A 60,948-nucleotide genomic window follows, 5' to 3' on the forward strand; every position below is an offset into this window, starting at 1 on the left:
ATTTAACATTCATTTTTATTTTTCGCTGCTACAGGATAACAAAACCCAAAGAGAACACGATTTACCTTCAGGTCCAAACAGCAGAACGTGCCGGCACCTAAGAGAGAGACTGAGACCAAGGAACAGAGGCGAAGATGAGCTTTCATCTGAAGAAACACTTTGAAACCCTTGTTTCTCTGGGCTCTCCCTCACCTGCCCCTAAACCAATATCCCGAGAACACCAAATGTGCTTCATTTCACTTTACTTTCTTTCTTTTAAATCTCCCAAGGCCCTGGCTCTCTTTTACCTACTTACCTTTCCTAGCGGGAGCTGCTGGTGGTTACCAGTTACTTAAGTATCAAAAGTATGTTGAAGATCCAGTAGAATTTAAATATTCCTATAAAAGGCGCTTCTGTAACTGGTTTCCTAGAATCTGTGTTGTTTCATTCACTCGGAAAGCAAACGCCTTTGTATTTGTAGTATCTATTTTGTCAAAAATATTTCAAGGTGTAGCTTTCTTGAAGGGCACTTGGGTTTCAAAGATGGCGACCCCCTCAGCAGACCATCCCTGAATCACGTTCACAATACGACTCACAGAATAAAGCGAGATCCGCAACTGAAGGCCAGAAGTACTGTAACCTTTTTAGGAAGCAGTTCCTGCCCCCTTTGTTCCAGGAACGTTGTATTCCATTTCACTCTTGGTTTTCATTCTTGTTGGTGATTCTAGAAGGTCAACTCCTATGCCAACTATAAAATACTGTAGTAAATATATCAAAGAGTTCAGTTTATTCTCAGTTATGTAGTAACTGGTTTAAGTTCTGGTGAAAGAAGTGATTTGCTTCTGGAAAACATAAAAACTTTTATTTTGGAATTTCTTTACCTGTGAAATAAGCCAAAGACAACATAATAGCCAGCCTTCAGAGCACACCGGGGAGAAAAATGTTTCTTTCTTTCTTTTTTTCTTTTATAGTTTATTGTCCAGTTGGTTTTCATATAACACCCAGTGCTCTTCCCCACAAGTGCCCTCCTCCATGCCCATCCCCCCCTTTCCCTCCCCCCTCCCCCTTCAGCCCTCAGTTTGTTCTCAAAGATTCAGGAGTCTCTCATGGTTTGCCTCCCTCCCTCTTCCTAAGTATCTTCCCCCCCTCCCCTCCCCCATGGTCCTCTGCTAAGTTTCTCCTGTTAGACCTATGGGTGCAAACATATGGTATCTGTCCTTCTCCGCCTGACTTATTTCATTCAGCATGACACCCTTGAGGTCCATCCACTTTCCTACAAATCACCAGATTTCATTCTTTCTCATTGCCATGTAGTACTCCATTGTATAGATAAACCACATCTTCTTGATCCATTTGTCAGTTGATGGACATTTCGGCTCTTTCCATGACTTGGCTATTGTTGAAAGTGCCGCTGTGAACATTGGGGTGCATGTGCCCCTGGGCATCAGCACTTCTGTCTCCCTTCGGTAGATCTGAGAAAGAAGTTTCTAATGTGAATCGGAGGCATGAGGAATGGCCTGGGTTGTGTTATCAGCACTTCTGGCCTGATTGGCTGCGCTAAGTGGCCTCAGGGACATGAAGGCCTGAGCAGCCTTTGATCTTCCTTTGAGAATAGACTTTGGCGACTGGGGGAAAAATGTTCTTGTCTTCCAAATTCTATTTTAAAAACACATCTGGGGGCGGCACCTGGGTGGCTCAGTCAGTCGAGCATTCAACTTTAGCTTGAGTCATGATCTCACGGTTTGTGGGTTCCAGCCCCACATCAGGCTCTCTGCTGACAGTGCAGAGCCTGGAGCCCACCCATCTTGGGAGTGACAGCAGGCCAGGAAGCACCCCCTTTCAACCTTGTGCCTGGGACACGTGTGGCCTTAGAGAGGCAGCTTGAAGTCATGGAAGAGCCCAGACTCTGCTCTGACCCGGAAGTAGTTCCCACATCTCCTTCACCATTATTGATTTTATGGCTCCCTAACTCTCTGAGCATCCGTGACCTACTGGCACCCACCGCTAGGTGGGTTCTGAGGATGCTGTGAGAAGGACCCAAAAAGCTGCAGAGTGTCACCCAGAGATGTCACACGCCCCTCCGTACCACGGAGTCCCTGCGCCTGTCGCGCACATGGGAGTCAGCCATCTCCGCCCACCCAGCTTACTCCCTGCTCCTGCTTGTGAAGGGCAAAGTGTTCTATTGTCTGTCCCACTTCTGCCTCCTCTGTGCAGGTGAAGTTGAATGTCTGATGTTTCCAGGAGTTACTGGAGCAAATCGGAGACATATTAGGCTTTACTAAACAAAGACACTTTTCAAGAGGCCTTTTCTGAGACACATGCATAGATAGAAACTGCTTCAGTCACGGCAACCACGTTTTAAAGCTGATATGATCTCCATTTCAAACCTGCGAAAGCTAAATTTGGGGACGGTAAGAGCTTGTGCTGATAGAACAAAGAAGTGGGCCTTGTATTTGGATCTTCTGGACCAGATCACAGGAGAGGTTATGGGCTTGAACTCTAAACATAAGAAATGAAGAAGAGAGGGAGCTATTCCAGGAGGCGTGGCCTCATGTGACTGAGTTTCTTGGCCTTAGAGACTTCCCTTCCTGGCTTCTCTGATTATCCGGTTGTCCCCTGGCACAGACCTGCGGGTTGAATGGAAGGACAGAGGGAAACCCTGACTGTGCTCAGGGCAGTGGTCTTACGGTCCCGTTCCCAGGGCCGTGGCACAGGTTGGCAGCCCCTGCGTGCTCACTCACTTCTCCAGCCTCATGGGCGGCATTGACCTTGTTCTGGGTTCCTGTCTGAGTGAAGTGTGTTATCCTTTTCTCCCACATGTGAGAAAGATGTGTACACTAAAACTGCATGCACGTCACGGTTGGTTTATGGAGGTGTTGGGTTAACCCCAAATCTCTCCCTGCAGCACCTGCTGCTTTCTTGGACAAGTCTAACATGGGGGTGAAAGAACTATGAAAATCTTGTTGCTTGGGCGTTTGGAGAAATGACGTGACTATTAAAAACTATAGTTTTGCATCATTCAAAACTTGCTGTGTACCAGGTACCATCCCAAGCATTTAAAAAATTTTTGTTTATTTATTTTGAGAGAGAGAGAGGGCAAGCCTGAGCAGTGGAGGGGCAGAGAGATAGAGAGAGGGGGAGAGAGAATCCCAAGCAGGCAAGCAGCCTACTGCAGCCTAGTGCAGGGCTTGAACCCACAAACCATGAGATGATGAGCTGAGCCAAGATCCAGAGTCAGCTGCTTAGACAACTGAGCCACCCAGGTGCCTTCCATCTCAAGCATTTTATATTATCTCATGAAATCCTCACAGCACCTCCAGGAGACTGGGTAATAATGTTCACTAACTGCAGAGAAAGGGAAATGGAGGCCAAGGGGTTACACAGCATGTCCAAGGTCAGCAGGGAGTAAGTGGAGGAGGACCTGGGCTCTCTCCCCGAAATCCACATTAAAACAATGTTTTTAATGTTTATTCATTTGAGAGAGAGAGAGAGCTGGGGAGGGGCAGAGAGAGAGGGAGACAGAATCGGAAGCAGGCTCCAGGCTCTGAGCTGTCAGCCCAGAGCCCGACGTGGGGCTCGAACTCATAGACTGCCAGATCATGACCTGAGCCGCTCAGGCGCCCCTCCCAAACCCACGTTTTTAACCAGATGCTCTACTTCCTCCTGAGGTCCAGGCAATAGTAGCCTTCTTCGTTATGAATGGGAATCCCAGAAACAGTAAAGCCATTCTTCTGTGGGGAAGACTGAGGCCTCTCCTGGTTGGTCCGAGCTGGAAGTTCTCAGGCCCTGCCCTTGGGCTTGTTCTGAAGCAGCCACATTTGGGGAGCTCCCTGCAGCGGGAGAGGGGTTCTCCGCAGCGCTCAGGCAGCTCCTCCCGGCCTCCTCCCTCGTGATGTCTTAAATTTAAAACCACCCGGAAGCGCACACACACAAAATGAAAATCACGCCGAAAGCCACCAGGGGACGGAATCCCCTAGAGGGAGCATCAGCTGTCCACTCCCACCCGGTCTGGCCCCGGGGGAGCGGCTGACAGTCTCCATCCTGCCTCGGACCCCAGGTGCCGCGGTGAATACGGGGCAAGCTGAGTTCTGGAGCCCTAAGAACATGCATGTCCCCCCACTCTCCTGAACCCCAATGCTGGCCGCCACACGGACATGCCGGGCTCAGCTGTCACAGTACAGAAAGGGAAGGATGCAGGTCTTGGCACCAGCTGTTCCATGAGGGAGGGCGGAGATTCAGGACAGGAGAAAGGGCCTCTTTCGCCCACCAGCAGAAGAGACAAAGGGGCCCTGGGCTGAGAAGACGAGGGAGAGAAAAGCTGAAAGTTAGGTGCTGGTCGTTGAGAACACGCCCCGGACCCTGACCTCCCGCTCTGCACAGGCTCCCAAGGGGGTGAAGTCTGGGCGAAGTTTGCCTGTGAGTTCCCAGAGTCTCCCAAATATCAGGGGCTCAGGTAAGAGAGACTTTTCCTTTTTTCTCGTATTCAAGAATTTCAAGGATGCCCCACCCCAGGGCCGGTGGGGCGGCACAAGGCGGGGCCCAGGGGCCAGCTCAAGGCTGTGCCGGGCAGGATCCCTCCCCAGGGGGCTGCTGGGACTCCCTGGTCACATTCACCCCCCGTGCACACGCCTACATCATGGGAGCCAGGGCACAGATGAGAAGGACAGTCTCCCTTTAGGGGCACTTTCTGGAAGTCGCACGCGGCTCTGTGTCCCACTGGCCAGCACATCTAGAGAGAACAGAAAATGGGGGGCAATGGCCTTTACATAACACTGGGGTCCCATTACTGAGGAAGGGGTGAGAATTGGTATTGGAAGCCAAGGAGCTGTCCATGCCCTAGCTGGCAGGCTGCCTGACCCTTCAAAACAGATCTGAGGGTCTGGGAGTGGAAGGGACCTGCCCCTTGTCCCAGTGGCCATGACATGCACAGAGCACTGTCCACACCCCCGCGGCGTGGAGGGCTGAGTGTCAGTGACTGATGGGGAGGCAGCCACAGAGACTCCTCGTGCCGCCGGTGTGCGGAGCAGCGAGCAGTTTCCCAAGTGGTGGAAGGAGCGTGACGTGACATCTAGCCCTCACGTCACGGGGTGGGTGTGCACCGTCAGCTGGGACCACAATGGGAGAGGGACATTGGGAACGCCAGCAGGGACACAGGCCGGCCAGTGGCCAGCGCCCTCAGCACCCTGGCACGAGGGAGGCCTCCAGAGCCCGACATGCTGCCCGCTGGGGAGGCCGGTCAAGGGGAAAACGTAAATCCCCTGAGTCACCTGAATTCTCTGAGAGAAACCCAAGTCTCCCTTGACTTGGCAAGATGGAGTTTTCCATTCCTGCCAGAACGGGGACTGGACGTGAAGACTCAGCCACAGAAAAACGAGGCCCCACGTCCTGCACATCTACATTTTGTGGCCCGAGAACTCGTGGAGACATGCCATCCCCCTTGGTTGGCAACTTGCTTTTTCGAGTTAACAGTTTTTTCATTCCTGAGCACACAGAACCTTGTGTTTAATGACTTCCTGGTGATGAGCTGGGCCATGCACGTGATTCAAGGATCAGAGACCATCTTGGCACGTTCTTTCTCGTGTTTGTCAGAATGTCGAGATTATGCAGGACCTACGCTGCGCCTCCAAGCATTTTGTGCAAAGACATATTCTACTGGCTGAACCAAATCTTATTTGTCTTATCTTATGAATCCACATCATTCTCTTTATGCGTGCGCTCACACACACACTACACATATATTACATTTCACGTTGCGTGCTACATTACATACAAAATCATCCCAAACAAGCATGACTGCATCTGAAGTCTCAGTAGGTACATTTCCCACACAGAGCAGTTAAAAATTGTGTTCTGGGGGCGCCTGGGTGGCTCAGTCGGTTAAGCCTCCAGCTTCGGCTCAGGTCATGATCTCACAGTTCATGGGTTCGAGCCCCACGTTGGGCTCTGTGCTGACAGCTCAGAGCCTGGAGCCTGTCTTCAGATTCTGTGTCTCCCTCTCTCTCTGACCCTCCCCTGCTCATGCTGGCTCTCTCTCTAAAATAAATAAAAACAGTAAAAAAAAAATTGTGCTCTGTTTTAAATTAGTAACCCCCCCCTCCACTAGGTACTGTACTTAACCCTCAAATGCAAGAGAAAGTGTTCTTACCTTCTGCCCCTTCGGAAGCTCGAGTGGAGGGGAACGGTCTGTGTCTGCAGGGCTGCTGTCACCTTGGGGAGTGACATACTTGATGCCAGGGACCAAGTGGCCTTTTGTTTGGTGAATATGTCCCACTAGGAATTGTGGGGATGAAGGCAGAGGTGGGAAGGGGGCAGGGAAACAAAGAGATGGCCAGTTGGCTACCCAGATTTAGGTAAAGCTCGAAGCTTCTTTCTAGGTTAAAATGGGGGGATAATGGAAGCTAGAAGGAGGATGTGGGAATAAGGCGCCCGTCTGGCCAGGTGAGCCCTCACGGGTCAGGCTCCCGTGCCTGAGCCGCCGTGTCCTTCACTCACCAAGGAAGAAGCCAGGATGTGGAGGAAGGACAGGTGTCCTGCAGCTGGCGAGGCTCACCTGCGGCAGTGGTGGGCGAGGTCAGGTGGGGTCTAGAACATTCTCTCAATGCACTGACGAAGCCCTTCACCGTGTGTCCTCCCCACACCTGCAAACAAAAGGGGTCACAATAGCCATGGGGCCCCAAAGAAATTTACTGCGTGTGTTGGTGGCTCTCCCTCACACAGACCCTGGTTGGTGACACCGGAGGATGTCTTTGCTGGTCCTGGGAAGGTCATGATGGGGTCTTTGAAGAGCCAGAGAGCAGCTGGGAAGAGAAGTTGGTAAGGCATGGTCCTGTTCTGCCACCTTTCATGTCAGACTCCAGTTGTGTTTCCGACGAGGCCTGGAGGGGGGACTATTTAGAGGACATGCTTGGTCACCCCATTACCCTAATTTTGAGAAGGCCTTTCAGCTGGCATCGATGCCTTGGGCACCCACTAGTCATGATGAAAATGTTACCCTCTGCCTGGCTCGGATATCAGTCCACACACTCGGTCTCCCAGCTCTCTGACTTCTTCCACCAGCACCGATGTCACTTCCTTCTGACCCCAAACACCGAGGCTCACAGACACCCTCTCCCGCTTACCGTCCAGCCCAAAGCTCCAGCATCTTAGGTTTGAATCTGCTCTGGCGCCCCAGTCACTAATATCATTAATACAACATGGAATCGCTCCTTTTGTGGTCTGATTCTTGTGTCACTTCTAATTCATACTTTAAGTCAAGTGGCTTGAACCTACTTGTAATTTGACTCCGTGGCTGAGGCCCCCTCGGGTCCCGCTCTGCCCGCTGCCAGAGCCCGTGGAGCCATGTCGCTGCACTCCAGAGGTCCAGATTTTGGTCCTTCACATGTAATTTGCTTAAGTAAACTAATTAAATTTAGCTTTAAAAACCAGGATTTTGCGAAGAGTTGCTATGCAGGCTTAGGAACAAGAAAAATTCAAAATTCAAGAAAAAAAGGAAATGTTTTTGCCAGAGACTCTCAAAATGGGCTCAATGTTAAAAAGACAGATGACTAAGGGCACCTGGGTAGCTCAGTCAGTTTAAGCAGCTGATTCTTGATTTTGGCTCAGGTCACAATCTCACAGTTTTTGGGTTTGAGCTTCGTGTCAGGCTGAGCTGACAGGGCAGGGCCTGCATGGGATTCTCATTCTCTCTCTCTCTCAAAATAAATAAATCTACTTAAAAAAAGATGACTAAATACAGAGGATTCACAGGGATGATTTTAACATTATAAAAAAGAGTAATTATGGTCAAATGGAACAATTTGAACCTACAAAGAGTCAGAAGTCCATAATAATAATCAGATGGAACAAATAAAGGGAACTGAGCCAAGGAGAAAGCACATGTGAGTTTCTAATAGAGTTTACAAGACGCTCTGTTAATTGTTGGAAACCACTAATGTGAGTTCTCTACTTGAGGTTAGATGATCTCCAAGGTTAACAGTCATAGGTAAGAGGCAGGTGGAGAGAAGAGATAAGCACGCTTCAAGTATATAGTGTCTCTGGTTTGATCGTTTTATGTTAGCTGTGTCGGCCATGCAGAATTACGGGGCCTGGAAACAAGATCAGATCTTTCAGGAGCTCGACCCAAGCTGCAGACTGGGAGGGTAGGGAGAGGGAACTTGACTTGCTTGGTGCACACGGGAGAGGATGACTTGGGCAGCACGGAGAGCTGGCAGGGGGGCCGTGGAGCCCGTGGGGGTGCTGCCCTCACTGTGACTCAGGACAGCGAGGAGCTGCGGCTCTGGGTCCGGCTGCCGAACACGCCACCAAGTTGTGCCCTGGGCAGGAATAATCACAGAATTGTTTATCTCCTTGAAAGATTTTTCAAGATGATATTTCAAAATGATACACCTTCTTAATTCAAACTGAAAAATTGGAAATTATGAGAGTTCCTTCTTACCTTATCTAGTCCATGCTCCACAGTAATTATAGGCAACCCTTCAAATGGCACATATCCAGGCCAGAACCATCAAAAACGGAGGGATTTTTGCAGATGTCGGTGCTTCCTACCTCCCCCTGCTATTTCGGACAGGCTCTGGGAGGTGAGTTCAGACAGCGAAGGGGTCAAGGCCCAGAGAGACCTGGGAAAGCCCTCCATGAAGGGACCACGCAGCACTCCACTGAGGAAGAAGTCAAAACACTTGCCTTGATTACTGAATTGGAAGATCACCATCAGATCTATGCACTTAAAACTATATGAATTCCTTTTTTCTAATTTGAGGGAACCATGTGATGATCATCTATTGATTACAGTTAGCCCAAAGACTAGTGAAAAGATAAAAACCCTCTAATCATTGGTGTCTGGTGGGGGAAAGAGCAAAATAAGGTGAAATACCCGCGAATCAAACTAAGGACACAGAGAAATATTGTCTGGGATTTGGGAGATAACATTTATGATCCACCATTATTTGCAATTGGAAAGTTCCAGAATATTTTTCCATTTTCATTGTGGTTCTTTGGATCTGCTGCTCCTAACATAATTGTTGCTCAAAGTTGTAGACGTGGCCCACAGCGTCTAGTCGCTGGTGTTCCAGGGCCAGCACCAAAGGCTGCTTACTCTCTTGAGACAAGAAAGAAAGATTTCCAGGATAAATGAGACTAATCCACCCCGAAGACTCATACAAAACATACGAGCAGTCCTTGAAATCTTGCTCTATGCTGGCTTTGTTCTAAAAAGCAGTTGTGCAATATTGGACCACTCCTATTCATGGGAAAAGGGTGGGTATTTCGAATGTTTGATGCAAGAATCCTGCTTAATTTAGTTAAAGTAGCATATTTTCTACCAGTATCTCTGTGGGAGCCATTGGGTAGAAAGATGCAGAGACACTAACTAATGGCAAGTTAAAGGAAAATACTGTACTTAAAAAAATTTTTTAATGTTATTTATTTATTTTTGAGAGACAGAGAGAGACAGTGTGAACAGGGGAGGGTCAGAGAGAGAGGAAGACCCAGAATGTGAAGCAGGCTCCAGGCTCTGAGCTAGCTGTCAGCACAGAACCTGACGTGGGATTCGAACCCATGAACCGTGAGATCATGACCTGAGCCTAAGCCAGATGCTTAACTGACTGAGCCACCCAATACTATACTTGATAATGACCAAAAAAAAAAAATCAACGCCAAGGCAATATAGTGAATGAATTGATGACTAAGGGATAGTAGTGTCCTGATGGAGACAGTAAAAAATACTCTTGTCTGGATATTATTGTTGAATTAGTGTAGGATTAATTGTCATTGTTGGGCTACACAACCAGATCCTTCTCCCTCCCACCTCCAATAGTTTTATTTTATCCTTGGGTAGAAGCCCAAGATCAAGGGGAACTATGCCTCCATGCACCAATAGATCCATTAACCCAGCTACCCACCATTAACTCATTTAGCAGGCATTAATTGACCATCTGTTACATGCTGGTACAAGCCTAGGCACTGGAGATTCAGTCAGAGAGGAAGAGAGGCAAGATCTCTTGCTCTTACAGAGCTTACATTCTAGTTGGAAGAGACGGATGAAAACCAAACAGACCATTGACGTAATGTCAGTAGGAAATACAGTCACAAAGGATGATGGGATACAAAAAGACTTGAATGGACTCTATCGTTAGGGCTAATTTAGTTTAAGTAATTGTGTACTCATAGTTCCATTCTTCTCAAACAGAGAATATAAATACATTTATACCATGGCTCCTGAACGAGTGTATAATCCCCTTTTCCTACTGAGAATTAGTAACATATGGAAATTCTTTTATTTGATGCTCTTTTCTTAGAGGTCTTCCTGGCTTTTGTTTACAATTTAAGGAGAGGAGTGTGTCTTACTTTCAGTCTGTGTTCTTGATCAGTTAGATTTATTGACATTAAACCCCGGGGATGCTATGAGTGAATTTCTTTATCAAACTTCAATTTCTACCTTCTTAGCTTTCAATTGCTGGAGGAGAATGGCCCTTGATGTCCCAAATTTCAACCCATTGGCACATTTTCCCATTTGTCTACCTCTGATGACAACCACAACTCAGACTCCATACCTCCTCAGAGTCTTGTGGTTTTCCAATGTGTTTCCACACACGGAAGACTGCAGGCAGTGCAAGTAGTACTGAGAGATGGTTTGGGAATTGCATTTAATCAGGAAGAGTGAGTGGGTGGAATCCTCTATCCAAGCTCCGACTCTCAATGCCAGGACATCGTCATCCCATTAGGAGCAAGAGAATCAAAGAGAAATCTGGCCAGAGGTGGAGGTGCAAATCTAGTCTTCAGTAAGTCTCAAAGTACATGGAAAAGAAAAACTACAGCAAATCTGAACTGTGCTAACATCCACTTGTCCGTATCCAAAAGCTTTGAAGAGTGACTCACACATTCTGTGTGTGTGTGTGTGCGTGTTCATGGGTGATTCTGATGATGACCCTGCCATGTAATAGCCCACGGGCCTCGTACAGAATCCTCATGATGCATCAAGAAACACATTCCAGGAAACTATCTCATCTACTAATTCCGGGGTGGGGGGATAGTGAATGTAGATTTCACCTGTGAACCCACGAGCCATGAGATTATGACCAGAGCCAAAATCAGACACTTAACTGACTGAGCCCCCGAGACATCCCACACCTAGGATTACTGTAAGATCTAGCAATTGCACTTCTGGGTATATACCCCAAAGAACTGAAAGCAGTGTCTTGAAGAGATACTGGCACCCTCGTGTCCTGAGCAGCATTATTTACACTAGTGCAAAGTGGGGACAACTCAAGTGTCCATTGATGGATGAATGGATAGACAAAAATGTGGTATAGGCAAAACATCGAATATTATTCAGCCTTAAAAAGGAAAGAAATTCTGACACCTGCTACAATGTGGATGGATGAAGCTGAGGACATTATGCCAACTAAGTAAAATAAGCCAGTCACAAAAAGACAAATACTCTTTGATTCCACTTACACGAGGTACTAGGGTGGTCAACTTTGCAGAGACAGAAAATAGAAGCGTGGGAGAGGGGGGTTGGGGGAAGGAAAATGGAGAGTTAGTGTTCCGTGGGTATGGAGTTTGAGTTTGGGAAGACGTAAAGCGTTCTGGATACGGATGGCGGTGGTGGTGACACATAGTGGGAACGTACTCGATGACTCTGAACTTGCCAACAGTGAAGACAGCAGCATTTTTGTGTATCTTACCACAATTTAAATACGTGTGTCCAGTAAATACACCATGCTTGGCGACTTTTCCACACACTTGGCAAAATAGCCCCTAGTGAGGGATGGAGTTAGGTTGTCTCTCGCACGTTTGACTCCGATGGTCTGAGTAATTCCCGTTCACTCGCAGATCGCTGTGGAATCCCCCTTGGCTCCCAGACTAGATGGGGCCTCCCTGGGCTGCCGTTGGTCAAACACATTCTCTGTTCAAGTCACTAAGCTGGATGAGTGTGTTCAGTCACCATCTCAACCCAGAACCACAACGCCCTGTTTAATGTGGTCTCTTCTGCTACTAGAATCCCACGACCTGAGAATAAGATCTGTTCCACGTGGACTCTCCATGCCCAGTGTAGAGCATGCACACAGTAGACACTTAATAAGTGCAGGTCAAATAAACACTACTGCAAAGTCAATATAATGTCCATTATTGCTTTTAGCCTACAGATTTTAATACTTTTTTTTCTCACGCATTGGCAGATGCTTTTCAAAAATTCCCACAGACAACATTGAAAGTAGCAGCCCCCGCCCTAGAAGCTCCTGTTATTCACAGCAAGTCCCATTTAGCCACTCTTGGTACTACCAGAATCCCCAACATGCATGCCTAGTTGCAGTGGCCCTGCTGTGTTTCTTCTAGGCTTCCTAGGATCTAAATAAATAGCAAACGACCATTGACATCCCTCCAGATGTTTTGTTACCATATCCTTCTTCGAGGAGAGGAAAGGCTCAGACCTTGGATTGCATGGTAGTCAAGGGCAGGCTGTGTTAATTTAGATTGAGTTCTAGAGGGGGCCTTAAGTCTGGCGTTCCCTAACGGTCTGTAAATCAGGCATTTCTTTTACTTCCCTCTTTTAGCTGCCACCCCCGCTCACATTCGGATGACATCTGGCTCCCCACCCACAGGGAACCCAGCAATACATCAAATAGTTAAGGGATGTTTATCTTAGTGTGACTTTCCCCCCACAGTCAGCTGTCACAATATTTATTAGTTTAGTTCATCAAAGCTGGCCATTTAAAACTTTGTTGGCAAATGCTTGCTTTTTTTAATGGGTTCTGGGGTTAGGGAGACACATTCTTTTTTTTTTTTTTAATTTTGTTAATGTTTATTTATTCTTGAAAGAGAGAGAGACACACACACAGCACAAGCAGGGGAGGGGCAGAGAGAGAAGGAGACACAAAATCCAAAACAGACCCCAGGCTCCGAGCTATGGCACAGAGCCCGATGCGGGGCCTGAACCCACAAACTGTGAGATGGTAACCTGAGCCGAATCAGACACTGAACCGACTGAGCCACCCACGCGCCCCTGGAAGATGCATTCTTACCATCTTGTCTAACCTCACTGGCTGGTGAGATCGTAGCCTACCCCCTGATACTTCCTTTCCATTCCAAGTATTAGAACTTGTGGTTTTTCAAAGTATGTCGGAGAAATAACATATGATTCTAAGTCACATCTTCAAGCATTTTTTACCAGATTTTTATTGTCATCATCTGGTGTGAATGAATAAAAACAAATAGTCCATTTAATCTGATTGCTTTTGAATTTTTAAAGCCTAGTGGGTCAAATGGTTTAACATTGTTTCCTAGCACAGCAAAAGAACTCGAATCTTCAGTAACCACAGAAACCTCAAATAGAGCCATGTGTTTCTTTTTCCAGATAAACTCTAAGTGACTACTATTTATTTGTTTTCTAGAACAGGAATTTGTAAGATCTTTCCTTGGCTACTACCTGGCTGGGTTGGTAATTAAATAATATTTTATCCTGGTTAGAAAAGTCTATTTTCCCTTAACAACATGGAATGGTAACTAACTGCCACACTTACTGGGTCAAACATGGTCAAGAAAGACTAAGAATTATGTATAAACACAATTATATATATGCTACAAAGTGTATAACCTGAGAAATAGTGCTTCAGGGGTTTAAAATTCTAAGTGACGGACTATGATAGAAAGATAGTTTGTAAATGATGGAGACATTGAATTAAAAATGGAATTGTTTTCTTTTGTATGTGTTTTATTTTTCTGAGCATAAATAAGTGATACACAGGAAGACTTCTGCTTTGGGCTATTTGGAATAGAGAATTAGAAAAGGAACCACAGAATAAACCCAAGTAAGAAACATGGAGATAAACATAAGAACAGAAAACAATCAAATAGAAAACAGAAATGAAAACAAGGTAGAGGTGTGCACAGACATATGTGACTCTGTGTGTGTGTGTGTGTGTGTGTGTGTGTGTGTGTTTGTGTTAAACATAAAAGCCAGGAAATGAGACCAAATCCAGAATAGTTGTGGACAAAAGGGAAACTTCATGCACTGTTGATGGGAGTGTAAACTGGTGCAACCACTATGCAAAATGATGTGGAGGTTTCCTTTAACAATTAAAACTAGGCCTACCATACGATCCGGTAATTTCACTTCTGGATATTTATCTGAAGAAAATGAGAACCCTGACTCGAAGAGATACGTGCACCACTGTGTTCTCTGTATCTGCTGCTGGATGAGTGGACATAGAAGCTGTTGTGCACACACACGTGCACGTATGCATGGGCACACATGTGCACACACACACACACACACACACACACAGGAATATTGCTCAGCCACAAAAAAGAACGAAACCCTGGCAGAGAGGGCATGATCCTAAGTGAAATCAACCAGGCAGAGAATGACAAATACTAGATGACTACATTTCAATGTGGAATCTGAAAAACAAAACAAAGAAACAAACAAAACAAAATTGAAACAGACTCACAGATACAGAAAACAAAATGTTGGTTACTGGAGTGGGAAGGGGTTGGAGAACAGCGAAATTGGTGAAGGGGAGAACCCGGTACAAACGTCAATAGTAATAAATAAATAAGTCATGAGGCTGTAATGTACAGCATAGGAAAACATAGTCAATGATATTGAAATGACTTTCTGTAGTACACAAACTTATTCGTGGGGACCATTTCATAATGTAGGAAAATATTGAAACATTGTGATGTACACCTGAAGTGAGTTGGGTATTGTGTGTCACTTATACTTCAATTTAAAAACAAGAAGTCATCTCACACACGAAAGAAACTTGGAACAGGTGTTATTTTTGGTAGGATGGAGGTGAACCAGGGAAGGAAGACTTTACAGATAATCACATACCACATCTGTGCTCTTGTAGGCATCAAATATTGCCTAACAAATATATTTCATAAAATACATGCATTACAGGGGTGCCTGGGTGGCACAGTCAATTACCAGCTCTTGATTTCAGCTCCTGTCATGATCTCGTGGTTTGTGAGTTCAAGCCCTGTTTTGGGCTCGCTGCTGTCAGCACAGAGCCTGCTTCAGATCCTCAGTCCCTCTCTTTCTGCACCTCCCCCACTCACATACACACATGCTCTCAGAAATAAATCAAAAAAATTTTTAATGTTTATTTTTGAGAGACAGAGACAGAGAATGAGCAGGGGAGGGACAGAGACCAAGGGAGACACAGAATTCGAAGCAGGTTCCAGGCTCTGAGCTGTCAGCACAGAGCCCAACTGTGAGATCACGACCTGAGCCGAAGTCAGTCACTTAAACTACTGAGCCACCCAGGTGTCCCTCAAAAATAAACATTAAAAAAATAATAAATACATGCATTACAGAAAATTGGGGAAACACCAAAATTATGAAGAAGAAAAGTAAGTGACTCCTGCTCCCCATCTTCACTCTATTTCTCTTAACCATGTGGGGTGAAACCATTTCTGAAATGTCTTTTTTTCCTTTTCTTTCTGAAAGTACTTCTAATGTACTGAAAGTTGTTTGTATGAATGCGGGTTATTTTGTGTACAAAACTTACTGTATCGTGTTCTGAGACACTGATGTTCTCAGGACCAATAGAGCTGCCCCTGGATATTTGCATGTTTGACATGTCTTTGCTGAGGATTTATGGAGCTTCTAGTTTGCTTCTTTTCTGTTCGATTATTACAAGACCACTCGCCTCGCTAGATTCACCTTAGGTTCCTCGCTTACCCTCTGGCTCCACACCGAATCAATCTCTTTGTTGTTGTTGTTTTTAATTTTTTAAAATGTTTCTTATTCATTTTTGAGAGACAGAGAGAGACAGCGCGAACAGGGGAGGGGCAGAGAGAGAGGGAGACAGAATCCGAAGCAGCTCCAGGCTCTGAGCTGTCAGCACAGAGCCCGACAGGGGGCCCGAACCCACGAACCATGAGATCATGACCTGAGCGGAAGTCCAGCACTTAACCGACTGAGTCACCCAGGCGCCCCTGAATCAGTCTCTTTGTTGATTCGCTTCCTGAACCCCCCCGTCAGCCACTCCCTTCTCATGCCCATTGAAGCTTGGCCCTGGGCTGCCCCTGACCTCCCACTGCCTGTTCCTCCCTTCCCAGCCCTCCTCCTATAATGTCAAGGGTCCATACATCCTCCTGCTCTTCTGGACTCTGCCCTCCTGCATGTGCAGTACCTCAACCACACAGTATCTCCCCATCCTGCCGCAGAGAACACCCTCCCTCCTCCGTCTGGCAAATCCTGTGAGCCAGGCCATTAATTAATTACACCCAATTCTTTAATTAGCTAGAATTGTAGCTAAGTGCTGGGAAACTTGGCCCCAACCCGCAAGCAGGAACCAGTGACTGTGAGGCCAACTGCTTCCTTCCTCTTTGTTCCCAGGCTCACTTTCCACACTGGGCTGTCCTTACTTCCTCCATCACCCGTGACAACCACCACCACATCCATCTTGTTTACCTTGTCCCAGTGCCTAGCCAGGTACTGGCATTAATACTCCAGGGCGGCACTTACTGCTGGATCAGGTCCCACCTGCTTGGCTCTGTGGTTAGCAGTCTGGGAATCTTTGCACACACAGCCCAGGTCTAGTGACAGCACCTCATGGTGGCTGGTTGGCACTGGACAATGGCTCCCATTAAGTCATGAGCTCCAGGGGCTCAGGGACTGGGCTTTACTATTCCTGGTGCTTGACCTTAGTAGTTCTGCCTGACATGGAAATAGTCATTAAACATTTGCTTTTTGGGTAGGTATGTGGTGACATTCCCCAACTAGTCCTGGGGATGAGAGATGGCTTAGGAAATGTACACACAAGATGTGAACACAGGCTTTTCCAGAATTCTTCTTTTCAACTTCTAAAGATCTTTCAGCACTAGCAGTAAAATCTCAGTGAGATTACTGTCTATGAGAAACCCTCCGGATGGGTAAGTGGTGATGTCGGAGCTGGAAGAGAGTTCTAGGCTAGAGCCATTGACGTGGGAGTCCTCGCTTGTGCTTGTGGTGGAAGCCGGTGCTCTTTAGGAGCCTCTGGGAACACAAGCACTTAAATGATTGAAGGCCCAGGCACAGGGATGGAGACCAGGAGTTCCCAGAGCACAGCCAGACTGATTTCCAGGCTCAAGATCCTCTGCCCCACACGTGGTTCAATACCAGAGTTTTGAGACTCTGGGTCATAGAGCATGTTCTTCAGATGAGGGGCTAGAGGGGAGACTTCCTGGCTTCAAGGGACCCTGGATTAGGCAAAGGGTATGGGCGAGGGGAGGAGAGGCGAGGGGACCAGAGAACTTGGAGGGTAGGACCTCCAAGTTTTGCAAGGACTAGTCTTGATGGAAGCTGCATCCCGTGTACTCCACACTTGAGGAACAGCGTTTGTGGTATAGGATTTGTAGGGCGGGCGGACACAGAGTGAGGGCACTTGGGTGGCATGCAGACATATAGTACACCAATATCCTACACTGATGTCTTGTTCCACATCTTCCTGCCTTGGAGAAATTGTTGCTAGCGATGTCTGAATTGAACTTGAGCCCAAGACTCATTTGTCTGATGACATAGAGTTTTTGCTGGGAAGAAGTCTTTGCCAAGTCACTCTTGGTTCCAGGATTTAATGGGGGTCACTCAGGCTCACAGTTTCAGAGTCCCTGTTAATCATAGATCAGATGCTAAGATTGACCAAACAAGGAAAAGGAAAAGGAGTTTGAGTCTTGGCATCTGCCCAGGGTAGTTATTATACACGTTGTTCTTTTCATGGAGGCTTGCATGAGAAAAATAAGGAAAATCCTATGTTTTGTTTGAAATATTTCAGCATTGGGCTGAGGGGAAGCTTGAAACTAGCCTCTGCTGAATGAACTTGTAGGCTTTCCCCTCCGTGATGATGGTTAGTTTTGTGTGTCACGCTGACTGGGCCCAACATGATTTCTGCGTGTGTCCTCGAGGTGTTTGTGGGTGACATTAGCCTGTGGAGCAGTGAACTCAGTAGTCTGCCCCCTCCCCAACACGGGTGGCATCACCCAATCTGTCAAGCCCATGAATGGAACAAAAAGTGGAGGAAGGGAGGACCATTCCCTTCCTGTCGTCCTCCCTTCCTGCGTGCAGGAGCTGAGACAGCTGTCTTCTGCTCTTGCCCTGGGAGTGACACCCTCAGCACCCCCGGTTCTCAGGCCTGCACACTGGACCGAATGAATGACACTGGCTTTTCAGGGCCTCTCATTGCAGACAGTGGAAGTGAGACTCTCAGACCCCATAGTGATATGAACCCTTACTTCCCTTTGTGGATGCGTATAAAATACAGAATCCTACTGGTTTATCTTACAGACATACGTCCTATTGATTCTGTTTCTCTGCAGAACCCTGACTGACACATTTCCCTCCATACAACCAGCTGATGAACCCTCAGCTCTGGCCAAGTGGCACGTTCTAGAATGCTCATCCATTTGCATGGGTCCAAGAGTCAGTTACGTTTATCGCTACATCTGTTTTTTCTCACTGAACTTGGTATTGCAATTGCCTAACTTGATGACATTATGTAGCCTGATGAAATGGGAGTGTAAGAAATGAATGATGTTTTTATTATAATTTGATTAAAGTAAACCAGTGCCTTCTGGATACTCAATAAAAATGAGTCACTAAAAACATCTCAATGGAGCAAGTCAAATAGAAAAGAAAGAGTATGGTAAGAATCTGGGACTTTGGATTCAGATTGTTTCAAAGTGTTTTGAGTGCTGGCTCAACTTTAAAGAAATCAGAATTGCAAATTATAAACAATGCATTACAAATGTGGTCTGTGCAAGAAAAAGCACGGAGAATTCCTATCAGGAGACATTTGTTTGAAGGAAAGATCTTCACTCTTCATTAAAAGATATATTCTTTTTGTTTTAGGTGAAATTAAATAATTATTTTAAATAAATGGGATAGTAGATGATGGAGATCCTACTGAGCCCCTCTTGGAGTGGTCTGCCAGCCCTCCATCCACAAGCCTCTCCTCCTGCAGGGCCGCCCCCTCTCTTTTCTTGAGTATGGGGGCCTCCTGGGCTCACCTTGCCCTCAACACACTCTGAGGCCCCTGGTCCTAGGAGGTGGCATCCCTGCCCACCCCAGGGCCATAAGGGAGGAGTCCATGCAAGTGGCCTTGTCCCCAACAGCGCTAAGCGCAGCCCACACACAAAGGTGTTCCATAAATGTTAGTGTTCGTCTTTCCTTAAAAAAATTTTTTTTAATGTTTACTTATTTTTGAGAGAGAGAAACAGAGTGGGAGGGGCAGAGAGAGAGGGAGACACAGAATCTGAAGCAGGCTCAAGACTCTGAGCTGTCAGCACAGAGCCTGACATGGGGCTTGAATCCATGAACTCTGAGATCATGACCTGAGCCAAAGTTGGACACTTAACTGACTGAGTCACCCAGGCACCCCTGTTCTTCTTTCCTAATTGCCATCTTTTTATCTGGCTACTTGCCTGCTTGTCTGCCTGTTTAATTCAAGGCACACAGAAAAAGAAGTGCAGAGTTTAGAGTGTTAAGAGTATTGCCTTCTCTGTGCTTTTATTATTAGTGTTTTTATTTCTTTTTTTTAAATAATAGTTTATTGTCAAATTAGTTTCCATACAACACCCAGTGCTTCTCCCCACAAGTGCCCCCCACCATGACCATCACCCCCTCCCTCCCTCCCCCTCCCCCTTCAGTCCATGGTTCGTCTCCAGTATTCAGTAGTCTCCCTTGATCTGTGTCCCTGCTCTCTTTCCCCCTTCCTCTCCCCATGGTCCCCTGCCAGGTCTCTCCTGTTAGACCTATGAATGCAAACATATGGTATCTGTCCTTCTCTGCCTGACTTATTTCGCTTAGCATGACACCCTCGAGGTCCATCCACTTTCCTACAAATGGCCATATGTCATTCTTCCTCATTGCCATATAGTACTCCATTGTATATATATACCACATCCGCATTCTTCTCAAAGCTAGAACAAACTATCTTAAAATTCATATGGAACCACAAAAGACCCTTTATTTCAATATTCCTTCTGGCTTTCAGAGGTAGAATTCTACCCAGAGGTTGGCAAACTGTCTCCATAAAGGGCCACATAGTAAATGTTTTAAGATTCATGGGCCAGAGAATATATTAACTATTCACTGTGCTGCAGTGGCTACAAAGTAGCCGTAGACAGTAGAGAAGTGGATGGGCATGGTTGTGTGTCAATAAAACCTTACTTAAAAAACAGGCAGCAAGTTGAATTTGGCCTATGGGCCATAGTTTGCTGAACCTTGTGTCTATAACAAGAGTTCTTAACTGAATGAGAGATCAGTAAAGCCTGGGGAAGTGTATGCATATTTGAAGTATGTGTTTTTCTGGACAGAGGAGTCAATTTTCTTCAGATTTCAAAAGAGCCATGATTAATAACTTTAAGAAACATTGCCTTAAAGAAATGGTCTTTTCTGAGCCCCCGTGACATTTAATTTTTTTTTAAATATTGTAATTTTTTTAGAGATATGTCTGTTTGTGTCTTCTGCCCATTTCTTCACTGGATTATTTATTTTTGGGGTGTTAAGTTTGATAAGTTCTTTATAGATTTTGGATATTAGGCCTTTATCTAATATATCATTTGCAAATATCTTCTCGCATTTCATAGGTTGTTCTTTAGTTTGATTGTTTCCTTTGCTATGCAGAAACTTTTTACCTTGATGAGGTCCCAATAGTTCATGTTTGCTTTTGTTTCCCTTGCCTCCTGTCAGAATGGCTAAAATTAACAACTGAGGAAACAGCAGGTGTTGGTGAGGGTGTAGAGAAAGGGGAGTCATCTTACACTGTTGGTGGAAATGCAAACTAGTACAGCCACTCTGGAAAACAGGAAAACTCAGCAAGTTAAAGATATAGCTATCTTATGACCCAGCAATTGCACTACTAGGTATGTATCCAAAGGATACAAAAATACTAATTTGAGGGGTCACACACACCCCAATGTTTATAACAACATTATCAACAATAGCCAAACTATGGAAAGAGACTAAATGCTCATGGACTGATGATGGATAAAGAAGACATGATACGCACACCACACACACACACACACACACACACACACACACACACACACACACAGAATATTATTCGGCTATCAAAAAGAATGAAATCTTTAAAAAATTTTTTTTAATGTTTTTATTTATTTTTGAGAGAGAGACAGAAATAGCGTGAGCAGGAGAGGGTCAGAGAGAGAGAGAGACACAGCATCTGAAGCAGGCTCCAGGCTCTGAGCTAGCTATCAGCACAGAGCCTGATGTGGGGCTCGAACCCACGAACCGTGAGATCATGACCTCAGCTGAAATCGGAGGCTTATCCAACTGAGCCACCCAGGCGCCCCTCAAAAAGAATGAAATCTTGCCATTTGCAATAACATCGATGGAACTAGAGTGTATTGTGCTAAGTGAAATAAGTCAGTCAGAGAAAGACAAATACCATATGATTTCACTTTTATGTGGAATTTAAGAAACAAAACAGATGCACATAGGTGAAGGGAAGGAAAAATAAAATAAGGTAAAAAGAGAGGGAGACAAACCATAAAAGAATCTCAACTATTGAAAACAAACTGAAGGTTGATGCAGGGAGGTGGGCAGGGGATGGGCTAAATTAGTGATGGGGATTAAGAAAGGCACCAGTTGTGAGGAGCATTGCATATTATAGGTAAGTGCTGAATCGTTAAATTCTACTCCTGAAACCAAATAAATAAATAAATAAATTGCAAATTATAAAATAAAAAATATAGTAAACATAAAAATAAAATACTGTGATTTTAATGATTTATTTTTAAAACTTTATTTTGAAATACCTATAGATTCACAAAAAGTTGCAAAGATAGTACAGAAAGGTCCTGGGTCCCCTTACCTAGTTTCTCCAAATAGTTACATTTTATGTAATTATAGTATCATATTAAAATCAGGAAATGGACATTGGTATACCATGTGAATATGGTTCTCTGACATTTTATAACATGTAGATTTGTGTAACCACCACTGTAATCAACCACGAATCTATTTTCCATCTGTACAGATATTTTTCCTTTCATGAATGACCTTGTGAGACTTGACTTTGATCACTCTGCATTGATGCCCTTGGGATCCATTCAAGTCGTGCATCATTCATTTGTTCCTTTTTCTTGCTGAGTAGTATTCCTTGGCATGGATATACCACAGTTTGTTTAACCATTCACTCCTTGAAGGACATTTTAGTTATTTCAAAATTTTGGCTATTACATCTAAAGCTGCCATGAATAACTGCATGTAAGATTTTGCTTGGACATATATTTTCCTCCCTCTGGGATAAATGGTCAGGAGTATAATTGCTGAGTCTAATGGTAATTACATACTTAACTTAAAAATCTTTTTTTCATGTTTTATTTATTTTTGAAAGAGAGAGAGAGAGAGAGAGCAGGGGAGGGGCAGAGAGAGAGGGAGACAACGAATCTAGAGACAGGCTCCAGGCTCTGAGCTAGCTGTCAGCACAGAGCCTGATGTGGGGCTCAAACCCATGAACTGTGAAATCATGACCTGAGCTGAAGCTGGACACTCAACTGACTGAGCCACCCAGGCGCCCCAACATATTTAACTTTTTAAGAAAGTGACAAACTAGTTTCCAGAATTAATCATTTATTTAAAAAAATAGCATGAACATATGCCATGAATATGCATAGGAAAACATAAAATGCAAGAAATTACAGAAAAATCTAAAATCTCCTCATGCACCGCACAACCCCAGGCCTCCTCTGCTCTGATCACTAGTTATGTGTGCATCCCATTATTCCTACATTATTATTCCAAAACTCACCCTGGTCCTTGGTGGTGGGCGTCTTTCTATTGAGTAGCCATACATTTTTTTCATTCCTTTTAAACTGATGAGTAGATAGATATACCATAGTTTATTTAAGCATATTTGAAGACTTTGCTTATTTCCAATTTTCACTGTCATAAAGAAATGATGAAACAAGTCTGTCTGAGATGCTTCTGTGTGCGTATTTGTGTTTCTCAAAGACAGGCAGCTAGGGGTGAAATTGTGACACACGTTTCTGATATTTATGGAAATTACCAAACTGCCTTTCTAAAGAATATATCTATCAATACTCTTGCCAACAAGATACTTGATATCAACTTTATTAATTTTTATTATTTTTTATTTCTCTGAGTGCAGAATATTTTATTGTTAACTTGCATTTTCCTTATTAACAATGAGGTTGCACATTTTCTCTTCATAATTTAATTAACCATTTTAATGTTACTTCTGTGAATAACTATTTGTATTCTTAGACTGTTATTTTTCTCTTTTACCGTTTCTCCATAATGATTTTTTAAAGCAGGCTTCATACCAGTGTGGAGCCTACCATTGGGCTTGAACTCACAACCTTGAGATTAATACCTGAGTTGAGATCAAGAGTCAGACACTTAACTGACTGAGCCACTCAGGTCCCCGTCTTATTGATTTTTAGTAGATCTTTATTTCTTTTGGATATTAGCCCTTTGGAAATGTTATATAAGTTGAAAATATTTCTCCAAATCTGTCATTCATCTAGTGAATTTGCTTTTGGGGTGTGTGTGTGTGTGTGTGTGTGTTCCCACACACGCATGTGTATGCATGTGCATGTGTGCAGGTGTGTGTGTATTACACAGCTAGCCTCATCTAGTTTAGTCTTGTTTTGCACAGTCACATTGACTAATCTTTCATTTCATGTCTCTTAGATTTTATTCTTACCTAAGGAGTCCTTCTTGTTTCAAATTATGGAAGAACTCCTTTATATTTTCTCTAATGTTTCTGGTCTGCAAACTACTGGAATAAATGCTAAGTTTTTCAGCTGGCACGTTATATATGGAATTTTGGATTAGAGCACCCATCTCCGCAAATTGGACCTCCTGATCCAACATTGCTTCATCTTCTTGGGTCTAGCATCATTACCATTCACTAATCCCTACATTAATTAATAATTAATTAATTAATACCTAAGTTAACCCTCAGATTTCTGCTGATACGTTACAAAATCTTGAAATTCTTTTCATGTGGAAGTTGTCTCTTCCACAGACAAACTTCTTAATTTTCCCCTATATGCTAGAATCTACTCTAGGCGTATCTGGGTGCAACATGAGGAAAGTGGGGTTCTTGAGGAGTCCTAGCATCCTTTCTTAAGGTAAGATGAGGTCATTAAAAGTCTTCAAGCAAGGGAAAGTTTGGTTTTGTTTTTGTTTTCCAAAAAGGAAGAAAAGGGCTGCTTTTTTTTTGGCCAATGAGGTTCAGAGGACTTGGGGGTTCCAGATTTTCAGGTTCATCTAAGTCCACTTATAGTCTCCATTTCATTTCTCAGGGTCCACTCCTTCCCACCCATTCTGTAACTTATATTTAAGAGGCACAGCTAGGCTGTGAATTCAATCTATGATGTAATTCTTAACACATAGCTTCAAATTTTGAGTTTGCTTTTCTGTGGTATCAGCCTTGCCACTGCAAAACTGAAGAATGCCTTTTAAGGCCATTATTAAAAGTTCTCAATTTCTCTGACAATGCCTTAACTGATATTTGAAAGCCTAAGGTTTTTATTTATTTTGGAATTCCTCCAGTGGAGTCAGAATCTATTGGCTCTACTCCAGAAAGTCTGTGATCATAGCTTCCACCTCAGTGATCAAATACAATTGTCCCTTGGCCTCCCAAAGTCTAGTTTAAAATACATATTCCATTTCAGGTAGTTGCAGCTCAAGTTTAAGTAACTGTTTTGTGACTGAGTGTCATAGATAGATACTATCAGTACCTCACTTTTCCCTGAAAAAATAATGCTATCGATGGGTTCAATCCCAAACACATCATTTAACAAATTGTAGATGTTCCTATCTGGGCATCTATTTCTTGGGTGTGGTCTACTTATGGTCCTGAGTAGAATATTAATTTGTGTTTAATCAGCAAAGCAGAAACCACTGTAGGTATTTCAAAGAGAGGCGATTTAATACAGGCATTCATTTACAAAATTGTTGAACAAAGAGAAAGGTTTGCTAGAGAGAGAAAAGGGTGTTGATGTAAGACCAACAATGATTACTTCTGGCTGGGTCTGACATCCTGTTCTTGCTGTAAGTCAATGAGGCACTTCTGCTGTGGCTGCTGCTGATGTTAAAACTGCACGTGTGCTGTTGAGAAGTGCCTGGGAGCCTCATTCCTTTGGTTCAGGTCACCGGCAGCTCTGACTGCAGTTGCCCAAGACTCCTTCATGATACAGGGGACAATAGCTTCTCTCTTGCTCCTACCTTCCTATCTGGCCAATGCTACCCATTGGGAGAGCTTTATAAAAAGCCAGGTGGGACAGGGCCAGGAATGTGTCATGTGCTAGTTTCAACGCTTGATGTGACAGAAGAGAATTTAGAAGGACAAGTGTATACTGTCTCAGGATAATACTGGGAGATGTGCTTCTCCAAAACAAGGGAGAGAACCAAGAAGGAGGAAGACTTCAGATCTAGCAGACAGAGACACACAAGAAAGAGGCACTGGGCATGCTCAGGAGGGTGGGGAAAGGAGAGGCCAGGCAGCCGCTGTGCAGTAGGGCTCAATGTCAACCAGGCTCACTGGACCAGGAGAACCACAGGCTTCAGGTGGGAGGGCTCTCTGGAAGAAGGAGCTGTGTTTGAAAGCACTGAGATACTGTTTTATCAACAAGTTAGAGGGGAAATTAATGATGAATATATAGAAAATGAACAACAAAAACCAAGGCTCAAGAAGAACAAAATTCTATGGAAGGCTGAAAGAGTGATCCTAGTACCCTATGTGACTCAGCTGTTAGTAATAGTTACACAGCCCAATTATGTGAATGTTAACTATTCGATTGAATAAAAATGTGATAACACAGAGTTTAAAGAGAAAAGCTGTGTGTTGGATTGGGGACAGAGGTGAAGAGAACTAAATCTTCATATTTTATATAAGAAAGTCAATAGGTAATGTAATATTTAAAACTAAAAAGGCAAGAGATACCAAAAAAAGCAAGTTATTTAGATATATAAATATAAATCACAAGGGGGAGGAAAAGCTAAAATATCTGGAGATATTGCTAGAAGTGGAACAGGGCAAGTAAATTTTGTTTTCATTATAGGTCTTGAAGTATTTAGCTTCTAAAAATTTATCTTCTGCATTACCATGGTAAAATATGAATGCAATTTTTTTAAACTACAAATTTAGAGAAATTTTTATGAGTGAGACCTTACCATATCAGTTTAGTAGGTCAAATTTAATACTGCTCCTTACGAAACTTTTCTCCAGATTTTTGCTTTTTTTTGTAGAAAGCACACATTTGTACTCAACTCATCTAAATAGAGAAGACTTAGTGATTACTCACATTGTATTTCGGATTCTTTTATTTTAGTTTCTTTTAAAGTCTAACCCAGATAATAATGTATTTTAAAATTTTGTCACCCATGTCACTTGAAAGGCCAATTTAAAGTTCCTGGCATACATTCTGGATGACTTGATCTTATTTTATATGTATCATTTCTTTAAGAAAACGGGCTCTCTTCTCCCACTTAATAGTTTTTCAGATCTTCTCTGTTTCCCTGGCCCACAATTCCCCTGTGTATTTTGGTTTGAGATCATTGTGGAGAAAGAAATAAAATAAAATAAAGATGAAAACAATCCCCAGCACACCAATAGGATTGTCTTGAGAATGCTGGGAATGGAGTGAGCTGGTGGGACGTGGTAGAATTTGGTCCCGTGGGTGGACTTGATTACACTAGGACAACAAACTCTATGTGGCTATATATTTAGGCTAATAGGGTTCAAAAGGAGGCAAGGGTGAATTATATGGTCTTTGTGCAGATGGAGAAGTCTCTTGTATCAGCACAGCAAGGCCATAGCAAGCGTGGTCTCTCTTCTTAGTTGAAGGGAATATCTACTTTCTTGACTTGGAGGTAAATCATCTTTTCTTTATTTTTTCTTGGTCTGCAGTAATAAAGAAAATGGAGAGGAGATGAAGAAATAATGAGGAGGTTATAAACCAAAAGAAGGTGGGTAATAAATAAGTGGACAACAAATTGATGTAAGTTTTGTCCAGGATTAGTTTTGCAGTGTGTTCTGAGTGGTGATTACTGAAAAGAAAATTGACAGAGCTTGGTGAATAACTAATGTGATGCTCTTCTGGGATTGGCCTATGTTCCTTATTTTGGGTGTTCACTTTTCCATGTAATAGAGGAAATGGGTAATGACTCATTTAATCTTATATTGGTGAGAAATAATGACTGAAAAATCTAGACAGTTATTATCAGTTCTTGAAAATAAATTTTAGGAATCATTTTTACCAATGCTCATTGACTTTTCAACCATTGGACAAGTGAAAAATAAACTAGAAATTTGTTCAAATTGCACATTTTCTCAGTGATCTTATTTTTATGAATACCAGGATGTTGCTGATACTCATCATAGAGATGCTGCTTTCTTCCTTCTGCGGTTCCCAGACATGCCCTTTGGACATGCTCCAGTTGATAGTAAGATTGAAGTCTGGGGTGGGGCTGCCCTTGGGTCCCCCAGCAACTCACAGCATTTCCCCTGCCTGGGGTTGCTTACTCCTGCCTCAGCTTCTGGGCAGGTCTGACACAGGGAGTGTAGCTGAAGCTCACCCAAACCGCCTGGCAGTGCTGGGGTTCTCTCAGACTCTAGGTGTAGAGGCCCAAGGAAGTGGGCTGTCCTCTCAGGCTCTCTATGCCAACAACAGTGACAGCAAAAGCAGCGGCAGCAGCAACAACAGAAACAACAACAACAGGAATAGGAACACCAGCAACAACAATAGAAGCAACAACAGGAACAGGGACAAACATAGTGACAACAATAGTAACAACAATAGCAGGAACAAAAACAACAGCAACAATAGCAACAGCAATAGTAGGAATGACAACAGCAGCAGGAACAACAGCAACAGCAGCAGCAACAACAGGAACAACAGCAGCAGCAGCAGCACCAATAGCAGCAGCAACAGCAGCAGCAACAGCAGTAACAGTGGCAACAGCAGCAATAACAATAGTAAAAACAATGATAGCAACAACAACAGCAGCAGCAACAATAGTAACAATGGCAACAACAGGAACAACAGCAGCAACAAAAGCAATAACAGTAACAAGAGTAACAATAGCAGCAACCATAGCACCAACAATAGTAACAGCCGCAACAGGAACCACCACAGTAGCAATAGTAACCACAGCAACAATAAGAACACAACAGCAACAGCAGCAGCAACAAAAGGAACCACAGAAGCAACAATAGCAACAACAGCAACAATCATAGTAACAAAAGTAACAATATTAACAACAACAGCAACAATAGCAACAATGGCAGTAGCAACAATAATAGGAACCACAGCAGCAACAATAGTAACAGTAATGAAAACCACAGCAGCAGTAATAATAACAACAACAGCATCAGCAAGAGTAACTATGGCAACAACAGTAGTAATAATGGTAAGAACAGCAACAATAGCAGCAATGATGGTAACAATAGTAACAACAGCAGCAGCAACAATAGTAACAATGGAAACAATAGGAACAACAGTAACAATATTAACAACAGCAGCAATAATAGTAACAATGGTAGCAACAGCAGCAGCAAGAGTAGTAACAACAACAATAATAGGAACCACAGCAGCAACAATAGTAACAACAGTAACAATAGTAACAACAGCAGCAGCAACAATAGTAACAATGGAAACAATAGGAACAACAGTAACAATATTAACAACAGCAGCAGCAATAATAGTAACAATGGCAGCAACAGTAGCCACAACAATAGGAACCCCAACAGCAACAATAGTAACAACAATGAAACCCATAGCAGCAACAATAGTAACAACAGCACCACCAACAGCAACAATAGTAACAATGGAAACAACAGGAACAACAGCAACAACAAAAGCAACAACAGTGACAATATTAACAACAGCAACAATAATAGTAACAATGGCAGCAATAGTAACAGCAATAATAAAAACAACAATGAAAACCACAGCAGCAACAATGGTAACAACAATAACAATATTAACAGCAGCAGCAGCAATAATAGTAACAATGGCAGCAACCACCACAATAATAGTAACAGCAACAATAATAGGAACCGCAGCAGCAACAATAATAACAACAATGAAAACCACAGCAGCAGCAATAGTAACAATAGCAACAACAGCAGCAAGAGTAACTATGGTAACAACAGTAGTAATAATGGCAAGAACAACGACAGCGGCGATGATAGTAACAATAGTAACAACAGCAACAACGACAGCAGCAACATTAGTGACAGCAACAGGAACCACAGCAGCAGCAATAGTAACAACAGCAATAGTAGTAACAGTGGCAACAAAAGCAACAGCAGTAACAAAAGCAACAATAGTAAAAATGGCAAGAACAACAGCCAAAACAGCAGCAATGATAGTAATAGTGGCAACAACAGGAACAACAGCAGCAGCAGTAGTAACAACAGCAACAACAACAGTAACAATGATAATAGGAACCACAGCAGCAGCAACAGTAACAATGGCAACAACAGCAACAATAGTAGCAATAGTAACAATGGCAGCAAAAGCAGCAAGAGCAGGAAGAATAGTAACAACATCAACAACAATAGCAGTAACAGCCACAACAATAGTAACAACAACAGCAACAGTCACAACAACAGGAACAATAAAAACAGCAACAGCAACAATGCTAACAATAACAGGAACCAGAGCTGCTGCAATAGTAACAGCAACAACCCGAACAGCAGGGACAACAGCAGCAGCAACAACAGTAACAGTAGCAACCACGGCAACAGCAGCAGCAATAGTAACCATGGCAACAGCAGCAGCAGCACAGCCAGGCCGACTGCCTCGTAAGGAGCCCCAGCCCTGCCCTGGACCCTCACTGCACTCTCCCACCGGGGAGCCGGGCCGTCTGGGACCTGGGGGCCAGGACTAGCCTGGCTTTTTCACTTACTGGCCCCATAGACGAATCCTTTAATCTCTCTTGCCTTCGTTGTTTTCAGTTGTCCAATGAGGTTAATAATAATAATAATAATGGTAATAATAATAATACCTGTTCCATAGGGTTGGTGCCAGGATTAAATGAAGCAACACACGAGAAAGCCTTGGAAAGTACTAGCTGAAAGCTCTGAGTAAACGCTAGCCACTGTTACCCAATTTTACAGAAAAAGAAACAGGTGCCAGGGTGAAATCAGGTGTACACTAGGAAAGCGCTAGGGCTTTCTTTGTAAAAAGGATGGGCGCAGGGCCCTTGGGAGCCAAGATCCTTGGTGGGGGTCGAGGGAGTCCCACCCCACCCTGTTTTCGCACCTCTCTCGCAGTGTCTGGGACACAGGACCTGGGGCAGCTCTCCTGACGGATGCAGCCTGCCTGACCCCAGGGCCAGTGGGGGCTGCCCCTGCTCCCGACATCTCTGTCCTGCAGGCTGCTCCTGCCTGTCTCTCCCCGCAGGGGGGCCCTTCGCCCAGCCCTGCCTCGGCATTCACCTCCTCACCCTGTCGTGTGGCCCCCAGGCCTCACACAGATCTACCTTCCATCTTTGAAAGGTGAGCTGGATGACGCAATGCAGAAAACAGAAAAGCGCAAACCTTCACAGAAGTATTTGTAGGTCAGGTGCATAGAAAGCATGTAAAACAGCAGCAGGGATGATCTGAGATCCGTCTTTAGCCCGATGAACCAGCCTGATGAAAATGAAAGCCTCCCGCAAATGGATGTGTATGTATAGGTGCCCGGGCTGCACTTCCCGACCTCAAAACCGTTCAGAATATATTTTAAAATTTGATTCCCAAACAATTATCTAGGCACATATTTCCCTGCTTTGTGGAAGAGCCATGAAAACGTCTATGAATAATATTGGTGGTTTTGGACATTTCCAAAGTGCCAGGCACTTTACATGCATATATCTCATTACAAAAAGCCAAAGGGCAGAAACTGTTGTCCCCATTTACAGCTGAAGAAACTGAGGCTTAGAGGAGTTAAGGCCACACAATAGGAAATGTCAAGACCTTGCCTATCAGACTCTACCGCCCATGCTCCTCCCACCACATACCCTTCCCAGCTCTGCAGCTGGCTGGGAAAGCCTGGAGAAACCACAGGAGCAGACGCGCTCGGGGGGACTCAGCATTTATCCCTTGGCCACTTGGCGAGCCCCTGCTGTGGTCTCTGGGGATATGGCAGTAAGTGCGGCACAATCTGTCTTCAAGAGGACAGACGTGTGCATGGGAAGCTTCACTGCGTCAGGGGATAGAGAGGGGACAGTTGGTGTAGATCCAGGACCTCAAACTCAAATGTCTGCATGTACCAGGCAGAAAACATAAGTGTACCGGGCCCATGACAGCCAGGCCTGGGGGTGCTGTGGCCTTCGCCAGCGGGTGTGCCAGTGGGTGTGCCCTTTAAAACGCCGAGCCCTCTCTCAGCTCCGACAAATCTCAACAAGAAGAAATGCCTGCACTGTGTTACCAAATCCCCTGAATTTTTTCTTTAACAGATCCTGGGAATCTAGTTTCTGTGGAATTTCCCACTTACAAGATACCACGTGGGCCAAGCAAAGCACTTGAGACCCTGATGACCTGGAGGCTGCCAGCCGTGACCTCTGCTGATTTCAAAGGCCTCTTCTAGAGCTGGGCTGCAAGCTCGAGAAAAAGCCTCCGGCCACTGTGATTTCTTCTGCAGCGGCATCTGCTCAAGCACTGAGTGTGCTAAATGTGAACGTTGTGGGGAACCGGTAAAGTTCTGTTCAGTTCATGGCGTCGGTGGGCCGAAACTGCATCATAAATAAAATGCATTAAAACATCTGGGCACACTGCATAAACATACTCGTGGGGAGCGTGTCCTATGTTTCTCTTTATTAGATTTTCTTTTTCATTTGTTTGTTTTTCTTGAGAGAGATAGAGAGCGAGTAGGGGAGGAGCAGAAAGAGAGAGGGAGACAGAATACTAAGCAGGCTCCGTGCTGTCAGTGCAGAACTCCATGTGGGGCTTGAACCCATGAACCGTGAGATCATGACTTGAGCCAAAGTTGGATGCTTAACTGACTGAGCCATGCAGACACCCCTATTTGCCCATTCTTTTTACAGAAATGGTAGAATATTTACTTCCTATAGTTTCCTTTTTTAAATTAATAATATATCTTAGAAAACCTTCCTTATCAGTGCGTGTAAAGTTGCCTCATTCTTTTTAATGGCTGCAGAGTATTCTGTTGAATGACCTACCGTCATTTATATCATCAGTGGGCATCTAGGTTGTTTCCAGTCTTGTGTTACATGAAACATGGTCTTAAATAGTAATCCTGCACACCTGTCACCGTGCACATGCACACTCCTAGAAGGGTGAAATTCCCAGGTAAAATAAAATGCACGTTTTCGATACTGTGGTCCTATTGTCATCACAGGAATGTCAGATTTTTACTCACAGGGCACTGTGTCCCTACATTCCTTCCCCATGTGCTATGTTACCGAGCAGTCTGATCTTTGACAACTTCAGCTGTGAGAAGTGCGTGCTCCTCTGTGCTCCTCTTCCTACGTGGGGACGAGCAGATTTCCGTATCTTTAAGAGCCACTTTTCTTTTCTTTTCCCGAACTCCCTAGTCAAGCCCTTAACCCATTTTCTTCTTTTGGGTGGTTCTCTTATGGATTTGTCTGAGCCCTTTATATACTGGGAAACCAGCCCCTTGTGGAGGAGTAAATATTTTCTTCACATTTGTCATTATTATTATTTTTTTGATGATGTTGGGGTTTTCAGTGCAGAATTCCTTATTTTTAGAAAGGGACACTTTCTAAAATCTTTTTCCAATGCGCCTTGGATTTTTCACCATCCTTGCAGAGACCTTCTCCACCCTGAAAGTACCAGGGTCTTCCCCTAGAGTGTGTTCATTATTTTACTGTTTCTTTAGTTTTTGTTTTTGTTTTTGTTTTTTACTCTTCAGTCTATGATTTTGTGTGACTCGATCTCAATGTATGGTATGAGCTATAATTTCAGCCTCATCTTTTTTCCCGCCTGGCCTCAGAATTGGCCCAGACACGCAGAGGCATTGCAACTCCGTACCTCCGCATGTTCTCCGCTTCCTCTATGGTCTCAGGCAAAGCCTTCCCTTTGGTCTCGGGTAGCAATAGCACCAGTGCCCCGGCAACCAAGCCGATCACAGCTGAAAGCAAACAGATGCAAACCACATTAAGAACTAAAATACGCAGGTCAGTGTTTTTGCCGTTGGCCCTGAGCCTGACGCGGGGCTCAGTCCCACAAACCTCGAGATCATGACCTCAGCTGAAATCAAGAGTCAGATGCTCAACCAACTAAGCCCCACAAGTGCCCCAAACATTCAGGTTTTATAATCAGAACCCCACTAATTTCTTTTTTAAAAAAACTTTGGGTGTGATTTTCCTATACTTACAGATTTCTTTGCTCCCTCTGACTGTCCTATAAATATTTTGCTGATTCCAAACTCTACTGGATTGCAATTCCTTATAGGGAGATGAAATACTTAACATTTTGAGTCAAGGTTATTCTAGGCTAGAGAACATTGCCACGATATTAAGATACATTGGAGTTAGAAAATAACTCTGAAAAAAAAATCAACTCTAAGGAAAGGAAGCACACAACCCTGCCAATATAAAGCACTAAGTAATGAAAATGAGTCAGAAACTTGGGTCACTGTTAGCAAAGAGAGGTAATGAATCATGTGTCACTGCATTACAGCATGAAAACGTATAGGCCAGCCTATGTTTTTGTTTTAATTCAGGTGTTTGATAAATTTCTTTTGTTCCTTTTTCCTTTGTCTCCAGCTGTAATTTTTCGCACGTGCTGGTGGGTAATTGTAAACATCAGAGTGTTTATGGTTCTTTAAATGCCCGTTAACACTTGGGATTCTAAGGTTGCATTGTATGTTTTGCTGTAGTAGAATGCACAAAGTAGATGCGGTTCTTTTCTTTGCTGGTTTTGGAGTTTCAAAAAAAACCTGCACACTAGACTCTGTTTTTATGTCCTTACAAAATAGCAGGAATAGAGGCCCCTGTGGTTCAGGATATGGGCTGTAGCTCTGGGCCCCGGGGGTCCACTGCTGAGCCTCCGCTCACTGGTCTCAGAGCCCTGGGAAGGCCTGTTCTGAATCTCAGTCATGAAGTGAGGTGATATTTCCACGTCACATGCTTGTGGTGTGACTGAAGTGACTTCCTGCTCGTTAGTGGGGGTGCCTGTCACAGGGTATGAACAGGGTAGCTCTCCCTTTGGAGTCTCTCCAAACCACTGATGATTCACTTGGTTATAACTCATGCAAACAATAAACATATTCATGGACTTTGATCTCTGAAGTGAGTGAATTATGAACAGAGTATCATAGATTACTCAAACTGTCATCCCTTTAGCATTTTCATTTGCAAAGATAGGCCTAATTGATGAGGTTCTTTTTTTTAAGTTTTTATTTATTTTTGAGGGTGGGGGGAAACGAGAGAGAGCAAGAGAGAATCCCAAGCAGGCTCTGAACTGCCAGTATGGATCCCGATGTGGGGATCAAACTCATAAACCATGAGATCATGACCTGAGCCAAAATCAAGAGTTGGATGCTTGACCAAGTGAGCCACCAAGGTGCCCCTTAACCAGGTTCTTTCTTTCTTTTTTTTTTTTAATGCTTATTTATTTTTGAGAGAAAGAGAAAGAGACAGAGAGACAGAGTACAAGTGGGGGAGGGACAAAGAGAGAAGGAGACACAGAATCTGAAGCAGGCTCCAGGCTCTGAGCTGTCAGTACCTAGCCTGACACGGGGCTCAAACTCACAAACCGTGAGATCATGACCTGAGTCGAAGTTGGACGCCTAACTGACTCAACCCCCCAGGCACCCCTCAGCTTATTTCTTAAATCAGTTTTTTTTTCCCAGAGCTCTTCCAACTGGGGTTTGCCCAGCTTTCGATTTGCTGATTTTCAGGCTTCTAGAGAACCATTTCCGACTATTTCTTTTTTTTTTTAATAATAGTTTATTGTCAAATTGGTTTCCATATAACACCCAGTGCTTCTCCCCACAAGTGCCCCCCACCATGACCATCACCCCCTCCCTCCCTCCCCCTCCCCCTTCAGTCCATGGTTCGTCTCTAGTATTCAGTAGTCTCCCTTGATCTGTGTCCCTCACTCTTTCCCCCTTCCTCTCCCCATGGTCCCCTGCCAGGTCTCTCCTGTTAGACCTATGAATGCAAACATATGATATCTGTCCTTCTCTGCCTGACTTATTTCACTTAGCATGACACCCTCGAGGTCCATCCACCTTGCTACAAATGGCCATATTTCATTCTTTCTCATTGCCATGTAGTACTCCATTGTATATGAGTACTTCTTGATCAATTCATCAGGTGATGGACATTTAGGCTCTTTCCATGATTTGGCTATTGTTCACAGTGCCAATATGAACATTGAGATACCCTTGAGGTCCATCCACTTTCCTACAAATGGCCATATTTCATTCTTCCTCATTGCCATGTAATACTCCATTGTATATATATACCACATCTTCTTGATCCATTCATCAGTTGCTGGACATTTAGGTTCTTTCTATGATTTGGCTATTGCAGAAAGTGCCGCTATGAACATTGGGGTACATGTGCCCCTATGCCTCAGCACTTCTGTGTCCCTTGGGTAAATCCCTAGCCAAAATATACAAGGAGCTCACTAAACTACATACACGAAAAATGAATGATCTAGTGAAGACATGGGCAGAAGACCTGAATAGACACTTCTCCAAAGAGGACATCCAGATGGCCAAACAGGCACATGAAATGATGCTCAGAGTCACTCATCATCAGGGAAATTCAAATCAAAACCACACTGAGATACCACCTCACACCGGTCAGAGTCGCTAAAATGAACAAATCAAAAGACTATAGATGCTGGCGAGGGTGTGGAGAGACGGGCACCCTCCTACACTGTTGGTGGGAATGTAAACTGGTGCAGCCTCTCTGGAAAACAGTGGGGAGGCTCCTCAAAAAACTATCAATAGAACTCCCCCCTATGACCCAGCATTTCCGACTATTTCAAGACCACAATTGGCACACCATTGTTTGGTGCAAACGAAAAGGAAAGGAATAAAAATGTAGAAGGGTTAGTTTTGTTTCCTGCTAGCTACTCAGATTGGTGAGAGTAGATGGAACTATAAGCAAAATTAAAAATGGGAGTTGTTGAGGGGCGCCTGGGTGGCTCAGTCATTTAGGCGCCCAGCTTTGGCTCTGATCAGGATCTCACAGTTCGTGGGTTTTAGCCCCGCATCAGGCTGTGTGCTGACAGCTCAGAGCCTGGAGCCTGCTTCAGATTCTGGGTCTCCCTCTCTCTCTGCCCCTCCCCTGCTCGTATTCTGTCTCTGTTTCTCAAAAACGAATAAACAGTAAAAAAATAAAAATAAATAGGAGTTGTCTTCGCATTTACTTGAAACAGTGAAATGCAGTAAAATCCTTTATCTTTTCAAGGGAAGGTGAATCCTGGGGGAGGGTCTACAGAGGCTCCTCTAGGTCTGGACCTTACTTTGCTTTGTTAAATGAAGTCTCTGTTCTCTACTCACAAATGTCTCACTGACCCATCATCACTCACTGCTCACCTAAGGGGCCCAAGATCGAGGCTGTTTCTCCTTACTCCCTGGAAGGAAGGCATCCACAGGACCTTGTGGGACTTCTCTGAGATGGAAAGCAGGCTCCGTGCGGATCCCTCAACCACTGTGGGGAGAAGAAGGCACCCAGGGCATGTAGGTCCCGTAGGTAAATGGCACTAGCCATTCTGTTGCCAAAGCATGCTTATCCCAGGATAAAGAGCTCACGTTCTATCAACTTGGGCTTCTTGTTATTATTATGTTGCACTAGAGAGGAATTTTTTGGGTCTATTCTGAGGGTGAGTTCTATTAGCAGAGTGGAGCGTTTGCTGGCAGATCTACACCAGTGGAAAATCCCCACCCCCGCCTCCTGAATCCCTGGAGAAGAGGAGGGAGCAGAGATACTTGTGTGCGACAATGCCCAGTATTAGGAGAGAAGCCATCTGTGTGTTTGTCCGGTGCGTGGAGGGTCTTGACTTCCCTCCCTCAAATTAAGCGAGTGTTAAAAATAAAAAATTAAGTGAGTGTTGTAGGCCCATGGGGGAAAATGTCACAATTTTTGTCAAGTTAAAAGTGGTTCTTAATGGATCTAAAAGAAGACGAAAATGGGTGCATTGAGGCCTTCTGGCTAAAGTGAAAAGGTGACTGTTGCGTGCATGAATCTGGACACCTTTCTGTGTGGTGCACAGGAGAGGGTCTCTCTCACAGTCCCCAGCTGTGGGGAAAAGCAATGGCCCAGAATGAATGGAAGTCCCCAGGATTCCCAGACCCCTTTGATAGTCTGCAGACCCTCAACATTGGCCTCGGTGTGCAACTTGCTGATAATTAGATTTGTTCCTGTCACCTTCCAGGTTGTAGGCTGGTCAGGGAGGGCCTGGCTCAGCACTGATACATTCCTTCACTGTTGGAGGGAAGCTCTGAGTCCACCCTCTTTATTTATTTTTTTAAATTTATAGTTTATTGTCAAATTGCTCTTCCCCACAAGTGCCCTCCTCCATGACCATCACCCCGCTTCCTCTTAACCCCTCCCCCTTCAGCCCTCAGTTCGTTTTCAGTATTCAAGAGTCTCTCATGATTTGCCTTCCTCCCCCTCCCTAACTCTTTTCCCCCCTTCCCCTCCCCATGGTCCTCTGTTAGGTTTCTCCTGTTACACTTATGAGTGAAAACATACGGTATCTGTCCTTCTCTGCCTGACTTATTTCGCTTAGCATGACTCCCTCTAGGTCCATCCATGCTGCTACAGATGGCCAGATTTCATTCTTTCTCATTGCCATGTGTATATATACCACATCTTCTTGATCCATTCATCAGTTGATGGACATTTCAGCTCTTTCCATGATTTGACTATTGTTGACAGTGCCGTTATGAACATTGAGGTACATGTGTCCCTATGCATCAGCACTCCTGTGTCCCTTGGGTAAATCCCCAGTAGTGCTATTGTTGCATCATAGAGGAGTTCTACTGATAGTTTTCTGAGGAACCTCCACACTGTTTTCCAGAGCGGCTGCACCAGTTTACATTCCCACCAACAGTGTAGGAGGGTGCCCGTTTCTCCACATCCTTGCCAGCATCTATAGTGTCTTGATTTGTTCATTTTAACCACTTTGGTGACACAAAGAAATGGAAAAACATTCTATGCTCATGGATCAGAAGAATAAACATTGTTAAAATGTCATTATTACCCAAAGCAATCTACACATTCAATGCAATCCCAATCAAATTATGCCAGCATTCTTCTCAAAGCTAGAACAAACTATCCTAAAATTTGTATGGAACCACAAAGACTCCGAATAGCCAAAGTAACACTGAAGAAGAAAACCAAAGCAGGAGGCATCACAATCCTAGACTTTAGCCTCTACTACAAAGCTGTCATCATCAAGACGGTATGGTATTGGCACCAAAACAGACACATAGACCATTGGAATAGAATAGAGAACTCAGAACTGGACCCACAAATGTATGGCCAATTAATCTTTGACAAAGCAGGAAAGAGTATTCAATAGAAAAAAGACAGCCTCTTTAGCAGGTGGTGATGGGAGAACTGGACAGCAACATGCAGAAGAATGAAATTAGACCACTCTCTTACACAAAAATAAACTCAAAATGGATGAAAGACCTGATGTGATACAGGAAATCATCAAAACCCTAGAGGAGAAAGCAGGAAACAGCCTCTTTGACCTCAATCGCAGCAATTTCCTACTCGACACATCCCCAAAGGCAAGGGACTCAAGAACCAAAATAAACTATTGGAACTTCATCAAGATAAAAAGCTTCTGCACTGCAAAGGAAACAATCAAAAGAACTAATAGGCAACCGATGAAATGGGAAAATATAGTTGCAAATGACATATTGGATAAAGGGCTATTATCCAGAATCTACAAGGAACTGACCAAAATCCACACCCACAAAACGAATAATCCAGTGAAGAAATGGGCAGACAACATGAATAGACACTTCTCCAATGAGGACAACCAGATGGCCAACAAACACATGAAATGATGCTCAGTGTCACTAATCATCAGGGAAATACAAATCAAAACCACACTGAGATACCACCTCATGCCAGTATGAGTCCATCCTCTTTAAATCTAACTGCCCAAGGAATTCGAGAAAGGAGTGCCCGACACCAACACAGGTGTCCTGTTAAGCTACAGCATTTCCTTAATCGTGGTCTTTGTTTCCCCTGGGTTTTGAAATCACTCTTTGCAAAACCATAACCACCTTTCTTTGAAGTAATGTAGTGCAAAGTTTGGTATTTTCTCACATCTGGCCATAGAGGAGGCAGAAAGAGGGAGCTCTTTGACAAACAGACCCAAGGAGGGATGGAAATTGGTGAAGAGAGTTACAGGTTTTCTTCAGGCCAATGTCTTTCCATCTTACTCCTTCTTGAACTTTGTACCACAAAGGCCATGAGTCCCAGTGGGCTCCCCTACCTGAGTTTTAGGAGCTACTAATGGTATTACCAATACTAGTATTACTAGCGCTAAGACTAGTGCTAATTACTAGCTGTATTTAGTAGTTGCTAGTAGGTAAAAGGCCTATTTTGAGATAGAAAAAGGGCAGTTTCTAGAAAAATAGGTTTCTTTCAAAGACATGTCTGAGGATTTCTTACCAAAAACCACCAGTGGGAGTTCATGCCAGACATCGGTGAGCCGGTAGACCAGGAATGGCGTGATAATGCCACCAATGTCACACATGGAGGAGCAGACAAGGACACCGAGATTTCTGAAATGCAGGAAGCTGATTTAATTTTTAGCTTCCCACCGGACGGTAGTTACCCCCCACCCTGCCTCCAAATAAATACTTCCCTATATCACCAAAATGTCTGTGAACTGGAAAAAAGAAGTGTTCACATTATTTTCAACACATGCAAATAGTGTGTGATGCACGGCTCCATCCCTATTCTGTTGAGCTTATTTTATGTTAGTTTTTTGGAGATTTTTAATGGGGGGAGTAGTGTTCACTTTTTTACTTTAAAAAACTTTATTTAGTTTTTAATTTCCATCCAAGTTAGCATATAGTGCAACAGTGATTTCAGGAGTAGATTCCTTAATGTCCCTTCTCCATTTAGCCCATCTGCCCTCCCATAGCCCCTCCAGCAACCCTCCATTTGATTCTATATTAAAGAGTTTTATACATTCTGTCTCCCTCCCTGTTTTTGTATTATTTTTGCTTCCCTTCCCTTATGTTCTTCTGTTTTGTATCTTAAAGGTCATATGAGTGAAGTCATATGATATTTGTTTTTCTCTGACTGACTAATTTCACTTAGCATAATACCCTCTAGTTCCATCCAAGTAATTGCCAAGTAATACTCCATTGTGTGGTGTATATATATATATATATATACCACATCATCTGTCGATGGACATTTGGGCTCTTAATTTTCACTTTTTGCTTTTATCACCTGTCTTCTCTACGCTGTTCTATGGTCCTGTATGTGCTGTTTCTGATCACTCTCTCCCGGGGCCATTTGGTAATTGTTCTCTTGCAGTCAATACCTTCTATTCTCTCCACCCAGCTTCTGTATTTCACCCTCACCTGTAAGTGTGAGATGCGGCCTCGGTACTGCCTTCACATGTTCTTATCCTCTCCTAACCTGTGTTTTGAAAAGGAAGGTGTCCTCCACTGGCTCTTGTGGTAGTTCTAGCGAGTAAGCAAATGTCCCAACCACCCTCTTCACGTTGAGGAAGGCGTGCTCACCTGATGAAGGTGGGGTACAGTTCCGCGTTGACCAGGCAAACCATTTCGTAGGCCATCGTAATCCCCATCCTGCCCAAGCACGCGATTATAACTCTTAGCCACTGCAGATCTGAGGGGCAAAAACACACCAGTTACACACACTGCACAGGGTAATGGTCTGCAAACCTGGGTCTGCAAACAGTGCTCCAGAGGCGTGCAAGGTTCACACTCCAGAATGGGATGAGAACCCAAAATTCTTCTATAAACCCCAACTTTTGAGCAAGATTCCCCACATCTGTTAGTTTTGACCTAGCATAGTTTTTTTTAAATTTTACATCCAAGTTAGTTAGCAACACTGCAATAATGATTTCAGGAGTAGAATCCAGTGGTTCATCCCCTAAGTATAACACCGAGTGCTCTTCCAACAAGTGTCCTCCTTAATGCTTTTTACCCATTTAGCCCATTCCCCACCCACAACCCCTCCAGCAACCCTCAGTTTGTTCTCTGTATTTAAGAGTCTCTTATGTTTTGTCCTTCTCCTTGTTTTTATATTATTTTTGCTTCCCTTCCCTTATGATCGCCTGCTTTGTATCTTACAGTCCTTATATGAGCCAAGTCATATGATATTTGTCTTTCACTGACTGACTAATCTTTTTAGCATAATACCCTCTAGTTCCATTCATGTAGTTGCAAATAGCAAGATACCATTCTTTTTGATGGCCGAGAAATACTCTATGGTATATATATATATATATATATATATATATATATATATATATATATATATGCTACATCTTCTTTATCCATTCATCTGTTGATGGACATTTGGGTTCCTTAACTTGGACACAGTTCTAACACTACCTTTAGACCTCAGTCATTAATGACAACAGAATTACACCAGTTTCCAAGGCTGGGCCAGCTCTAGTCTATATAGGTCACTCACAAGGAATGGCAAATTGGGCATTTTTTAAATAATTGCTAATAACTGAAGGATTCAAACAAAGCTCCCTATTGATAATAGGATTTAGTTGCATAGGTTTTTACTCTCCTTCATGGAGAAAGCATTTTAAAAGGAAAGAAAGGAAGTGAATAATTGCTCATTGGTTACATTTACCTACTTCCTTTATTCTGCAGGATGATGGAAGGAGACCAGGGGAGTTGTCTAAATAATGTCTGGGAAACTCTGAAATAAGACTTTAACCCTGGGGCATGCTCTACCCCCCTCCCCCACTCCCAAAGGCCATGCTCTCTTTTCTGGGTCAGGTTGATAGTCTGTAGCATGAGCCCTCTTAGCCTTTCTTGTTCTAGTTCATTAAAGAACAATCAGGCGTGATTGTATTGCATCAGGCAACCATTGGGTACATACATTGTTCTTAAGGGTGGCTATATGGGTTTGCCTAGGAAGGTCGCTGATACTGTGTTCATTCTTTCCAAGTTGATTTGGATGACAAATCTCATAGTCTTACTATCGGGGGCTATGACCTTCCCTCTTCTCAGGGCCTTGGAAGACAAGACCCTAGCTTGGCCTGACACTTACCATCAGGGATAAAAACTGAGGCTAGGCAGGCTGCCCCTGCCACCATATTTGATGCAGCCCATGGATAGCGGCGACCTATACGGTCAATGGTGAGGATGATGATGAGGGCAGCTGGGAATTCCACCAGAGCAGAGTAGAAGAAATCCAGGTAGATATTGCTCCCTGCAAGGCCCATGTGCATGATGAGGCCCTGGTAGAGAACAGAGCTGGTGAACCTGAGCGAAGAGGAGAGCTCAGGTCAAGCCAAGCACCAAAACCAAGTCATCAAGAAGGAGGGGCTTCTGGAAACATCATAAGGGATTGTGGGTCACCTTTCTTTGTCATCTTAGTGCTATTCCCTCCCTTCCACTGCTTTTGCATTATCTGACCCACTGCTGTGGCTGGTTGAGACCTCGGAACCAGGAAAGGAGAAGAAATCGGAATAGCACTCCCTGGCCAAATTGAAAGGCAAGAAGAAATTTTTTTCTAGGGTGATTTATTTGGTAAAACTGTGTCAGGCTATTAGTGGTTGTTAATTATTTCTCTCTTTGTAGTTTTCTAACAGAATCAGGATCAAAAGGCTTGGCTACTTAATTCAGATTTTAGGAGACCAGAGACCCAAATGGGTACCAAACTCCCAAATGGATACAGCCTCACTTCTTGAGGATTTCTCTTCTGACACCATACAGATAGCATTTGGACGATGTTTTTTATTTTGTGGACTGAAAGTGTTATCTGTAATGGAAACTATGAAAACCCCTGGCAAGAGCTGCAATTACTCAGAAAAGGAAAGAAGGAAAATGAAGCCACACTTCACTGCTTTGTGTTGTTTGCAGTACTCTAAAGGTTGCCAGATTAATTCCTGGTGAGCTTTGCTTCTGCCAGTGGTTACAAATCTCCATTTTGCTGGTGTGAGTCCAACGTACACTGAAAGAAAAGTGCACTGTACTCAGAAGGCTTGGTGCAGGGTGAGGGCTCAGAGCCCCAGGAGAAGCCTGCAGACAGTGGGAACAACCACGCTTCAACCACTGGATTGTGGAGTCAGTGGACTACTCTTTGTGGCTTTTTCTCATTCATAAGTGTATTTTTTTCTCCAAAAGACAAAGAAAGGAAAAGACCTGTCCTTGCTATCCCTGTGCAATAAGGAGAGATCTACACTCATCATAGACATAGAACCAGTAGTTGTCCATTTTGGCTGAATATTGGAATCATCTGGAGAATGTTAAAATATTGGTGCCTTGGACCTTCCCTTGACCAAGGGCTTGGTATTTCATAACCTCCCAGGAGATTCTAAGGCAATGCCAAGGTTGAGAATGTGCTTATCTATGCTTTGGGACTGTAAGCTGATTTCAACATCTGCCCCCCAAAATGATATCAGAAAAACCTATGACAAGTGAGAGCCCTCACGGTCCACCGTCAATACTGATACTGGAACCAGGCTGTGTGACGGTGCTCTTAGTCCCTTCCTTAATGTGGACGACAGAGATTTTTAAAAAACGTGGAGGGGTTTTGAAGTGAAAAACATTCCTTACCAGTTGTACATCAGGATCAAAGTGTGTTTCCTGATCTGAGGGGTTCTGACCAAGTCAAGAAACGAAGGATTCAGCTTCTCATCAACTTCCTCATCAGGTCTGAGGCTCTAGGAATAGAAACAGTAGGAACAGCCTTGTGGGGTGAAAGACGGTATCGCTGGGTAATACAGGGAATCACAACAGTACGTGACACTTGCTGAGGCTTATAGTGAGCCTTTCACAAGTAGTTGCTCGGTTAATCTGGACTATCCTGGAAGTTAGTGTCCACCTTTTCCCACCCCCTTTCACAGAAGAGGAAGCTGGGATTCAGGGGAGTTGGATCACTTATGTGGATTTGTCAAGGAGCCCTGGAGGTAAAGCACAGTGGGGCAGGAGAAGGCCTTGCCCAGTGTCCTGTGGGCTGAAGACATTGGGCATGCTCTCTGCGGGACAATTGTGACCCAGCAGTCAGAAGGCTCCGCTCTGGGACCCTTGCACTTGGAGCAGCTCTGTATCACCTGGAGCTTGTTAGAATGAAAGACCTGGGCTCCCATCCAGACAGACCGAATCAGAATCTGCATTTCCACAAGGCTCCCTGGTGCCCCCTGTGCACAGGTAGGTATTCACGTTCCAGAAGCCCTGCTCTAGAAGAAAATAGTAGGTGCTGGAGTGGAGATCTGATCTCCAGGGTTCAAGAAGTGGAAACTTTGCAAAACCCACTCCTTCCCAAAGCCACAACGGATGGGTCTGAAAGCCGGAGGAGCAAGGGGAAGAACGTTCAGCAGACTTACTGCTCTTCTGTGAACTTGAACTTTGGCGAGAGTGACTCACATGTCTTAGTCCCTGACCAATTTCTGAAAGGGCCTGAAACTTAACCAATGCTCTGCTGGTCATCAGTAGAAAAGACAGTCCAACCACCCAGAAACCAGAGAAAACGTGAAAAAAGGGCCTCTGAGAGGTGCCTTGGTGGCTCAATTGGCTAAGCATCCGACTCTTGATTTTGGCTCAGGTAGTGGTCTCACAGTCTGTGAGTTCTGTCAGCACAGAACCTGCTTGTGATTCTCTCCCCCTCTCTCTGTCCCTCCGCTACTCACACACTTGCTCTCAAAATAATACATAAAGAAACTTAAAAAAAAAAAAAAAGGGCTCTGAGTCCCAAAATGCTCAACTCTAAAGTCCTATAAATCACAAATGCTTACAGAGAACCTATCTTAGATCCTCACACAGAGATATTTACTTTTATTTTGACAGAGTTTTCCAATCGGCTTGATTTTCTCTGTTCCATCCCATCAGATAAAAGGCTGAAGTTAAAGGTGACAAGGTCTCCTAGAGGCAAATCACGAAAAGTAGGGAACATGGAACCTTAGCCACTTGTTTTATTTCAGAAGGTAGGGGATTGCTCCAGATGTTTTGGGACAATGTTTATTCAAAATGTTTAAAATTCTAAGAAGTTATTTGTGTTTGAAGACTCTTCCTTCTATGAAACAACCCCCCTTCCCAGATCCAGGTAAGGAAGACATTGGGTAGTTGGGTATAAGTGGCCTACACAGTCTTGGGCGGCACAGGACAGAAACCCCCATTTGCCTTTCAATGATTTTGGTTTCCTTTTTCTTTTATGTTTTGGATCTGTTTAGAATATTTTACCAGAAACCATGAATCCTAGGACAACGGAAATATCCTGTTGCATATGGTGGGCCCTTCTGTGACTCCCCATTGAGAACACACAACTTTACCAGACCCTCCTTTGTCACTGTTCCCTCATTTGATAGTTCAGCTGCTGGCTCACCTGAAGGGAGGCAGGCAGAGATTTTCCATTTTTCTTTGCGATGTACTTAATGATCCTCATGGCTTTAGCATTTTTGTTCTGGGAGATCAGCCACCTCGGAGACTCAGGGATGCACCTAAGGTAAAGCACAAGTGTTATCAATGCCGTTCAGTGGGAAATGGGCAGAGGTCTTACTGAACCTCCTTCCCGCAGTGGTCATAGTCAAGTTTCTGCAAGGAATCTTACACAGTGAGGTTGGATTGGATCCACAAAGGAAATAAAATTGTGCAGGGCCAGCACAGGAAAGGAAATCAACAAAATGAGAAAGCAGCCTACTGAGTGGGAGGAAACATTTGCAAATCATATACCATGGGGTAGTACTGAAAATATATAAAGAACTCATACAACTCAATAGCAAGAAAAAAAAACTGATTTAAAAAATCGGCATGGGATCCTAATGACATTTCCCAAAGAAGACATACCAATAGCCAAAAAAAAAAAAAAGATATAAAAAATGGGCAGAAGATCCTAATAGACATTTTTCAAAGAAGACATACAGATGGTCAACAGGTACATGAAAAGATGCTCAATATCACTAATCACCAGGGAAATGCAAATCAAAACCACAAGGAGATATCACTCCACACCTGTTAGGATGGTTAGTCTCAAAAAGATGAGAAATAAACATGGACAAGGGTGTGAAGAAAGGGAACCCCTTATGCCCTGTTGGTAGGAATGTAAACTGATGCAGTCACTGTGGAAAACTGTGGAGTTTCCTCAAAAAACTAAAAATAGAAGTCCCATATGGTCTAGCAATTCCACTTCTAGGTATTTCTTAGAAGGAAACATCAATACTGATTTAAAAAGATGTGTGCACCTCTGCGTTTATTGCAGCAAGTCATGGAAATAAGCTAAGTGCCCGTTGATAGATGAATGAATGGCTGAAGATGTGGTATACATTACACAACGGAATAGTAGTCAGCCATAAATAAGAATGAGGTCTTGCTGTCTCTGACAACATGGGTGGGCCTAGTAAGTATTACCCTAAGTGGGAATAAGTCAGACAAAGACAAACACCATATGATCTCACTTATATGTGGAATCTAAAGCAAACAAACAGACCAAGCTCACAGATACAGAGCACAGATTGGCGGTTGCTCGTGGAGGAAGTGAACAATGGGGTAGGGGGTCAGAAAGTGCAAACTTCCAGTTACAAAATAGTTAGAAGACTGAGGATGTGATGTATGGTGTGGTGACTACAGTTAATAGCACTGTATTGCATATTTGAAAGTTGCTAAAAGAATAAATTTTCAACATTCTCTTGCAAGAGAAGAATTTTCTAAAGTTTTGCAGGGGCTACGTGGGTTATTCCTCTATCACGTGCTGACTTCTGTTCAGCCTTGTGCAGGAGACTTTCGGGGCCCCTCTTCAGAGAGTTTCCAGAGGTCGACAGAATGCCTACCCAGCCCTGAGCTGGAGGGAAGAGAGGCAGGTTGGCTGGGGCTTTGCAAGTTCTGAGAGCTGTCGGATATGGTGGAAGCAGGACGCAGTTCCGTCATGGGGGGAAGCCAAGTATTTTATGTATGTTATTGAGAGCTGATTTCTCAAAAGAAGGTGAGAGACTGAGATAAGATGGCGGCAGAGTTTACAGACCTGATTGCTGTATCTAGCAGGACACGGTGGGGGGGAGGGGCTGTACCTCCTGGAGCAGGACTCTAGCCACCTAGATCTGTGTCTGGAGAGGACTCCTGGAACAGCTGGATCGGGGTGGATGGGAGAAGGAGGGACTGGCGAGAAGGAAAAGGAGGACTGCCCTGGTGGGGGTTCTGGCAAAGAGTCCGGAAGGCCCCGGCAGGACCTCACTCTGGGGGAGAAGGGTGCTCTGAGAGGCTCAAAATGAACTCAGGATGGATGTTGGTGGGAGTGCAATGAAGAGAGGAATCAAGTTCAACTACTTAGTTAAGACTTGACATCAGGAACAGAAATGTGGTGTGCTCGGTGGCAGCCAATCCACAGCTCCCAGTGAGCCTCCTTTCTGCCGTGATGCCGTAGTGTGATTTTTCTAGATCACATTTGGTGCACAGGTTCAGCCCAGTTGCTCACATCTCAAAAAGCAGAGTCAGCCAGGCCAAGCGTCACGTGAGCTGAAGGACCAGGAGGGACCTGGGAACCACATCCTGGGACCAGGAAGGCAGGAACCAGAAACGGCTGGCCTCCAGGTGGAAAGTGGATGGATGCTCAGAAGCAGATCCAGATAGGTAAAGAGCTTCCCAGTAGAACAGAAATTAATTGTTTGAAGCTCTCAGTGCAGAATTAGGAGCCCTGGGTAAACATGCCAGGAAGGTAAATTCTGGCTCAATGAGAAGTCTCTTGAACACGAGCTTTGGGTCCTACAGTGAAGTGGTTTGCTTGAAGACAAAGTGAGTTAGCAAGAACCGTGTTCTAGCGGAGGCTGAATAATGATCCACTGGGGGTGTTGCTCTGGGGCTCCGGCCCTGGGCAGGAAGCTGCTCCAGAGGGCCCCTAATGTCACCACACCTCAAAGAGCTGACAGTCTACTGGGACAGACAGGTTGGTCCCACAGTGTCAGGTGAACAGCTGATCCCAGCAAGCTGTGAAACGTGAGGGTTACAGAGACATGAGAGCAATGCCACCGGGCAGGGGACAGGGCCCCCCACTGGCCTTGGTCAGCTTGCACAGAGTCCCTCCTCTGGTGACCACCACATCTCCTCTGCCCCTGTAGTGCACCCCCCAGCCCTTCTATCCGAGGCACCACCTCTGTGTTCTGTCCTGGCTCCTTGTCCTCAGCTAGGCTTTGAGAATTACTGTTTTTTTGTGTGTGTGTTCTGCACCATTCCCTTCCTCTCCTGGCTTGCCCCTTTCCTCCAGCCCCTACCCACCAGCATGGGAATTCTGCTTGAATTCCTGATCCTTAGGTTCAACCGGCCCCGGCTATGTGCACATTGATGTCCTCTCCTCATGGACCTCAGATTCGACATGTCCAAACCTCGCCCTCATCATCCCTCCTTTCAAATCCACCCCTCCTCCTGTGTTCCTTATCTCAGCACGTGCAGACACAGAAGCTTCCACTCCACCCACGAAGCACCTCCTCTCTCTAAACCTTCGCATTTGGTCTCCACCAGGCTCTGTCCCTGCTCCCTGATGAAACTTGTTTCCAGTTTTCTCCTCTTCATAGGCCATCCCTTGTCTTAATTCAGGCTCTGTCTCTCTTGAAGGGTTATGGTGATCAACGCTGGCCTAGCCTCTTTGCCTCCACTCTTCCCCCAAACATCTGTTGTCTACTCTACATCTCCACTGATTTTTGATGATGCAGTTCCATCAGGGGGATCATATAATTGGAAGTAAATTACATTTGATTCTATTGAGTAAAAATGCAGGAAGCAACATATCGGAGGCGGTCAGAACTTGGATGAGAGGTGCACCTTTTCTATCATGCTAAAGCATCAGGGAAACAAAACCACTGACAGACTTTTAGGCAGGAGAGGAACACGGTGGAACTAATTTTAGAAATGCAGTGTGAAACATGGATCGGAGGATGGAAGAGGAAACATTGAAGAGACCAGGGTGAGTCTATCGGGGCAGGGGATGACTTCAGAGATGTAAGAGATAGAATGCATATGGGAGGGAGGTGAGGGTCCCTCTCAGATTTTGACCAGCTTTTGGAGGAGAGATGGGTTCCTGGGAAGGGTTGAGATGTTTAATTCTTAGAGAGGATGACTATGGCAAAAACAGGTGGATATGTCCAGAAAGTGGCTTGTTGCACAGGAAAGGGATTTGCTTGATAACCCTGCTTCCCTCTTGCTTTATTTCGGGTTACTTCACATTAGGGGTTTCTGATAGTTTCTGCTGTTTCCACTGTTTCCACTGTTTCCATGGTTTCCTCGGCAGGGGTGACAAACATATTTCACATGCCCTGGCGATTCTGATTGACGTGGTCTGTCTGGGGTGCCATGTTGGCCTGATCTGGGATCAAAGTTGCTAGATTGATTGGAGACGTCTGCCTTGGGCAGGGATGTGGGAAAGTGGTGACACTTTTACATTAAAGTCTCCTCTGAGCAGGGATAGAATGAGACTAGTAATATTGTTAACCTCTACCAAAGGCATCACAGTCACTAGAAGCTAATATAAACACCACAACAATAATGCAAAAAGATGTGAGTCATAAAACGCCTAAGCCCAAAGTAAAAAGACATTTGATATCCGGAGGGTGAGATAGGTTGAAGTTCATGTTTTTGTTTGTTTATTTTTTGTTTTTTAATCCGTGAAACACTGACCTGGACTTTCAGTGAAAGGAAATAGTGAGGGACACCTTGGCGTACAGAAGGACGGTGTGCATTAAGGAGAGGCAGCCTTTCCAGTAAAACAAAATAGTTCAGGTGATTTCCTTTTTTGTTCCAGATGGACTTACCAGTAATAGAGCAAGAAGCAGACGTTGGGCAGGGTGACAGTGAGCTGGAGCCACCTCCAGTGAGGGAGCACGTATGCCACCCCCGCCAGCGCCAGGAGCCCGACGGTGAAGGCCACTTGATAAACGATGCCCACCGTTCTCCGGTAGCTCAGCCCGACAAACTCGGTAACTGCAGAGAGAATCCAAATGGTCAATGCAAGCCGGTAAGACAGGGAGTTGGCCGTCCAACTTTGGGGAAACTAGAATGCTGGTCTCAAAAAGTGGTCCAAGTTCTAGAATGTTGTATACAACTTCTTGAAAAATTTTAAACGTTCTGTAAGGCCAATTTTGTTATAATTTTGCTGTTGTATTAATTAATATAAGATCTTGTAATTCCACATTGGGTGGGGGGAAAGACCTGTCGGTATGAGCAAGATGTTTGATTGATAGAATAATTTCCAGCGCAAATGTGACTGAATTTTGAATACATGCAAAAAAAGTTTTTTGAAGCAATCCAAAGTTTTTCTTTTTCTTTTTTTAAGTTGTTTTTGCTTTTTTTAAGCAATCCAGTTGTTTTTATTTGCAAAATTTTGATCTAGAGTAGTAAGGCATCGGTCATTTATTATGTGAATAAATGGATCACTCGCTAAATTGAGATTGTAGAGGATTTTCTGTAAATGAATATCTCTTATAGGAGTTAAATATTTTCTTGGAAATCCTAATAATGTAGGTAAGCATCTTGGAAACCTAGTAGTGGGTTTTCACAGACTGGACTCAGCTAGTATCGGCTTGCCAGAACTGTTTTATAAATTTTCTGGAGCTTTGCAACTTGGTTATTAAGCCCATTAAAGTCAGTCATGGTGGGATATTTACAACTTAGAAATCAGACAGTTCCAAAAATCAGGCCTTTTTACCTTCCAAGAGCCAGGTTATCTGCATACCAGTGCATGTGGTGTATGACTCCCCTTTACCCATCCATGAGTACACGCTGACAGATGTGTGAAGTCTGCAGGACATGGATTTAGGGGGTTGTCATTTCTGTATCACAAACACACTAGAATTTAAATTCCAGATATTCCACGAGCCACAGACGTTTTGCTTTAAATATTTAGTAATCATGTTAAAGACATCAACTATTTATAAACCAAATACAAATGGCCCCTAAAAATATTCCTGCAAGTTACTGCAAATTGTCAGAAAGTATTTAAAAAGAGTTAAACAAAAGTCTGTAAGTGCTCAATAAATAGAAATAATCTGTCTTTCAAAGTGGCTGTGGCTACGGAGAGGGTCTGAGGGCGGTGGGGAAGGAAGAGGTCAAGTGGCAGGGTGTACCCCAAGGACATTCAGAGGGCCTGGAGAAGAAATTAATGGGCAGAAGGCTGAAATTTAAATTTATACAATTAAATTATACATATTTCTACATATCACGTGTTCTAAAAACCAAATTCCTTAATAAGAACTGTGCATTAAGTACTCCGTTTTTCCTAAAAAGTTGTTAGAATCTGGATGGCATGTTTACCCTCATTTCTGCCTTTGTTGTTTTCTTTAGAGGAAGAATGTAGGCTGAGCTGCTGAAAAGATTTTAGAAATACTTTTGATAGAGAGAAAAAAACTCTCAACATTTCCTCGAAGCTGGGTCTGTTTTGGGGCCCAGCCCCCTCCCCTCTCCCACGGATTATGGCACAAGGTCACTTATTCTCCAAGCAGCAGCCACAAACATTCTTACTCAGGATGTAGCCTATAAGCCAGCCTGCCTTGCTGACCAGCCCCTGGACCAAACGGAAAATTAACACCCATGTATAGTTTGGGGAGACAGCCATGAGGATTCCCGATGCAGCATTTATGAGGATCGTAACCAGCAGGCAGAGCTTCCGGCCAAACCTGCAAGGAGAGAAAATAGGATTAGATTAGATTCACGAAGGTTGTGGAGAATGCGCAAAAACTAGGGAAATCCGAAGTGGAGGTTAGCTCTGAATTATGCAGACTCAAGAGGCAATGATTGATGCTTCAGGTCAGTTCACGTCAGTACTTTTCCCCAGGGTGAAAATTCTACACACAGTGAGCCTCATTCACCCTGCGGTTCAAGAACCTTCTCAGTCTCACAGCGTGGAGGGTATTCAACCAGGGGGTGATTCTTCCAGGCCACCCAGTGCTGAATGCCCTAGGGGCCCGTCTGGGTCTTCCATCATCGTAAAAGCTGGGGCCTCTGCATTAACAGTCTCCACCAACTGCCCACTCAAGAGAGTTTTTGCTTTAGGAAAAACAAAATTCAGTGTTTAGTGTACTCCCCCATCCCTTTTCCATGCTGCTTTTGGACTTTGTGGTATTTGCATGTCTCCCCGGAACTGATCTCTGGTGTCATCTGCGGAGGGTGGGAGGGCTTTGTCGTGGAGTACCCCAGGTTAGCTTCTACACATTCCTTCTGAGGGACTTGGCTTTCCATCAGCTTAGGGACCTGGAGACTGTCCCAGGACACAGAGTAGGGGAAAACTTAGAAACCTGGTTGAATCTTGGCCTTACCAATTACTCTGATGTCTCTGAGTTACTCAACCTTTCTGTTTCCTCATCTGGAAAAACCTGTCTGACCCAGTTGACAAAAGGTTTAAGTGAGATATTACATGGAAAGTGCTAGAGACACTGGTTTTCTTTCCCAGTTTCTTTAGCTCTGAAAGTTGACTTGGGGCAGAGTACTGCTAATTCATATTGTCATCAGGTCTGCCTTGTTTTGTTCTAAGAGGTGTCCTAATTGGCCGTTAATGGGTATTTTAAAGATCCTTCCTAGAAGGCAATGTTTTACTTAGTCTTTGCTTATCCACTGCAAACTGAAGTCACAGAATGCTTCATGTCATTTGCTTGGCACATTTGATGGTGACTGAATATTTTTAATAACTACTCTGATCATAGGCAACTGCGTCCTAGTGACCATTTCAATACCAACTAACCATTTGAAAATAATCCACACCATCCTTAATAATTATTTGGGAATGTTAATGTTTCAAGTCTGATGTTGAAAGATCAAACATTCTCATGAGTAATACATGTAAATTACTGAACTTCTTTTTTTTTAAGTTTACTTATTTATTTTGAGAATGAGAGAGCACAATCATGCATGAGCTAGGGAGAAGCAGAGAAGGAGGAGGGAGAGAGAAAATCCCAAGCAGGTTCCATGCTGCCAGCACAGAGCCCGATGTGGGGCTCAGTCTCACAAGCAGTGAGATCATGACCTGAGCTGAAATCAAGAGTTGGTTGCTTAACTGACTGAGCCACCTAGGTGCCCCTAAACTGCTAAACTTCTTAAGATCCTGTTTGGATCATTGATTTCTTAACTCAGTCAATGATTCCCCACTGTAAATATCTGCCTCTTTGGCCTTTTATTCAAAGTCTTCCAAAGTCCCATTTTGACAAAATGTTCTAGCCTTTCTTCCCATGTTTTCCTACCCACACCCCTTTCTTTACCCTCAAAGAGTTTATAAACATTTGTTCAGTTGATAGCTCTCTTTAGCTTGCAAAGTTGATCCAGGCATACCCTACCAGTCACACTCCCATAGATGGACGAAATCCTGTGGCTGATAAGAAGGAATATTTACTATCGGAAACTCAGAGCAGAAAACCTTCAGAAAATCAAACCCATGATGCAGAAAAACTTTGGTGGGGAACACGTCCCAAGTAAGATCACAATGTTATTACAAAACCACGGCATGGCTGGAAGAAGTTGTAGAGATCTGGGATAGTGATTTGGGACTTTTTTTCCCTGCAACACAACCTCGTAAGTGGTCAAATGAAAAACAAAGAGATAAAACAGGAGAGGGAGGCAGACTCCAGTATCACTGGCTTCATACATATTTTACCTACTTGCCACTCAGAATGTGGCCAGCACTCATTAGCATCATGTAGGAGGGGTTAGAAATGCAGGCTTGGGTCCACTCTAGACCTGCTGGATGAGAATCAGAGTTTTAACAAGATTCCCAGCTGGTTTACACGCACATGAACATGGGGGGGGGACTGTTTTCATTTCACTGAGCCTCAGTTTCCTCATCTGCTAACCGGTGATGACAGAATCATTTTTAAAAGGCTGCGATGATCCTAAGTGACATATAACACACCAGTATGCCCAGTACATTGCCTGGCACATGGTCAGTAGTGAAGAACTTGTTTTGGCAGATTTCACATAGTTGGTACTATGACCTGTTGAGACTTTGACTCTGCTCTGATCTAGTTCCATCACAAAATGTAGATAGTGGGTGCTGGTTCTTGAGAGAGGATCATCAGGCTTTCAGAAAATTTGCCAGCTAATTGTTAAACACAGGCACTGTTAGAAATCAAATTCTACACTTAAAATTAAGGAAATTATATTAAAAACAAGTGTAATAAATATGCAAAACATTGATTCCTAATTACTTTACTGTGTTTGACCATTATCTTTGCTCATGAGATTATTTACCTGTATCTGTGGTATCCATACAGTGGAAATACTGTACAATGGTGCGTATTTCTAGCCAACTCTGTGTTCAATGACCTCCATTTAGTAGCTTGGGATGGACCACTGCAGGGGTACGTACCCCAGGGAAATCAACAAATGCTGCACATCAAGGCTTTATCTTTAAGAAAGCCAGTCATTAAACCTTCACAGACACGCCACTAAATACAGAACTTACAATTGCTGATCAATAGAATAAAAAATGTGGAATCAGTGAGAGATCACTTTTTTGCATCAGGTGATACTAAAAAGATGTTCTTTAGAAGGTTTGATTGATGACATAAATTAGGCATATTATTAAAGGTTTATTTTCAAATTCTCTAACGTATCCCTTCCTTCCTCCCTTCCACCAGCAAAGCTGACTTTCAGAAAGTTGGCATGGTGTGAAACCCAATATTCTTATTTACAACCTTTTCATAATATCCTCTTGGTTTTCTTCTAAAAGATCCCCTAATCAGCTGTTGGTTCATATTTTTAAAAAGCACTACAGAAGACAATCTATTTTATTTAATGTTGGCTTAATCTGTAGCATAAAATAAGTTCCCACGAGATTCTTGTACCATTGTATAAAATCTGAATATTGTTCAGAAATAGTCATTAATAAGACAAAAGTTAGCTCGCCTTTTTAATCAAATGGCTGCCGTCTTACTGCATACTCTCATGTGCATATGCAAGTAGAACAGAGGAAAGGGCCATAAACAAGAGAAATTCAGAGAATTTAAGAGAAAGAAATGGGGGTGCCCGGTGGTTCAGTGGATTGAGTTTCCGACTCCTGATTTCAGCTCAGGTCATGATCTCAGGGTCATGAGACTGAGCCCGACATGGGGTTCTGTGCTGAGTATGTAGCCTTCAGATTCTCTCCAACCCTCTCTCTCCCTCTTTCCCTCCCCAGCTTGTACTCTCTTTCAAAAAGAAAGACAGAAATAAAGGAAGGAAGGAAGGAAGGAAGGAAGGAAGGAAGGGAGGGAGCGAGGGAGGGAGGGAGGGAGGGAGGGAGGGAGGAAGGAAGGAAGGAAGGAAGGAAGGAAGGAAGGAAGAAAGAAAGAAAGAAAGAAAGAAAGAAAGAAAGAAAGAAAGAAAGAAAGAAAGAAATGGAGGTTTGTATATAGCTTTCTGGGGAAGAATGATGAGTAATCAACTTTACATAGAAGATTTCAACAATAGGAGCAAAATAATGAGGTCATCCAAGAAGGTGGATAATTGACTGAGGATTGTCAGTCAGGAATGCACTGTCGGTGGGGGATTATAACCAGTCTCTTTCTCCGTGAGTGGGATGAGAATAATTAACTCATTTATTTAACCAGCCATGAGGCTCAGTCACCTATTTGCTCACTTCCGTCCTGGCAGCTGAGTGTTAGTATCTCCACCTTATGGGAAGGAGGGAGTGGAGGGGGGGGTGAGGAGGCAGGGGTCAGACAGCCACACACTCTGGACTGTCCTTTGTGTGCACCTCTCCTGATTTAAGGGGTCATTTCCGCACCATCCATCTATTGGTTGTGGGGTAATAAAAATAAAAGCGAATGACCTTCCTTTTTACCTCACGAGCCTCCCACACAAAGTCCCAGGAAGAACCTTTGAAGGAAGGCTGGACAGTTACTGAAGTGGAGCAAGTGTGGACTGCCCTGTGGCTCAGCCGCCTCAACTGCCATCTCCTCTCCCTCCCACTGCCACAGTGGGCCTGGACTGTGAACATGCAGATGCCCCTGGGAGGGGATAGATTAACTCTTGTTACTAACCTTTAGCTCATTTGCAAGTTTTCATCCAGCCTGACCATAGAGCATAATTAAAGAAAATATTCTATTTACATTTAATATAATAAAGGTTTGGATTTGTCTCTATCACAGATGCATCTGAGACAAATCCAAACCTTTATTATATTAAATGTAAATAGAATATTTTCTTTGATTATGCTCTATGGTCAGGCTGAGAGGACCACTCGCTGTGTGCTCCACACAGAGGGGTCTGTCCTCATTTTTCCCCAGGAACACTGACATCATGGTAGTGAATATTTACCTCTGTCAGTGTAGACAGCTCCTGTTTCCCTTTTACCAGATTATAACCTAGGTTCTATACCTATAATTACATCTGGCCCCAGCACCCCAATCAGGAATTCTGTGACCTAATGGGCTAGGCAAGGACAGCTGCTGGGAGAGTCTACACTGGCTTTGGGTCTATGAGAGGCAAGCAGAGGAGGGAGAGCTCAGGACCCTGAAGGTTCATGAATGGGAAGCTGGTGATGAGGATAACGAACTGGGAATCACAAAAGGGATCTCTATTAGTCTCCCTTCTAGCCCTAGGCTTCTGGATAGCCTACATGGAAAAACTATTGTCCAATATGAATGTTCTTCTATGACCCTATTTTCTATTAGAAAATAGACACATGGGTCATGCTTGTCAAAGCAGTAGAAGACATCTCAAATTGTCAATACAATGGTCACAGGGCCAGGAAATTGTGGTCTGTGTGCTTTGGGAAAGGATGCTATTCAGACACAAGCAGGTGAATCCAAGTGTTTTGAAGACCTACGGGACTATTTAAACTCCACCACATTTGTGTGACACCTACCTGTCTGCTATGTAGCCGATACCCACAGAGCCGATAAAAAATCCTACATTCACAGCCGACTGAAACAGGTCCAGCATCCAGGAATTGGCACACACTAGGTTAAACTGCCAAGGGGTGAGAGGTTTCCCGGGTCAAGAGAGAAAACAAAATTCCATTAGACACTGCTTGGCCCAGGGAACTTATTGAATATTCCTTGCCTTGAGCTGATGTAGCTGAATGGCAATCAACCAACTGTTTTCTTGCTTCTATGAATTTTCTTTACACAACCAAAAGATTTGTCCAACGATGGATTTAGCATTCTTCCCAGAAGCATGTCATTAAGCCAAAATCTGTTGATTCAGGTAAGTACTCCATTTCGCTCCATTTTCTTTTTCTAATTTTGATACCCAGAAACAAATGAGTGTGTAAGCTGGATACAATGTTGGCCCGAGGGAGTTGGGGTTGTTCAGCTTCTCTTTGCTGTCTCTTCAGTAGTGGGGGAGTCGGGGTTGGGGGGCTCCTTGTCGGTTAAGCTTCTGACTCTTGATTTCAGCTCAGGTCATGATGTCATGGTTTGTGAGATTGAGCCCCGCATTGGGCTCGCTCGCTCTCTCTCTCTCTCTCTCTCTCAAAAATAGATAAATACACATTAAAAAAATAGTAGGGGAATTCAGAATGTTTCTACAGCCTGCTATATTTGCTCTCATTTGGAACAAGAGGCCATGTTGAAGGAGCAACAGGTGGAGATTTGGTTTCTAGAGCGAGTTGCTAACTCTGTGGCCTTGGGCAGAAGCTTTCTCGGTTCTGGGCCTCAGCTCCCTCATCTCTGTATGAAGGGATGAGAGGAGCAACGCGGTAAAGCCTCCTGATATTGTCTGGTGTTGTACCTGTGATCTCTGTCTCTGGGACCATGTAACCTTCAGACCGTTTAAGAAAAGCTCTTGTACCTAAATGTCTGTCCGGACACAATGTCTTCCTTCACGTTACCCAAGCAGTCATTTTAAATTAAGCCATGCAGTTAGCTTTCTCTGTATTTCCAGAAAAAGTATACCCTCTCGTTTTGGTTTGTTTCCAATAAAAGCAGGCCTTCATATTTTTTCTCTCTCTATTTATTAAAAGGAGGCTTTACAATTAGATGTTAAGGTTGACTGTGGTTTTTAATAAAACAGCAGTGCCATAGCAGAAGCTCCACCCCCAGATGGCTTCTATGCAAATGTTTTGAGCCAAAAAGAAAAAAGTAAAACTCCCGAGAGAGAAAAGTATCATATTGCAGTAAGGCACCATTCAGGTGAGTTCCATGAATTTTCAAGTTCCAGAAAAAAGAGGCTGGAATTTTTTCCTTTTCCTGGAATTATTCCAAGTATTCTGCTATGCTTTTCCTTGTTTCTTACCCCTGAAACTTACCTAAGCTGGACTCATCATTGCCAGAATTTGATGAAGATTTAACTAATTCACATACTCCAGATAAATACGAGACTGCATGTTTTGGTTGGAATGAGTATCTTATAAGATACTGGGAGCCCAAAGAGCATGTCCAGACAGTGTAAGAACCAGGCCTTATTGGCTTCTTTCTTTCAAAATTTAAATTTTTTTAATGTTTTATTTATTTTTGAGAGAGAGAGAAAGAGAGACTGCATGAGCAGGGGAGGGTCAGAGAGAGAGGGAGACACAGAATTCGAAGCAGGCTCCAGGCTCTGAGCTAGCTGTCGGCACAGAGCCTGGCCCGGGGCTCAAACCCACTAACTATGAGATCATGACCTCAGCCGAACCCACTAACCAAGAGATCATGACCTGAGCCAAAGCCAGACGCTCAACCGACTAAGCCGTCCAGGCGCCCCTTACTGGCTTCTTTCTTGAGAAAAGCTACCTTGTTGGCTTTCCCCTGCCCGAAGTCCTGCAGTCACTCACCTCGGTCACGATGGACGAGCCGGGCGAGTCGTACACCCAGCCGTGCCGACAGGGGCCCAGCGGCAGGTGGCTCTGGTTGGCCGCCAGGCCGGCCAGCGGGTCCACGCAGCCGAGGGCACTCTGGTTCCAGTCCACCTCGTAGCGGCGGCACTGGCGAGGGGACGCCTCTCCCGCCGCCCCCGGGCCGGGCACCGTGTAGTTCAGCTCCTCTGCCAGGCTCCAGCCGCATCGCCGGCTCAGCTCCGCCACGCCGGGGCTCTGGCAGCGGTGATCCGGGGTGAAGGCCAGGAAGACGATGCCCACGTAGATGGGAGTGAACGCCGCAGAGAGCAGAGCTAAGAGGAAGAACGTCTGTTTCTGGAAAAAGTTAAACTCCCCTATGTGCTCCAGGATGTCATCCACAGTTGGCATGATTATCGGAGGCAGGAGACCCGATGCTTCTCCCCGTGCTGGTGCGAGTGTCCCCGAGCGAGGCTGTGACCAGCTCAGCTCAGCTCTTATCCAAAAGTCAGAGGGTTGCGGAGGGAGTTTGCTTTAGAATGCGACCAACCTTTGATCCAGACCTTTACTTGGTCAGGCTAATTTCCAACCGTGCCCTGCTCCAGTGGACGCTCTCCCAAGATGCCCTGAGCAAGAAACGGGGCCAGATGTTGTGTTTGCTGTAACATCACTCCCGGCGAGCTTGCGTTCCTTCACGCCTGCCACACAAACAAACCCTCTCCTCTCTCCCACAGGGAGAAACCGGAGAGCGTTCACGTATCATGGGCCTGCTAATCTCTCCCTGGTAGACCAAGCGTCCAGGAAATTAATATATTCCTATCTCACCCACGCAGTCAACCTCTTCTAAGGTGCTACAGAGAACGCACACGCATTTGGCTTTGCCCGCCAGCGTGATGTGAATCATGGTGTTGGGTCAGAGCACTTGTCTGGACTCAAAGCGGTCTGCAGTTTCTATCCCTGGCCTCAGTCTACAAACATTGAGTGTACTGGGGATACATACTTATTTTGATTTTTTCCCCAGATTTTATCATTCTGCTTCTCAAAGAATACCAATCTGGCATTCTTGTTTTAGCCCTGAAGTGTCCTTCCCTTGACCCATTTGTGGGGAAGGAATAAAGTGTTCACCACACACACAGGTCGAGTGTAAATGCAAGCAGGCAGGAATGTTTTTATTTCTCTTCTTTTGTCCTAGAGATTTCTGCCTGTGGTCAGGGATGCCTCTTTAGGATGGTGTTGGACGCATCCAAACACAAGACAAACAGTCAGTCTCTCTTTCCTGGGGTGCAAAAGGATCGTTCCTGCAGCGCGAAGCTGCCCCATGGAGAAAGTGGCCTGTGGATGTATCTGCATATGAAAACACCAGAAACTTAATCCAGTTTTCTTTCTTCCTTTTCTTCTGTTGCCTCCTCAGTGGGTATGATAGCACGGCCCTAAAAGTTGCGGCTCATGGCGATCTTGCTCCCTCCTGCACCTTCGAGCTTCTTCTTGTCTTGAAAAAGCAAGAAGCAGGTGCCTGTTGGGACTCCAGCAGCCTCTGCTGCACCTTTGTTGGCTCATGAGGGTGCTCTGCTCAGTGGCGTCAGTCGGGAGGTCCCCTACCACTGCCTGCCTCAGTTTGCCATTGGCCGTGTGAGTGGGTTCAGACTCTGCACAAGAGTTTGGGGGAGAATTTCTGGCACAAAAGTTATAGTGGCAAAGCCCATTGCAAGGATCCCCGCTGACCAGTCAATAGAAAACAGAACAAAACCAACAAGAAATGGGTTACAGATTTGGTTGCATCGTGACTATCCGAAGCCAGAGATAGTGAACAGGGATCCCATCTCCTGGAAAGCTTGGCTCATCCTGCTGCCACCGTGGGTGCTGGGAAGCATTTATGAAAGACGAGGCTGTGGCCCTGTGTGGCCATGAATCCGAGACACCTTCCGGTCAAGCCTCAGGAACTCCCCAGGTGCAGAGGCAGTTTTCAAATAAGAATGAAAAGTCACTCATAAAATAAAGGGCAGATAGACAATGCCAATCGGCAAAAAGGTAAGGCAGCATCGAACAAGAAAACTCTACTTTTAACTTTTGCTTCCAGGAAAAATAGAGTAGATGTACTTTCCTTTATTCTTCCCACTCGGTCCAGTGAAAGCCCCTGGATACTATTTATAAAACAATTGTAAGAG

At 44.3% G+C, this 60,948-nt stretch overlaps 2 protein-coding genes across 2 annotated transcripts in view; one reads left to right on the plus strand and one right to left on the minus strand.

Annotated features, from left to right (window-relative positions):
• Positions 1–601, plus strand: part of SLC22A1 (solute carrier family 22 member 1) — a 28,623-nt gene extending 28,022 nt beyond the window's left edge. Inside the window, exon 11 of the mRNA XM_029945540.1 lies at positions 35–601. Within this exon, the coding sequence (XP_029801400.1) occupies positions 35–101 (67 nt within the window). The 3' untranslated portion in view covers positions 102–601. The remainder of the gene's footprint in view (positions 1–34) is intronic.
• A 25,665-nt stretch (positions 602–26,266) lies between these two features.
• Positions 26,267–59,272, minus strand: SLC22A2 (solute carrier family 22 member 2). Its single transcript, XM_029944760.1, has 11 exons — positions 58,784–59,272; positions 56,897–57,000; positions 51,583–51,737; positions 49,878–50,046; positions 45,470–45,584; positions 43,705–43,811; positions 42,194–42,408; positions 40,678–40,786; positions 39,590–39,702; positions 32,964–33,063; positions 26,267–26,864 (listed from the first exon to the last, which is right to left on the minus strand). Exons 1-11 carry the CDS (start codon positions 59,192–59,194, stop codon positions 26,798–26,800), a joined length of 1,665 nt encoding a protein of 554 aa, XP_029800620.1. The 5' UTR covers positions 59,195–59,272; the 3' UTR covers positions 26,267–26,797.
• Positions 59,273–60,948: the final 1,676 nt, after the last annotated feature.

This window comes from Suricata suricatta, chromosome 7 (genome assembly GCF_006229205.1).
Source record: "Suricata suricatta isolate VVHF042 chromosome 7, meerkat_22Aug2017_6uvM2_HiC, whole genome shotgun sequence".
Classification (NCBI taxonomy): Eukaryota; Metazoa; Chordata; class Mammalia; order Carnivora; family Herpestidae; genus Suricata; species Suricata suricatta.

Excerpts from the sequence above, each read along its gene's own strand:
- SLC22A2 (XM_029944760.1), bottom strand. The coding sequence starts at position 59,194 with ATGCCAACTGTGGATGACATCCTGGAGCACATAGGGGAGTTTAACTTT. Across the intron at positions 57,001-58,783 it reads GCTCGTCCATCGTGACCGAG|TTTAACCTAGTGTGTGCCAA; the intron begins GTGAGTGACTGC and ends ACCCCTTGGCAG. Across the intron at positions 43,812-45,469 it reads CTCTGCCTGCCTCCCTTCAG|AGCCTCAGACCTGATGAGGA; the intron begins GTGAGCCAGCAG and ends TTCTATTCCTAG.